The 72,089-nt window shown below is 46.6% G+C and overlaps 1 protein-coding gene and 1 pseudogene across 1 annotated transcript; both read right to left on the bottom strand.

The window, feature by feature from the left end:
* Positions 1 to 1,994: 1,994 nt before the first annotated feature.
* On the bottom strand, positions 1,995 to 18,833 carry LOC125554872 (annotated as a pseudogene).
* An 11,527-nt stretch (positions 18,834 to 30,360) lies between these two features.
* LOC125552770 lies at positions 30,361 to 32,864 on the bottom strand. Its single transcript, XM_048716434.1, has 2 exons — positions 31,586 to 32,864; positions 30,361 to 30,863 (listed from the first exon to the last, which is right to left on the bottom strand). The coding sequence occupies exons 1-2, from the start codon at positions 32,745 to 32,747 to the stop codon at positions 30,835 to 30,837; spliced, it is 1,191 nt and encodes a 396-aa protein (XP_048572391.1). The 5' UTR covers positions 32,748 to 32,864; the 3' UTR covers positions 30,361 to 30,834.
* Positions 32,865 to 72,089: the final 39,225 nt, after the last annotated feature.

Below are 72,089 nucleotides of genomic sequence, written 5' to 3' on the forward strand. Positions count from 1 at the left end.
GTCGCCTGGTCATATGTCCCTGCCGCCCCTCTCACCTGGGTCGGCTGGGCCTACCATCGCCTCGCCTGGGTCTTTGTTTGGGCCCCCGTCACCCGACCTACCGTCGTCATCTCCAGTATTGGCGCCGCCGGCTCCTGTTCCCGTTGCCCCGCAACGTCCTCATACTCGCAGCCGCAGCGGTATTGTTCAACCCAAGCAGCGTCATGATGGTACTGTCACATATTTGGCTGCCTGTCTTGCTCATTCTGTTGCAGATCCCAATGATGAACCACGCAACTATGAGGCCGCTATGAGTATTCCTCACTGGCGGGCTGCTATGGAGCAAGAGTACCATGCTCTTATGCATAATGAGACATGGACACTGGTTCCTCCTCCGCCTCGTGTCAACATCATTGATTCGAAGTGGGTTTTTAAAGTCAAGAGACATGCGGGCGGATCTATTGAGCGCTACAAGGCGCGTCTTGTGGCTAGATGGTTTAAACAGCATCAGGGTTTGGACTATGAGGATACATTCAGCCCAGTTGTTAAGCCTACTACTATTCGGCTTCTCCTGTCTCTTGCAGTATCTCGTGGTTGGTTTCTTCGACAGCTTGATGTTCAGAATGCTTTTCTCCATGGACTGCTTGAAGAGGAGGTTTACATGCGGCAGCCACCAGGGTTTGTTGATCACGCTCAGCCTCATCATCTCTGTCGTCTGACGAAGGCTCTATATGGACTGAAACAGGCGCCTTGTGCCTGGCATGCTCGCCTAGCTTCAACTCTTCGTACTCATGGCTTCGTTCCGTCGACAGCTGACAGCTCGTTGTTCTTGTTTCAGCGCCCTAGTGTGACTGTGTATTTGCTTGTGTACGTCGATGACATTATTCTGGTCAGCTCCTCTGCAACGGCTGTTGATGCTCTTGTGACTGCACTTGGCAGAGATTTTGCGGTAAAAGATTTGAGACAGCTACACTTCTTCCTGGGTATTGAAGTTGCACATCAGTCTCGTGGCAGCTTAGCTCTCACTCAGAAGAAGTACTCCCTTGACCTCTTGCGCCGTGCTGGTATGCTCAAGTGTAAGCCATCTCCCACGCCCATGTCCTCTACTGATAAGCTCTCGATTACTGTTGGTACTATTTTGTCTCCTATGGATGCTACGGAGTATCGGAGTATTGTTGGTGGCTTGCAGTATCTGACTATCACACGCCCTGATCTTTTCTTTGCGGTTAACAGGGTGTGTCAGTATCTTCATGCCCCTACTGATGTGCACTGGTCTGCTGTGAAGCGCATTCTTTGTTATGTGCGTCTCACTGTCTCCTATGGTCTTCATCCGCGACCTAGTTCCTCTGCTGTTCTATCTGCATTCTCAGATGCTGATTGGGCTGGGTGTCCGGAGGACAGGCGATCCACGAAGGGATATGCTGTATTTTTGGGTCCTAATTTGATCGCCTGGAGTGCACGCAAGCAAGCCACTGTTTCTCGCAGCAGCACGGAAGCCGAGTACAAAGCTGTTGCCAATGCGACTGTTGAGCTTATCTGGATTAAGTCTTTGCTTCGAGAGCTGGGAATCTCCCAGTCACATCCTCCGGTTCTTTGGTGTGACAACATCGGTGCTACATTCCTTTCGACAAACCCGATGTTCCATGCACGAACCAAACATATTGAGATTGACTATCATTTTGTGAGGGAACGTGTTGCACAGAAGCTACTACAAATCAAATTTATCTCCTTAAAGGATCAACTTGCAGACATCTTCACCAAGCCTCTACCTTCTCCCATGTTTGAGGTCTGTAGGCGCAATCTCAACCTTCTAGATTCATCAGGAGTGAGTTGAGATTGAGGAAGGGTGTTAGACTTTGTAACGTAGCCCAACTGTGTAATCTGTATATTGTGTAACCTTATAAATATATGTGATAGGCCATCCCTAGAGGGTTGAGACAGTTCCCACAAATCCTACGTTTAACACTTCTTGGGCAAAAGATGTAAACCAATCCAAATGTCCTGACGCCATTTGGTTATATCTTCGTTGCATCAACAACTGCACGTGAAGCTTTATCAGATGCCGGCAAAGGCCCCCATACTGCACAATAAGAGACAAGGCTTCATAAGATGACATGATGAGCAGAGAGGAGCACACTGCCGTCAAAATCATTTTATTTCTAGCTGCCCAAATCAACGAAGCAATAGCAGGAAACATCCATATCACAACACGGTTTAATCTGGACCTACAATGCTGGAAGTACGCAACAATGAAATCATCATTTTCTTCGGGCAGGCTCCCCGGCAAGTGCCTAGTGCATGCCTGGGACTAGGTTATCCTATCCAAAACAGCACAAGGATGTTTGGGTGCCAGAGACCTCTTGGCTCACAGCAAAGCTCTGATCACTTAACTGATCTGCAAACTACTCTTGCCAATCTTAGGACCTGATCAGCAAAGCTTTCACTAAGGCTTACCAACTAGTAAAGCCAATCAGCGCAACATATAAACATGAGTATTTGACAAAAAACTACCACATTAAGGGTTCCCGTCCCACGGAACTAACACATTTAAAAACGTGACTGATAACTACCAATTTTTTCTAATTTTGTGACAAAAAACTACCATTTTTGAAAAATGACCCATTTAGATGATTTAAACGTGATTATGACAAATGGGACCCACCCATCAGGGCTGACGTGGCGGCCCAGTCAACTCCGTTTGTTTTGACCATCAAGTTGACTGTTATGACAGGTGGGGTCCACATGTCATCATCAACCTTCCTCCTCCCGTGTCTCTCTCAGGCATTTCAACAAGCACCTTTTGTGCATCTAAGGGAAGGAGGCGACGGCAAGGGGAAGAGCGACCTCCAGCACGACGCTCACCACAACCAACTGCACGCCCGCCCCCTTCCAGCTCGAGGCTGTGGTCACAACCGCCACGCACGCGGGAGATGAGCGGCTGCACCGCCACCGCCGTTGCCGTCGCCGACGCGGCGATGACGACCAGGAAGACCAGGAGGAAGAGGAGTGTGGCGAGGAAGACGAACAGCACGACGCCCTGCACGAATGACTCCAGGCCGCCGGTGACAGAGTGACTCCGGCTGTACCTGTACCAGGAGGTGAGATAATACGCCGGGACGGCCGTGGACACGGGCTCCGCGGCGGCGACCAGCGCGGCGCCGGGGCATGCCGCGGACGAGCTCGCAGAGCGAGCGCGACCAGTCGCCGCGAAGCGTGGCGCAGGCGGCCTGCGTCACGAGCTTGCTGGCGAGTACGCTAGGTGGAGGACGAGTAGCACCGCTGGGTGCAGCCACGCCCGCGTACACCTCGACGACACTGCTCCAGAGCACCCGCAGCACCAAGTCGGCCGGCGAAGTGGAGCCTACGCTCGTGCTCAGCTCCATCGACGCGGGATGTGCCTGGCTTCCTCACCTCCTCCTCCAAATCGACACAGGAGCAACTGGATGAGCATGCTCGCGTCCGTCGTCGGGCCAAAGCTCACCTGCTCTCCTCCCATGCACATAAGATGTTTGTTGAAATGCCAGAGAGAGAGGAGGATGAAGAAGGTTGATGTGGGCCCCACTATCATAACGGTTAACCTGACGGTCAAAACAAACTTAGTTGACTTTGCCGCCACGTCAGCCTTGACGGGCGGGTCCCGCCTGTCATAAACATGTTCAAATCGTCTAAACGGGTCATTTTTCAAAAGTGGTAGTTTTTTGTCACAAAATTAGAAAATTTAGGTAGTTATCAGTTACTTTTTTGAATGTGGTAGTTCCGTGGGACGAGAACCCCTAATGTGGTAGTTTTTTGTCAAATACTCTATAAACATAGATCACCAACTATACATCCACCATGAAATTCTTTAGTCAGCTGCCTAATTAATATGCTCAACGCCAATTCCACACGACTATTGTATCTTTTTCTCTGGCTTCTGTCGACACAAAGACAACATGGCATGAAAAATCACGGGCTACTCATGGTTGCCTACAATCACAAAGAATGGGTTCCTACTTCCTACATCTCTACAAAAATCACCCAGAAACTGAAAAAAAAATGAGCAGACCCACATACAGATATCTAACAAGTTATGCAGAAAAATAGAAGAAAAGAACTGTACATACTCATTGACGTTTAAGAATCACATACCACACTAGGGCTAGGAACTCTCATACTTGAATTATTCAACAATCTAAGATACAAGGCCAGTGGCCCGGGCGAGCCACGCGAGGCTGGCGCTGCCGAGGCCTGCGCGCCGGGCGAAGCGGGCGCTGACGAGGCCACTGGTGCTGACGAGGCAAGCGAGCCAGGCGAGGCTGGCGCTGGCGAGCCTAGCGCCCGTGGGGCCAGAGTGGAGCTAGGCTGACCCGGCGCCCGCGAAGCAGGCGAGACAGTGACGGGTTGGCGGGTGCCGCCCGTCATGCATGGCACATGCACGTCCCGACCAGGGAGCTCATCGGTGACCTGTTCATCAAGTAGCTTGAGTCGGGCACCGCGTCCAATACCTGCAGCATGATTAGGGAGCAACGAAGGGGCATATGCAACATCCACAAATTGATCAGGCGTAGGTGTGGACACAGGCACCGGTGGTGTAGAAGTGGTAGGGTTAGTCAGAAGTGCACGAAAAGGGAAAACATTTTCATCAAATACTACGTCACGAGAGATGTAGATGCGGTTGGTAGGAACATGCAAGCACTTGTACCCTTTGTGAAGAGAACTATACCCGAGAAAAACACACTTTTTAGACCGAAACTCTAGCTTGCGTTTGTTGTAAGGACGCAAGTGAGGCCAACATGCACAACCGAACACTTTGAAAAAAGTGTAATCTGGAGTCTCATTAAGCAGAAGTTCAAGAGGGGTTTGCATTTTCAGAAGTCTCGAGAGAAGCCTGTTTATGAGAAAACAAGCTGTGGAGAAGGCATCACTCCAGAACCGAAACGGGACGGAGGCATGAGCGAGCAAGGTTAGACCAGTTTTAACAAGATGGCGATGCTTACGCTCGGCAGTACCATTCTGCTGATGTGTATGAGGACATGACACGTGGTGCGAAATCCCAAGTTTGTTAAAAAAACGAGTTGAGGTTGTGGTATTCACCCCCCAGTCGGATTGGACATGGATGATTTTCTGCTTAAGAAGACGCTCAACGTGTGCTTGAAACTGAATGAAGACATCGAACACATCAGACTTACGTTTAATAAGATATAACCAAGTAAAATGGCTGCAAGCATCAATAAAACTGACATAATAATTGTGACCACTAACGGATGTCTGGGCATGACCCCATACATCAGAGAAAACAAGCTCAAGAGGATGTTTCACAACACGACTAGACTCTGAAAAAGCAAGTTGATGACTCTTGCCCAGCTGACAGGCATCACAAATAGTTTCAGCGGTTTTATTGGACACAACTGGAAGATCATGACGATGCAAAACATGTCGAACTATGGGAGCCGCCGGGTGACCAAGGCGCGCATGCCAGTGTGTAGACGACACACGAACACCACTGAACACCTGAGGAGAGGACGGCATGGAAGGTGGACATGGCGCATCAAGTGCATACATGCCATGGCGAAGACGACCGCTAAGCAGAACGGCCCTCGTGTCCCGATCCTTGATAAAGAAACGAAAAGGGTGAAACTCAGTAAGGACATTATTATCACGAGTAAGTTGAGGAATAGACAATAGACTACGCGTAGCAGAAGGAACACGAAGGACATTAGAGAGATGTAATGTGCGAAAATTGTGTGCAAGGAGAGAGGCCTGACCAACATGGGAGATGCGCATACCTGCTCCACTGGCGGTGTGCACCTGATCATGACCACGATATGGCTCCTGAGTGGAGAGCTTACCCATCTCACCGGTGAGGTGGTTGGTAGCTCCAGTGTCCATGTACCATGTAGGATCAACGGAGTAAGACGGAGTACGGCCATGATCATGACTCGTCATGGCAGCGGCGGCTTGCTTGTCGTTCCCTTTGCCATTGTTGCCGAGGCCCAGAAAATCTTGTTTGTAGCGACGATGGCAGCGAGAGGCAATGTGGCGCTCAAGACCACACAACTGGCAGGCCTGTTGGGCACCACAAGAAGAACAACACGCCACCGGCCGGTTACCACCTATGATGGTTGGAGCACTGCCCCGCGAGGCCGGTTGTGAAGGCAGCGCCGATCTGCCTCCTGAAGATGATGACCGTTGGGGCTTGCCACGAGTTGCGGCATTGGCGGAGGCGAAACTGGGGGAGGCTCGGCGCGCCTTAATGCGCTGCTCACGGCCAAGCAGACGTGCATAGAGCTCACGAGGTGGAAGCGGGTCATCACGGCCTTGAACATTCTCGATGAGATTGTTATAATCATCATCAAGCCCATTAAGCACGAAGGTGTTGAACTCCTCATCCTGCAGCGACTGGCCAACTGAGGCCAACGTGTCGGCGAGACCCCGCATCTTGTTGAAGTAGTTGGTGATGCTGAGGTCACCAAGCTTCGTCTCACCCAGCTCGGTGCATATAGAGTGAGCACGCGCCTGAGACTGAGAGGCAAAACTGGTGTGAAGCGCCGCCCACGCCTCCCGGGACGTAGCGGCGAAGATGACCAGCGACGAGACGCTCGGGGTGAGCGAGGACTGAATGGCGGAGAGGATGGCCTGATCCTGAGCCACCCAGGTGTGGTACGCCGGGTGATGAGGGGGCGGACACGGGGTGGATCCGTCAACGTAGCCCTCCAGATAGCGACTCCGCAGAAGAGGGAGCACCTGGGCACGCCAGGACAGGTAGTTGTCCGGCGCGAGCTTCACCGGCAGCATATGCGAGAAGTAGAACGGCGCAGGCACCGTGGCCGAATCAACATGGGCATGCGGCGATGCATACAGGCCCATCGACGAGGCCGCCCCAGGATGCACGGGATACACCGGGTAGGGCGGGTAGGAGCCGGGGGACGCCGCCCTGGGAGCACCATAGTGTGTCGCGGGGGCGCCGTAGGGTGCCGCAGGGGCACCGTGGTAGGGTGCCGCGAGGGCACCGTGGTCGGCTGCGGCCGAAGCCGCGGGCGGCGATGCAGCCGCAGCTCCGTGCAGGTGCGGGGAAGACGCCAGGTAGGGTTGAGGCGGCGCGGGCGCCGAGTAGGGTTGCGGCGGCGGCACGCCGTAGTAGGAGTGAGGTGGCGGGGCGCCGTAGGGCTGCTGCAGGGGCGGCGCGCCATAGGGTTGGGGCAGCGCCGGCCAAGACGACGGCGGCGGCGGCCCACCATGGATCGCGGGAAGGCCGCCCGCAGGAGGAGCAACGCCAGAGGGAGCATCGATCGGGGTGGCGCCGCGGTCTCCCGATCCGATCGGGGAGCGAGGCGACGACGAGACACCATGGGCCATCGCGAGAGGCTGCGAGGCAAGAAACGGCGAGGCAATAGCGAGAGTCGGCACCGCGGCGGCGGCGGGAGGAACCAAAATCGGTGCGACGGCGGCGGTGACGGAGGCAGCGGAAGATATCGTAACCTAAACTGATACCATGTTAAACATATGATTTGGAAATTGCTCGACATCCCTAACCTCGGGTGTGGCTATCTCATTATATAGAGGTACCCAAAGGATACAATACAATGTTACAATACAGATATACAGAGGCTACGTATATACAGTCTAACACAACATGATTCGACCTGGAACTACTGCAATATTGAAGGTACACACTAATGAATTTATCTCATTAATTTGGGCAGGCTCGCTGGCAAGTGCCTAGTGCATACATGGGACTAGATTATCCTATCCAAAACACCCCAAGGAGGTTTGGGTTGGGTGCCTGAGATCTCTTGGCTCACGGCAAAGCTCTGATCACAGCAAACTGCCCTAGCCAATCTTTTCCTTTCTGAACCATGCAAGAGGACTGCATTTATTATATTAAGAGAAGGAGAGATACAACCAGGTTTGCATTCTGACTCAAAAATGACCAAAAGACTGAAAGAACAAGCAAGATGGCCCAGCAACCGACCTGATCATCTACGAAGGAAAGTGGTCAGAACTAGCTACCGCCACTGTCTAGCATCAGCCATGATCTGATCGAACAATTGCTGGACATGGGTAAAGTTTCTGTCAAAAACCCTGCTGTTTCTTTCTCTCCAAATGCTCCATATAATCAAAAAATGACCATAGACCTAAATCTCTTACTCCTCGTCACTTGAAGCATTGATTTCATCCCGGCAGAAAATAAGTCACACTGCGACTCACATTCATAGAACAACTAGTTATTAATTAAACTAAGTAGCTAACCAGTTGCGGCCACGGCTGGACTCCCGAGTGGGAGCGGCATGGAATGTGGGTCTCAATGGCCCAGAAACTAGCCTCGACAGCGTCGTCCCAGGCCGGCCATGCGTCACGGCATTGCGGGCTTCGCTGGCCCGGAAAAGGGGGGCCTCGGCGCACTCGTTCCAGGACGGCCATGCGTTGGTAGGGCGGGCGCGTGGTCCCAAATCCGCGGCTCCCTTTTCGTGTCCTACTTCCGACCCTCGTCCATGGCCACGTCGTACAAGTTCCAAAAGGGAGCCAGGGGATTCGGCTTCTTCCGCTTCTCCTCATCCCAAAACTGAAAGTTATTTATCCAAAACCATTATATTTGGGGCTAGAGTAACAACTTGGTACCACAAATGAGCCAGGGCACAAAGAACCACCGAATTTGCACCTACCGACTAACGCGAAGCACTGATTGTCTCATTTACTCATGAAAACAACGAAACCTACGGCGGGCCCACCGGTCGGGCTGACATGGCAAAGACCAAGCACAAAAAAAGCATTAAACAACTGAGGTGGCAAATGAGACGCGGACCCCGCATGTCAATGACTACATGATCATCTTCTTCCTATTTGTCTTTCTATGGGGCATTACATCGAGCACCGGCGATTCAGCGGCGAGCACCATGGTGGTGGGGGGACGGGCACCGTGAGTCCTCGAAGGCCGATGTTGCTCCTGTCGGTGTGGACACCCGAGCCATCTGCGCCCGTGCGAGCCGGGAGCTCCATGGCCATGGCAGACGAGCCCCTGCTCAAGCTAGCCCCGCACCACTCCCGCGAGATCCGGCAGCCACTCGTCCCACTCATGCCCGAGGCCCGAGGCCATGGCTAACCTTGGCCGCACGGACACACGCCTATAGTCGTACCCTCGCGTGGCCCTACCCGCGCACCTCGCCGCCGTTGAGCGCCACCTCTGGCGGCCACACCAGTCACTCCAGCGAGCTCCCTCCTACAGCTCGCCGATGTGGCACGGCACCGCCGCTCCCTCCCATGTCTGCATCTGGCCAATTGACTAGCGCCTCTCGACGGAGCGGCACGACACCGCATCTGCTAGAGCAGGGGAGGCAGTGGGACGAGCACAGTGAGAACGCTCGTGCTCCCTCCTACAGCTCGCCGATGAAGGACCTGTCGGACGACCATGAGGCCATGGGGCAAGGAGAGAGAGGATTTGGGGGAGAGAGAGAGGGGAGGAGGAGAGTGGAACAGATGAGAGGCCGGCAGGTGGGGCCTTTGGCCACCTCACCAAATTATCCATGAAGGCATGGCACATCAGCCCGGCCGGTGGACGCGACCTGTTGGTTTCGTTGTTTTCGTGAGTAAATGAGACAATCAGTGCTCCGCGTTAGTCATTAGGCGCAAATTTGGTGGTTCTTTATGCCCTGGCTCATATGTGGTACCAAGCTGTTACCCTAGCCCTAAGTGTGGTGGTTTTGGGTAAATAACTCCAAAATTGAAGATGAGGGGGAGCTCCTTCCGCTGCTCCATTGACGAGGAAGTGGTGGATTGCAGGCGGGCGAAAGGGAACTAGGGGGCACTGGAGAGTGGAAAGGATAAGCTAGAGAGGGGAGGGCGCTGGTCTTCTATAGACCGCCACGGGCACCATTAAGGGGGCAGATGGGGAGGTGGGTGGCCATCAAGGGACGCGCTTCCCGATGAGGAACACGTGGCCGTGCTGCTCACACACCTCCCGGACTCAGAAGCAAGCCAAGAGATGACGCCGCATGGCGACCATCCAACGGGCCGCCACAGGAATCCAAGAGAGCAGCTGCGCCATTAATATGACAGGTGGTCAGCGGCCGGTCCCTCCCTCGCCGTAGATTATCTGTGAGCGGTGGTGCATGTACTGGCCGTAGGGAGCTTCAAAACCTGGCCGGAGTGCAAGGAGGAGGAATATGAAACTCCTTCCCCCGCTGGTAGTTGGGTTTGGAGCGAGCTTCAAACAAGGCCACCATGGCATCCAAATATGGAGGCTGGGAGGCCATTTTATGGAGGGAGCTCCCAAAAATATGTCGATTGAGTTGTGGATGGCTACTCTGTTAGAGCTATTTTTTTGTGGTTTTGTGCTCCATATGGCAGTTATTATGCAGTTCGGTGGACATAATGACTGTGCTAGAGTTGCCCTTAGGACCTGACGAGCAAATCTTTGACTAAGGTTAACCGGCTTGTAAAGCCGAAACATCGCAACATATATACTAGTGCAGCCAACGAATCATAAATCACCAACTATACATTCACCGTGAAATTAACTTGTCAGTTGCTAGTTAATCTGCCAATTCCTCATAGCTACTGAATTTGTTCTCTGGCTTGTATCAACAGTTCAACACAAAGACAACATGAAATGAAAAATCACAAGCTACTGTTGCCTACAATCACCCAGGTCTGCAGCACGCCTCAACACCTGAATAGTATAACAGCACAAAGGATGGGTTCCTACATCTCTACAGATCACCCAAAAACCGGAAGAAAAAAACTCGAGCAGACCTACATACAGATATCCATCTAGTTATGCAGAAAACTTGAAAGAAAAGACTGTGCATAGGCATCAACATTTAGGAATCACATACAACATTGGGAGCTCTTAGACTTAAATTATTCAACAATCTAAGCTACAAGCAAAAACACTGTAATCTAAGTAAGTGGTGTGTTCAGTGTTTGCTAGTCTGTACCTCCAATGTAGAAGCTCATGTAGGGCATGGCCTTTTTGATGTGTCCCTCTACATTTACGTGGTTGCATCATCTTGAACTGAGCTCAATTGTGTACAACCCAGATTGTGTGCTCACGAAGATGACACCGACACCTTCGGCAAAACCTGTTAGATTGTATATCTATACGTGGACCCGTTGTACACATCTGTAATTGTATTGTACCTTTTGGTACTCCTATATAATGAGATAGCCACACCCCGTTTAGGGTGTCGAGCAGTTTCCCAAACTCTATGTGTTACATGGTATCAGTTTAGGGTTTCGATGTCTTCTGCTGCCCCTCACGCCGCCGCCGCCTCGGCCCCTGCCACCGCCGACTCCTCGGCCTCTGCCATCGCTGACGCCGCGTCGGCCCCAACGCTCGCTTCCTCGTCGCCTTTCATGGCCTCCCGCCCGCTGGCTACGCCCTGGCGGCAGCCGCCCGCAGCCTCCCCGATCGGGTCGAGCGGGACGGGCGACCTGCCCCCGCCGATCCCATCTGGCGGGTTCTCCTCAGCTGTTGCCGCTGGGCCGCCGGGGTTCCGCGGCCCTGCACCTCCGTATGGTGCCCCTACCTCACCACTCAGCGCCGCGCCTCCGTCGTCGCTGCTCTATGGAGCCCCTTGGTTCGGCGCCCCTGCCTCAACCCTCGGCGCCGCGCCTCCATCCTCGTCTGCCTGGCTGCTGCCCTATGGCGCCTCGCCGGCGTCTGGCTGCACTGGGGCGTCACATCCCCAGCCCTACGGTGTGCAGCCGCCTGTGCTGCTTCACAGGGCTGCGCCATCTGTGCCCCCCGGAGCTCCGGCTGGCTCGGGTGTTGGCTCCGCCCCTGTAGGCGCCTACTCCGCGTCTCCGTACGCTGGTGCGCAACTGGCGCTCACCCCCAACCCGGAGATGGACCCGATGATGGGCTGCTACGCGCCACCGGCACAGCCTCATGCGGATCACATGACCGCACCGACGCCGTTTTACTTCTCACACCTCCTTCCGGTGAAGCTCACGCCGGATAATTATTTGTCCTGGCGGGCTCAGGTGCTACCCCTCCTTCGCAGCCGCTACCTGGAGGGGTACGTCGACGGCTCCATCCCGTGCCCGCCACCGTATCATCCGGCGCACCATGTGTGGGTGGCTCAGGATCAGGCGATTCTCTCCGCTATCCAGTCATCGCTCACTCCGAGCGTGTCATCGCTGGTCATCTTCGCCGCGACATCCCGAGATGCTTGGTTGGCACTTCACAGCAGCTTCGCCTCATAGTCTACGGCGCGTGCTCATGCCATACGCACCGAGTTGGGGGAGACTAAACTTGATGGTCTCTCTATCACCGAGTACTTTAACAAGATGTCGGGTCTCGCGGACACATTGGCCTCAATTGGTCAGCCTCTTGGAGATGAGGAGTTTAGCACCCACGTGCTCAATGGTCTTGATGATGATTATGACAATCTCGTTGAGAATATTCATGATCGTGAGGCGCCACTTCCGCCACGAGAGCTATATGCACGTCTTCTTGGTCGTGAGCAGCGCATCAAAGCGCGTCGTGCCTCCCCGAGCTTCATCTCTGCCAACGCCGCGACCCGCGGTAAGCCGCAGAAGCCGTCACCATCGCCTGGCGGTAAACCGGCAGCCTCATCCTCGCATGCCCGCGCTGCCCCGCCCTCCATCACTGGCGGCACCCGTCCGGTGGCTTGCTGCCCCTGCTGTGGTGCTCAGCAGGCCTGCCAGCTGTGTGGCCTTGAGCGTCACATCGCCTCCCGGTGCCATCGACGCTACAAGCAAGATTTCCTCGGCCTGGGTAACAATGGCAAGGGGAATGAAAAACAGGCTGCCGCGGTGATGAGTCATGATCATGGGCGCACCCCGTCCTACTCCATCGATCCTACGTGGTATATGGACACGGGAACCACGAACCACCTCACCAACGAGATGGCCAAGCTTTCCACCAAGGAACCATATCGCGGTCATGATCAGGTGCACACAACCAATGGAGCAGGTATGCACATCTCCCATGTTGGTCAGGCCTCACTCCTCACACATAACTTTCGCAAACTGCATCTTTCTAATGTTCTTCGTGTTCCCACTGCTACACGTAGTTTGTTGTCTATTCCTCAACTTACTCGTGATAATAATGTCCTTGCTGAGTTTCACCCTTTTCCTTTCTTTATCAAGGATCAGGACACGAGGGCCGTTCTGCTTAGTGGTCGTCTTCGCCATGGCTTATATGCACTTGACGCGCCACCTACATCTCCTATGCACTCTTCTCCTCAGGCGTTCAACGGTGTTCGTGTGTCGTCTACACATTGGCATGCACGCCTGGGTCACCCTGCTGCTCCTATAGTTCGTCATGTGCTACATCGTCATGTTGTGTTGTCGTCATGTGCTACATCGTCATCGTCATCGTCATGTGCTACATCGTCATGTGCTCCTATAGTTCAGCAGGACAAGAGTCACCAACTTCCGTTTTCAGAGTCTAGTCGTGTTGTGAACCATCCTCTTGAGCTTGTGTTTTCTGATGTATGGGGTCATGCACAAACATCCGTTAGTGGCCGTAATTATTATGTCAGTTTCATTGATTCTTATAGCCGGTTTACTTGGCTTTATCTTATTAAGAGAAAATCTGATGTGTTCGATGTTTTCATTCAGTTTCAAGCACATGTTGAGCGTCTCCTTAAGCAAAAAATTATTCATGTCCAATCCGACTGGGGGTGAATATCACAACCTCAACACTTTTTTCAACAGGCTTGGGATCTCGCACCGTGTGTCTTGTCCTCATACACATCAGCAGAATGGCACCGCCAAACGTAAGCATCGTCATCTTGTAGAAACTGGTCTTACTTTGCTAGCTCATGCCTCCGTTCTGTTTCGGTTTTGGAGTGATGCCTTCTCCACCGCTTGTTTCTTGATAAACAGGCTACCCTCACGACTTCTGAATATGAAAACTCCTCTTGAACTCTTGCTCAACGAAATTCCAGATTACACTTTTCTCAAAGTGTTTGAGTGTGCATGTTGGCCCCATTTGTGTCCATACAACAAGCGTAAGTTAGAGTTTCGGTCTAAAAAGTGTGTGTTTCTTGGGTATAGTTCCCTTCACAAAGGATACAAATGCCTACACGTTCCCACCAATCGCGTCTACATTTCTCGTAACATCGTTTTGATGAGAATGTTTTCCCTTTTCATGCACTTCCGAATAACTCTGAAACTCCTATGCCACCTGTCCACTCTTCCGTACCTGTGCCTGATCAATTTGTGGATGTTGCAAATGCACCTGTGTTGCTTCCTAATCATGCTGCAGGTATTGGACGTGGTGCTCGTCTTGAGCTACTTGATGAACAGGTGCCAGATGATGATGATCCGAAGCGGGATGTGGATATGCATGTCCCATGCAGATCGGGTGCAGCCGCCCCGCGGGTGCCGCCCTCGCCCTCACCCGACCCGCGGGCGCCGCCCTCACCCGCCTCGCCAGAACCGCCCTCGCCCGCCTCGCGGGCATCGCTCGCGCCTGGCCTGGCTGGGTCGTCTGCAGCGACACCTGACCCAGTCCAACGCCGGATCTGGCTCGGCCGGCCACGCCTGGCCTGACACCGCTGCTCTCTCTAGAGCTAGGCGGCCCTGACGCTGGCTCAGGCGCTGGCTCGCCGGCTGAGGCCTCGCCTCTGCAGTCGCCTCTGCTGAGCCCGGCCACATCACCACAACCGGCTGCCACTGTTCTTCGTCCTCGCACGCGCAGCCAGACAGGGGTTTTTCAGCCTAAGAAACGCACTGACGGGACTGTTGCGTGGCTTGCCGCTTGCATGGCTCATATTGCTGCAGATCCCACTGCTGAGCCTCGCCATTTTCAAGCTGCACTGGGTATACCTCATTGGCGTGCTGTGATGGAACAGGAGTTTCAGGCTTTGCTTCAGAATGACACTTGTCATCTTGTTCCCCCGACATCTGGTGTTAATATCATTGATTCCAAGTGGGTTTTTAAAGTCAAGAGACATGCTGATGGTTCTATTGAGCGCCACAAAGCATGGCTTGTGGCTAAGGGTTTCAAACAGAGGTATGGTCTTGACTATGAAGACACATTCAGTCTAGTTATCAAGCCTACTACCATTCGTTTGCTGCTTTCTCTGGCTGTTACCCGTGGATGGTTTCTTCGTCAGCTTGATGTGCAGAATGCTTTTTTGCACGGTGTTCTGGAGGAAGAAGTTTATATGCGTCAGCCACCGGGGTTTGTGGATCCTGCACGTCCTCATCATCTTTGTCGTCTTGTTAAGGCGCTATATGGACTTAAACAGGCTCCCCGTGCGTGGCATGCACGTCTCGGCTCTGTTCTTCGGGCTCTTGGTTTTCTTCCCTCCACTGCTGACACGTCCTTGTTCCTTCTTCAGCGTCCTGAGGTTACGATGTATCTCCTGGTTTATGTTGATGATATCATCCTCATCAGTTCCACTGCTGCTGCTACGGATCGTCTTGTGGCTGCCTTGAGTGGGGATTTTTCTGTCAAGGACCTAGGTGCTCTGCATTTTTTCCTTGGTCTGGAGGTCTCACGATCTTCTGCTGGGTTGAATCTTACTCAGAAGTAGTATTCTCTGGATCTATTGCGTCGTGCTAGTATGCTGAAGTGTAAACATGCGATCACTCCGATGTCTGCTACTGATCGGTTGTCTGCCCTGGATGGAGATCTTCTTTCACCTGATGATGCTACTGAGTATCGTAGTCTTGTTGGTGGTCTGCAGTGTCTTATTATCACCAGGCCAGATGTCTCTTATGTAGTCAACCGTGTCTGTCAGTATCTTCATGCGCCCAGGACGTCTCATTGGTCAGTTGTGAAACGCATTCTGCGTTATGTCTGTTTCACTGCCTCTTATGGTTTACTTCTCCAGCCTGCACCATCTTATGAGATCTCAGCCTTCTCAGATGCAGATTGGGCCGGGTGTCCTGATGACAGGCGATCCACGGGGGGATATGCAGTGTTTCTTGGTCCTAATTTGATCGCCTGGAATGCTCGTAAGCAGGCTACGGTTTCTCGCAGCAGCACTGAAGCTGAGTACAAAGCAGTTGCTGATGCGACTGCTGAGATCATATGGGTTCAGTCCTTGTTGAGACAATTGAGAGTCCCTCCTGCTCATTCTTCGGTGCTTTGGTGTGACAACATTGGTGCTACCTATCTCTCATCTAATCCAGTGTTTCATGCTCGGACGAAACACATTGAGGTAGACTATCACTTTGTTCGAGAACGTGTTGCACAGAAGCTCCTCAGTATCAAGTTCATCTCATCAAAAGATCAACTTGCTGACATCTTCACGAAGCCTCTTCCACAACCACAGTTTGTAGGCTGTAGGCGCAATCTTAACTTACTTTGTACTTCGGGGCATAGTTAAGATTGAGGGAGGGTGTTAGATTGTATATCTATACGTGGACCCGTTGTACACATCTGTAATTGTATTGTACCCTTTGGTACTCCTATATAATGAGATAGCCACACCCTGTTTAGGGTGTCGAGCAGTTTCCCAAACTCTATGTGTTACAAAACCAACCGCTGACACGGTCCAATTGTCCAGGAGGATAGAACGAGGGAGCAATGGTTCAAGCTCGATGAACCTGCGCCGCGCCCATCTTGTAGCTCCGTTGGGACCGGCCTCCATTGACCATAGATAGAGTCTAGGCTTCATCACAGACGCAAACAGCAGCATGCCGTCCTCCACCCCCATGAGGTTGATGTAACGCTGGCTCTCGTCCTGGTCCTCATATGGCACACTGATCACTGATAGTTCTTGCTCACCAATGTCGTACTCCAAGACACAGGTACTCTCCACACAGGGGACATAGACCTTGTTTCCCACAACAGCACTGTGCGCCCTCTCATAGATTAAATCTGGTTCATGAAGATGAACAGAGATCACGTCGCTCCACTCACGAGTCTTTGAAGAGTAGACGGTAGCGAGGGCCGTTGACCCTTCTGCATCGTCGGAGCCCACCAAGGCGACGAGGAAAGGACCGCCTGACAGTCGAGGTGGTCACATTGGTCCTTGTCACAGAGCACTGCCGCATTACAACGTATGCCCTCGGACGCATCGTCGGGGCCGTCGTCCTCCCACCGCATGATGCCGTGGCACTTGGGGTCAATGTGAATCTCCCAGTCCTCGTGGGTGAGGAGGTCGGAGACAACGAAGTGTTCACCCATTTCAGGGGAGTAGAGGAGGACGAGGCCGTGCCGGGAGTCGAGGACTTGGTACTCCTCGAGGTCCTCGAACTCCGGCGGGCTGAAGGTCGTGGTGGAGACGAAGTGGGAGACCCAATAGGGTCGTTTGTACACAGGGCTTTCGTTGTGGAGGAAGCCCAGCATGGGCGGCGCCCCCCGGAACGCGCGGTAGTCGCGGGCGAAGGCGGCGTCGAAGAGGATGCGGAACCAGCTCCTGCAGACGGCGGCGGCGCGGACGAGGCTCCCGGGCTCGTCTGCCGGTAGGCGCATGAAGATCTCGCGCATGGCGTTGTCCACCGGCGACGGCGTCCGGTGGCGGCGGCGGCGCGGCGGAGGCAGGCTCGGCGCCATGAGGATTGGGGATTTTGTCGAGGGATTTGGGGGGGCGCATTCGGCAGTGGAACTCGATTGGGGCGCCGCCGCGTCTAGTCTTTTTGTTTTGTTTTTTGAGCTGCCGCGTCTAGGTCTTATTGAGAGAGAGTGAGAGAGGGAGTACGATGGGCTCGTGTGACCACGGGAATGGGATGACTCCTCTCGGTCCAATTCGCAAAGATGCAACCAGCCGAGGTCTTCTCAAGAAAAGAAAAGAAAATGCAATAGCCAAGGCAAAACTATAACAGATAATCCAGATACAGAATGACTAATTCTTCCTTATGTAATAAATGATGTAACTCTTTTGACTGTGAAATAAAACACCGATAGGCTTTCGCTTCAAAAAAATTCACATCTAGATGTTTTTTAGTGATCTCACATCTAAATGTCCAACTGTCCGATCTGTTTGCTTTGTTTTGATCGAGTGTTTGCCCGCATCACTATCGATCCTCGTATCCTCTTGTCGGGCCGGGAGGCCTAGAGTGGAGAGGAATTGTTTTTTTTTGTTGGGCCGGCGTCTCCTTTGTTTGATATGGGCTATATACGAAGTCTAGCCCAAGAGTACAAGAGTACATTAGATCGATACGTTAGCCACCACCCGAGTCGCCCCTCTCCTTTCGCCTGTTCCGCTCCCCCAGTTCTCCCGTTCCCTCCATTGTTCTTCCATTTTTCTGTTTGTTTTTGTTTCGAAATCTGAAGAAGAAGACGACCTGACCTGTCTGTGTGCTTTGGATATTTTTTTTATGGCTCTGTGTTCTTTTTTCTTTTCTTTTTCTATACTATAAATTTTATGTTAGTGTTTCGCCACTAGTTTTTCCACCATCGTTTCGCCACTAGTTTTTTGTAAGAGTTTCGCCACTATTTGTTTTGAAATCTGAAGAAGAAGACGACCTGACGTGTCTGTGTGCTTTGGAAATTTTTGTTATGTCACTGTGTTCTTTTATTCTTTTTTTCTACACTATAATTTTTTTTGTAAGTGTTCCGCCACTAGTTTTTCCACCATCATTTCGCTACTAGTTTTTTGTAAGAGTTTCGCCACTAATTTGTTTCGAAATCTAAAGAAGAAGACGACATGACTTGTCTGTGTGCTTTGGATATTTTTGTTATGTCACTGTGTTTTTTATTCTTTTTTTCTATATTATAATTTTTTTGTAAGTGTTTCGCCACTAGTTTTTCCATCATCATTTTGCCACTAGTTTTTTGCAGTTGGATATTTTGGTGCAACTATCTAGGTGTCAATTATCTACTCGCGACTATTTAGGTGTCAATTATCGAGGGTCCCTAATTGCATGCCGACAATCGACTCGCAGTTGATAACCAGTTGCAACCCACTCATCGACTCGTAGTTGATAACCAGTTGCAACCCGCTCATCGACTCGCAACTAAGGATGTGTGTGTGTGTGTGTGTGTTTGTGTTTGTGTTTGTAGAGGGTCACTAGTTGCATGTTGATAACCGACTCACAACTAGGGGGGGTGTCTTTTTGTCAAGGGTCCCCGGTTGCATGTCGACCATCAACTCGCAACTAGGAGGTGTGTGTTTGTTTGAGAACACCCAGTTGCAACTTGACCATCAACTCGCAACTAGGGGTGTGTGTGTGCGTCTTTTTGTGAAGGGGTCCCTAGTTGCAAGTTGACCATCAACTCGCAACTAGGGTGTATGTGTGTGTGTGTGTCTCTTTGTGTCAAGGGTCCACAATTGCATGTAAAGCATCGACTCGCAACTAGGGTGTGTGTGTTTTGTTGAGGACACCTAGTTGCAAGTTGCCCATCGACTCACAACTAGGGTGTGTGTGTGTGTGTTTATTCGTGGCCCCCAGTTGCATGTTGACCATCCACTCGCAACTAGGGGATGTGTGTGTGTGTGTGTGTGTTTTTATTCGTGGCCCACCATTGCAAGTTTACCATCAACTCGCAACTAGGGTGTGTGTGTGTGTGTCTATGTGTGTGTGTGTGTGTGTCAAGGATCCGCAACTGCATGTCGATAACCAACTCGCAAGGGGTGTGTGTGTCTTTTTGTCAAGGGTCCCCAGTTGCATGTCGACCATCAACTCGCAACTAGGATGTGTGTGTGTCTCTTTTTGTCAAGGGGTCCCCAATTTCATGTCAAGCATCAGCTCACAACTAGGGTGTGTGTGTTTTGTTGAGGGCAGCCAGTTGCAAGTCGCCCATCGACTCGCAACTAGGGGTGTGTGTGTGTGTTTATTCGTGGCCCCCAGTTGCAAGTTGACCATCCACTCGCAACTAGGGGATGTGTGTGTGTGTGTTTTTTTATTCGTGGCCCACAATTGCAAGTTTACCATCAACTCGCAACTAGGGTGTGTGTGTGTGTGTGTCTTTGTGTGTTTGTGTGTGTGTCTCAAGGATCCGCAACTGCATGTCGATAACCAACTCGCAACTAGGGGGGTGCGTGTGTGTGTGTTTTGTTGTGGCCCCCAGTTGCAACCCGCTCATCGACTCACAACTAAGGATGTGTGTGTGTGTGTGTTTGTAGAGGGTCACTAGTTGCATGTCAATAACCGACTCACAACTAGGGGTGTGTGTGTGTGTCTTTTTGTCAAGGGTCCCCGGTTGCATGTCGACCATCAACTCGCAACTAGGAGGTGTGTGTTTGTTTGAGAACACCCAGTTGCAAGTTGACCATCAACTCGCAACTAGGGGTGTGTGTGCGTCTTTTTGTCAAGGGGTCCCCAGTTGCAAGTTGACCATCAACTCGTAACTAGGGTGTGTGTGTGCCTCTTTTTTTCAAGGGGTCCCCAATTGCGTGTCAAGCATTGACTGGCAACTAGGGGGTGTGTATTTTGTTAAGGACACCCAGTTGCAAGTTGTCCATCGACTCGCAACTAGGGGTGTGTGTGTGCGTGTGTGTGTGTTTATTCGTGGACCCCAGTTGCAAGTTGACCATCCACTCGCAACTAGGGGATGTGTGTGTGTATGTGTGTTTATTCGTGGCCCACCATTGCAAGTTTACCATCAACTCGCAACTAGGGTGTGTGTGTGTGTCTCAAGGATCCGCAACTGCATGTCGATAACCAACTCGCAAGGGGTGTGTGTGTGTGTCTTTTTGTCAAGGGTCCCCAGATGCATGTCGACCATCAACTCGCAACTAGGATGTGTATGTGTCTCTTTTTGTCAAGGGGTCCCCAATTGCATGTCAAGCATCGGCTCGCAACTAGGGGGTGTGTCTTTTGTTAAGGGCACCCAGTTGCAAGTTTCCCATCGACTCACAACTAGGGGTGTGTGTGTGTGTTTATTCGTGGCCCCCAGTTGCAAGTTGACCATCCACTCGCAACTAGGGGATGTGTGTGTGTGTGTGTTTTTATTCATGGCCCACAAATGCAAGTTTACCATCAACTCGCAACTAGGGTGTGTGTGTGTGTGTCTATTTGTGTTTGCGTGTGTGTCTCAAGGATTCGCAACTGCATGTCGATAACCAACTCGCAACTAGGATGGTGTGTGTGTGTGTGTTTTGTTGTGGCCCCCAGTTGCAACCCGCTCATCGACTCGCAACTGAGGATGTGTGTGTGTGTGTTTGCAGAGGGTCACTAGTTGCATGTCAATAATTGACTCACAACTAGGGGGGTGTGTGTCCTTTTGTCAAGGGTCCCCAGTTGCATGTCGACCATCAACTCGCAACTAGAAGGTGTGTGTTTGTTTGAGAACCCCTAGTTGCAAGTTGACCATCAACTTACAACTAAAGGTGTGTGTGCGTGTCTTTTTGTCAAGGGGTCCCCAGTTGCAAGTTGACCATCAACTCGCAACTAGGGTGTGTGTGTGTGTCTCTTTTTGTCAAGGGGTCCCCAATTGCATGTCAAGCATCGACTCGCAACTAGGGTGTGTGTGTTTTGTTGAGGACACCCAGTTGCAAGTTGCCCCTCGACTCGCAACTAGGGGTGTGTGTGTGTGTGTTTATTCGTTGCCCCCCAGTTGCAAGTTGACCATCCACTCGCAACTATGGGATGTGTGTGTTTGTGTGTGTTTATTCGTGGCCCACCATTGCAAGTTTACCATCAACTCACAACTAGGGTGTGTGTGTGTGTGTGTCTATGTATGTGTGTGTGTCTCAAGGATCCGCAATGGCATGTCGATAACCAACTCGCAAGGGGTGTGTGTGTGTCTTTTTGTCAAGGGTCCCTACTTGCATGTCGACCATCAACTCGCAACTAGGATGTGTGTGTTTGTTGAGAGACCCCAGTTGCAAGTTGACCATCAACTCGCAACTAGGGGTGTGTGTGTGTCTTTTTGTCAAGGGGTCCCCAGTTGCAAGTTGACCATCAACTCGCAACTAGGGTGTGTGTGTGTGTGTGTCTTTTTGTCAAGGGGTCCCCAGTTGCATGTCAAGCATCGACTCGCAACTAGGGGGTGTGTGTTTTGTTGAGGACACCTAGTTGCAACTAGCCCATCGACTCGCAACTAGGGGTGTGTGTGTGTGTGTGTGTTTATTCGTAGCCCCCAGTTGCAAGTTGACCATCAACTCGCAACTAGGGGATGTGTGTGTGTGTGTGTTTATTCGTGGACCACAATTGCAAGTTTACCATCAACTCCCAACTAGGGTGTGTGTGTGTGTTAAGGGTCCGCAACTACATGTCGATAACCAAGTCGCAACTAGGGGGGTGTTTGTGTGTCTTTTTGTCAAGGGGTCCCCAGTTGCAAGTTGACCATCAACTCGCAACTAGTGTGTGTGTGTGTGTCTTTTTGTCACGTGGTCTCCAGTTGCATGTCAAGCATCGACTCACAACTAGGGGTGCGTGTGTTTGTTGAGGACCCCTAGTTGCAAGTTGACCATCTACTCACAAGTAGGGTGTGTTTGTGTGTGTGTACCTAGGGTCCCCAATTTGCATGTCGATAACCGACTTGCAACTAGGGGTGTGTGCGTGTGTGTGTCTTTTTGTCAAGGGCTCCCCAGTTGCATGTCAAGCATCGACTCGCAACTAGAGGGGTGTGTGTTTATTGAGGACCCCCAGTTGCATGTCAAGCATCGACTCGCAACTAGAGGGGTGTGTGTTTATTGAGGACCCCCAGTTACAAGTTGCTCATCGACTCGCAACTTAGGATGTGTGTGTGTGTAGAGGGTCACTAGTTGCATGTCGATAACCGACTCACAACTAGGAGTGTGTGTGTCTTTTTATCAAGGGTCCCCGATTGCATGTCGACCATCAACTCACAACTAGGAAGTGTGTGTTTGTTTGAGAACCCCCAGTTGCAAGTTGATCATCAACTCGCAACTAGAGGTGTATGTGTGTCTTTTTGTCAAGGGGTCAGTTACAAGTTGACCATCAACTCGCAACTAAGGTGTGTGTTTGTGTCTCTTTGTCAAGGGGTCCTCAATTGCATGTCAAGCATCGACTCACAACTAGGGGGTGTGTGTTTTGTTGAGGACACCCAGTTGCAAGTTGCCCATCGACTCGCAATTAGGGGTGTGCGTGTGTGTGTGTGTTTATTCGTGGCCCACAATTGCAAGTTTACCATCAACTCGCAACTAGGTGTGTGTGTGTGTCTTCTTGTCAAGGGTCCCCAGTTGCACGTCAACCATCAACTCACAACTAGGGGGTGTGCGTATGTGTTTTGTGTGCCCCCTGGTTGCATCTCAACCATCAACTCGCGACTAGGGTGTCTGTGTTTGTTGATGACCGCTAGTTGCAATTTGGCCATCGATTCGCAACTAGGGGAGGGTGTGTGTTTTACCGAGGGTCCCAAGATACAAGCCCACCATCGACTCGCAAATAGGGGGAGTGTATGTGTGTGTTTTTGTCGAGGGTCCCCTATTGCATGTCGATAACCGACTCACAACTAGAGTGTGCGTGTGTGTGTGTTTTTGTCGAGGGTCCCCAGTTGCATGTCGATGACCGACTCGCAATTAATGTGTGTCTGTGTATCTTTTTGTCATGGGTCCTCAGTTGCACGTCAACCATCGACTCGCGACTGGGGCGAATCGTACTTGTTTGTTGTTGCTCCAGTTGCAAGTCAACCATTTACTCGCAACTAGGGGACGTATGTTTGTAGCGGCCCTAGTTGCAAGTCAGCCATAGACTCACAATTGGGACGCGTTGTAATTTTTTTGTAGTTACCCTAGTTGTAAGTCAACCGCCGACTTGCAACTAGGGGCGTATGTTTGTAGGGCCCCGGTTGTACATTTTTTCAGACACATATTTTTTGTACATTTTTTCTAGTACGTGTTAAACATCTTTCAAGTACCACGACGAACATTTTTTTAAGTGCTATCAACATTTTTAAGTTGCACATACATTATTTTAATGCACAGTGAATGTTTTATATTTTTTGACGAAACTATATTTTTTTTGGAAAATATGCATTTATATTTTTCAGAAACTACAAACAAAAGTGTGAAAAACAATAACCGGACGATTCAACATGTACATAACCAAGCAGCACGTATTAACATTTTTTGTTGAGGGCACCCAGTTGCAAGTCGCCCATCGACTCGCAACTAGGGGTGTGTGTGTGTGTGTGTTTATTCGTGGCCCCCAGTTGCTAGTTGACCATCCACTCGCAACTAGGGGATGTGTGTGTGTGTGTGTGTGTGTTTATTCGTGGCCCATAATTGCAAGTTTACCATCAACTCGCAACTAGGGAGTGTGTGTGTGTGTGTCTTTGTGTGTTTGTCTCAAGGATCCGCAACTGCATGTCGATAACCAACTCGCAACTAGGGGGGTGCGTGTGTGTGTGTTTTTGTTGTGGCCCCCAGTTGCAACCCGCTCATCGACTCACAACTAAGGATGTGTGTGTGTGAGTGTGTGTGTGTGTAGAGGGTCACTAGTTGCATGTCAATAACCGACTCACAACTATGGGTGTGTGTGTGTGTGTCTTTTTGTCAAGGGTCCCCGGTTGCATGTCGACCATCAACTCGCAACTAGGAGGTGTGTGTTTGTTTGAGAACACCCAGTTGCAAGTTGACCATCAGCTCGCAACTAGGGGTGTGTGTGCGCGTCTTTCTGTCAAGGGGTCCCCAGTTGCAAGTTGACCATCAACTCGCAACTAGGGTGTGTGTGTGTGCCTCTTTTTGTCAAGGGGTCCCCAATAGCGTATCAAGCATCGACTGGCAACTAGGGTGTGTGTGTTTTGTTGAGGACACCCAGTTGCAAGTTGTCCATCAACTCGCAACTAGGGGTGTGTGTGTGTGCGTGTGTGTGTGTGTGTGTTTATTCGTGGCCCCAAGTTGTAAGTTGACCATCCACTCGCAACTAGGGGATGTGTGTGTGTATGTATTCATGGCCCACCATTGCAAGTTTACCATCAACTCGCAACTAGGGTGTGTGTGTGTGTCTCAAGGATCCGCAACTGCATGTCGATAACCAACTCGCAAGGGGTGTGTGTGTCATTTTGTCAAGGGTCCCCAGATGCATGTCGACCATCAACTCGCAACTAGGATGTGTGTGTGTCTCTTTTTGTCAAGGGGTCCCCAATTGCATGTCAAGCATCGGCCCGCAACTAGGGGGTGTGTCTTTTGTTGAGGGCACCCAGTTGCAAGTTTCTCATCGACTCGCAACTAGGTGTGTGTGTGTGTGTGTGTGTGTTTATTCGTGGCCCCCAGTTGCAAGTTGACCATCCACTCGCAACTAGGGGATGTGTGTTTGTGTGTGTGTGTGTGTTTATTCGTGGCCCACAATTGCAAGTTTACCATCAACTCACAACTAGGGTGTGTGTGTATGTGTCTATTTGTGTTTGTGTGTGCATCTCAAGGATCCGCAACTGCATGTCGATAACCAACTCGCAACTAGGGGGTGCGCGTGTGTGTTTTGTTGTGGACCCCAGTTGCAACCCGCTCATCGACTCGCAACTGAGGATGTGTGTGTGTGTGTGTGTTTGTAGAAGGTCACTAGTTGCATGTCAATAATCGACTCACAACTAGGGGTGTGTGTGTGTGTCCTTTTGTCAAGGGTCCCCGGTTGCATGTCGACCATCAACTCGCAACTAGAAGGTGTGTGTTTGTTTGAGAACCCCCAGTTGCAAGTTGACCATCAACTCACAACTAAAGGTGTGTGTGCATGTCTTTTTGTCAAGGGGTCCCCAGTTGCAAGTTGACCATCAACTCGCAACTAGGGTGTGTGTGTGTGTGTCTCTTTTTGTCAAGGGGTCCCCAATTGCATGTCAAGCATCGACTCGCAACTAGGGTGTGTTTTGTTGAAGACACCCAGTTGCAAGTTGCCCATCGACTCGCAACTAGGGGTGTGTGTGTGTGTGTTTATTCGTTGCCCCAGTTGCAAGTTGACCATCCACTCGCAACTAGGGGATGTGTGTGTTTGTGTGTGTTTATTCGTAGCCCACCATTGCAAGTTTACCATCAACTCGCAACTAGTGTGTGTGTGTGTGTGTCTATGTATGTGTGTGTGTCTCAAGGATCCGCAACGGCATGTCGATAACCAACTCGCAAGGGGTGTGTGTGTGTCTTTTTGTTAAGGGTCCCTAGTTGCATGTCGACCATCAACTCACAACTAGGATGTGTGTGTTTGTTGAGAGACCCCAGTTGCAAGTTGACCATCAACTCGCAACTAGGGGTGTGTGTGCGTGTCTTTTTGTCAAGGGGTCCCCAGTTGCAAGTTGACCTTCAACTCGTAACTAGGGTGTGTGTGTGTGTGTCTTTTTGTCAAGGGTTCCCCAGTTGCATGTCAAGCATCGACTCGCAACTAGGGGGTGTGTTTTGTTGAGGACACCTAGTTGCAACTTGCCCATCAACTCGCAACTAGGGGTGTGTGTGTATGTTTATTCGTGGCCCCCAGTTGCAAGTTGACCATCAACTCGCAACTAGGGGGGGTGTGTGTGTGTGTGTGTGTGTGTTTATTCGTGGCCCACAATTGCAAGTTTACCATCAACTTGCAACTAGGGTGTGTGTGTGTGTCAAGGGTCCGCAACTACATGTCGATAACCAACTCGCAACTAGGGGGTGTTTGTGTGTCTTTTTGTCAAAGGGTCCCCAGTTGCAAGTTGACCATCAACTCGCAACTAGGGTGTGTGTGTGTGTCTTTTTGTCACGGGGTCTCCAGTTGCATGCCAAGCATCGACTCACAACTAGGGGTGCGTGTGTTTGTTGAGGACCCCTAGTTGCAAGTTGACCATCGACTCGCAAGTAGGGTGTGTTTGTGTGTGTACCTAGGGTCCCCAATTTGCATGTCGATAACCGACTTGCAACTAGGGCTGTGTGCGTGTGTGTGTCTTTTTGTCAAGGGCTCCCCAGTTGCATGTCAAGCATCGACTCGCAACTAGAGGGGTGTGTGTTTATTGAGGACCCCCAGTTGCAAGTTGCTCATCGACTCGCAACTTAGGATGTGTGTGTGTGTGTAGAGGGTCACTAGTTGCATGTCGATAACCGACTCACAACTAGGGGTGTGTGTGTCTTTTTATCAAGGGTCCTCGGTTGCATGTCGACCATCAACTCACAACTAGGAAGTGTGTGTTTGTTTGGGAACCCTGAGTTGCAAGTTGACCATCAACTCACAACTAGAGATGTATGTGTGTCTTTTTGTCAAGGGGTCCCCAGTTGCAAGTTGACCATCAACTCGCAACTAAGGTGTGTGTGTGTGTCTCTTTATCATGGGGTCCTCAATTGCATGTCAAGCATCGACTCGCAACTAGGGGGTGTGTGTTTTGTTGAGGACACCCAGTTGCAAGTTGCCCATCGACTCGCAATTAGGGGTGTGCGTGTGTATGTGTTTTTATTCGTGGCCCACAATTGCAAGTTTACCATCAACTCGCAACTAGGTGTGTGTGTGTGTGTGTCTTCTTGTCAAGGGTCCCCAGTTGCACGTCAACCATCAACTCACAACTAGGGGTGTGCGTATGTGTTTTGTGTGGCCCCTGGTTGCATCTCAACCATCGACTCGCAACTAGGGTGTCTGTGTTTTTTGATGACCGCTAGTTGCAATTTGGCCATCGACTCGCAACTAGGGGAGGGTGTGTGTTTTATCGAGGGTCCCAAGATACAAGCCCCCCATCGACTCGCAACTAGGGGGAGTGTATGTGTGTGTTTTTGTCAAGGGTCCCCTGTTGCATGTCGATAACCGACTCACAACTAGAGTGTGCGTGTGTGTGCGTTTTTGTCGAGGGTCCCCAGTTGCATGTCGATGACCGACTCGCAACTAAGGTGTGTGTGTGTGTATTTTTTTGTCATGGGTCCTCAGTTGCACGTCAACCATCGACTTGCGACTGGGGCGAATCGTATTTCTTTGTTGTTACTCCAGTTGCAAGTCAACCATTTACTCGCAACTAGGGGGGCGTATGTTTGTAGCGGCCCTAGTTGCAAGTCAGCCATAGACTCACAATTGGGACGCGTTGTAATTTTTTTGTAGTTGCTCTAGTTGTAAGTCAACCGCCGACTTGCAACTAGGGGCGTATGTTTGTAGGGTTCCGGTTGTACATTTTTTTAGACACGTATTTTTTTGTACATTTTTTCTAGTACGTGTTAAACATCTTTCAAATACCACGACGAACATTTTTTTAAGTGCTATCATCATTTTCAAGTTGCACATACATTGTTTTAATGTGCGGTGAATGTTTTATATTTTTTAACGAAACTATATTTTTTTGAAAAATATGTCTATATTTTTCTGAAACTACAAACAAAAATATGAAAAACAATAACCGGACGATTCAACATGTACATAACCAAGTAGCACGTATTAACATTTTTTTTATCCGGAAATATTTTTTACCATACAGACACTTTATATTCTCTAACATGTGTAATTCACCCAAAAGAACAGAGAAAACTAAAAATTAAATGTAAAGGAATGGAAAGCTTGCTTCCATCGCTTTTTTTTACCAGATGCGTAACTAGCCCTTTCAGTTCTAGAAGAGGTAATACGTTACGTATTAGCTTCTTTTTTTCTGAGATAGAATAGTGCGTAGCTTAGCTGGCTGGGGTAAGAACGTGCACTGTATCGTGTTGCTGCGTAGCGGGCAACCTGTTTTTTTTTAAGCATCAGTACAGACACAAGCGCTCATATACACGCGCATACACTCACCTTTATGAACGCACACACGCACACCCTGCGCCTCGTCGTCGACGGGAACGTCTCCTCCCACTGAAAACGCATCGCCGGAAATCCTAAAATAAATCCAGGAATAATGCGAGCACCAGGGTCCTGGTGGGTTGGGGATACCACTGTCCACCTAACCAACTCAACCACAGGGTGATTCGCGGGCAACCTGTTCTTACAACTCGCTTCAAGCGACAAATATGTGCGCTAGTTTTGTTGTCCGGGCTGGGTCCCGTCGGGCTGGAGTGATTATCCGAAACAAATAAACAAACCCAAAGCAAACAAAAATAAACAAACTAATAAAATGGGCCACAAACAATGATGATGTCATAATTAGATGTGACATAGTTATGTCACATCTAGATGAGTCCTAGACACAGCCATCCAGATAATCCTAAAGAAACTACTGTAAAAAAAACTGAAATGAATTAGAAATGGTAAATCCTATCTAAGCGGAAAATGGTAAGAAAAACAAGGATTATCCATGGCCCTTAAGAAACTCTTGTTCCACTAGGGAAAAAAACTAAATTATTTCCTTCCCAAAATATAAGGCGTGATTGACTTTGGACGGTCTTTGATGCATGACTTTGACCACCAATATGTATATCAATGTACATAGATTGAACATATATAAATGGCATCATCGTATTTGTCTTGCAAAATGATTTTATTTCATATGTCTGTATACTAATTTTATAGACATACAATACGTGAAAATCATAGTCAAAGTTGTGCAATGAAGACCAGAAAAGTCAATCGACGCCTCATCTGTGTGGCTTTTTTTTGTTCCTCAAAAAAAATGTGTGTGATTTTTTTTCTTTTCCTTTTTCCAAAAAGAGGGAAACCCGACAAGTGTATGAATGTGACTACCAGAACAAAGTGAGGGTGGCTCATCACACTTACAGATAATTGTTACTTGATATTTATATTTCTCAGTTAACTCCTAGAAAGGTTATTTGTCAGCTTCTAGAGAAAATAGCGAAACCGACCCCAGATTTCATAACTTGATGAGTAATATTAGCTGCTTTTTGGGGTGCTCTCATAAAAGTCGAAATCCATCTAAATAGTGCAACAGCATGTGGCTGCCATCTCAGAAAATTTAATTCTAAATTCTATAAATACTCAAAAAAAAAAATAGGAAGACACATTTGGATATGGATGGTAGCTTGTCCATATTTTATTTTATAAAAGATGTCTCATTATTCACACAAACATTCAGAGTTTACAAGATTATGGATAGAACTATGGGTACAACGGCGATACACCGATTTAGCAGTGTTCACTCGATCTAGCCAACATATGAGCCACCTCATTAGCACTATGGCTTACATGAACAAAAGAAAGCAGAAGTACTAGCCAGCGATCTGATCTCGCAACAATTGAGCCTGTAGCAGACCTGCCTCTAACAGCAGCATTCAAACTTCGTGATCAGAGTAAGACAATAAGACTGGAAGGCCAAGGTTCCATATTCAGGACATGAATTTAATCTATTATCGGCATCAGATTTTGTCTTGCTTTGTTTTCAAGCTGTGTATTTAACTTATAGTACTACTTGACATGTTTTCTCTATATGTCATTTCGGTATTTGTCAGCTCTGCATTACAAATACAAAGAACACAAAGATGGAACTCCAAACCAGTAGCAAAACACATATTGTGCCTTGTGTACTCAAACACTCCGATTATTTGTCATGGTGCAAAAGAATATGGTTATAGGTTGAATACAAAGAATACCCCTTGACACGCTGCCGCACCCAGTCTATACTCCAACTCTAATGCCATGGCTGGCGATAAACATTGCCCTATTGTGCGACATCGAAATGTCATCGAAAGAGGTTGTGCAGTAGCTGCACCAATACTCAAGTTTAATGGCTAATTTTACAGAACAACTAGTCATTCTAGCATCTCGGTCTTGATACAATTTATTAAACCACCCCCGCAAACGACATGGGTTTATCTTCGAGCACTGCACAACACAGAAATATAGAATGCCCTTCCAGAGAGCGACTCAGCCCAGCTTATCACCACATAGATATCTTCGTCCTCTGAAAATTTAGGTACGTACATAAGTCTACACTCATAAGTTAACCGATCATGTTCTTCATGCACTAATACCGCTTCCTTACATTCATTTAGGTGAAGCATCCCTGCTGGGGCTACAGACACAACGTGACACACGCAGCTCGGACGAACAAACTCAAGTTTCGGCGCAGGCACACATAGGCCAAAAGTGCATCCATTGTAACCAAACTGTCCAACACAACCAGCAACAGAAGACACCGAAGTTCACTTCAAATTCTTCCCAGGCAGCAAAAGTAAACAGACTGATCATCTTGACGCCATTTGATTATATCGCTGCAGCGCCAACAACTGCGATAGAAGTTTAGTCAGAGGTCGGCAACCGCCCCCATTCTGCACCATAAGAAGACGAGGCTTAACAAGATGATCTTATGAGTAGAAGAGGAGCATACTTTGCCCCTCAAAACAATTTCAATTATAGCTGTCCAAATCAACCAAGCAATAACAGGAGGTATCCACATCACAACCATTCAATCTGGAACTACTGCAATACTGGAGACACGTAGCAACAGAACTTTCCCTTGGTAAGTGTTTGAGACTAGGTTATCCTACCCAAAAGACCACAAGGAGGTCTGGGTATCCGAGACCACAGCAAAGCACTGGTTACTTAACTACATTCTCTGTTCCTAAAATAAGACGTTAAACTGCCAAAACGTCTTATATTTAGGAACAGAGGGTGTACTTTACAGATTGCTATTGGCAATGCTAGGGCCTACTCAACAAGGCTCCAACTAGATTAACCTATCCATTAGGCCTAATTAGAGCAACATATCTACTAGAGCAGCTAGTGAAACATACAGGACCAACTATGCAATCAGCATGGAGCAGATATGTTGATCCGCACAAGGCTGATTCCACACAAGACACAACTACTGAGAAATGTGCATAAAAATGTCTATCTAGCTACTGGGAACCATACATACAAATGTCTATCTAGCTACGCAGAAAAGTGAAAAGAAAAACTCAACATACTCATCACAGTAGTCAATGGCGTGTTTCGTCTTCATGACTTCATGTGCATGTTTACAAAACAATACAAGGGTAGTTTGTTGTACCTCTAGTGTAGAAGCACATGTATGGCATGATTTTGCGGAGGCTTGGCTCTCTGTCCATGTTCTTGATTCGGCCCGAACTGAGCTCAACTGTGTACAACCCAGCCTTTGTACTCAGGAATATGACACCAACACCTTCTGCAAAACCAACCACCGACACGTCCAACAAGGCATAAGCAGAGAGCTTTGGTGCGAGCTCAATGCTCCTGCGTCGCGCCAAAGCCGTAGTTCTATCAGGACGGACACGGACCTCCATTAACCATATGTGGAGCCTAGGCTTCAGCACCGTCGCGAACACGAGCAGGCCGCCCTCCGCTCCCACCAGTCCAGCAAACGGCGCACGTATCACCGACAGTTTTTGCTCACCCATGTCATACTCCAAGACACTGTCGCTCTGCTCACAGGGGAAATACACCTTGTTTCCCACAACTGCATTGTGCCCGGTCATCTCGATGACATTCGGTTCCTTGACGGACATCATGCCGCTCCATTTACGAGTCGCCGATGAGTAGACGGAGGCAAATGTCATCTGCCGTCCCCTGACGGAGCCCACGAGGGCCACGAGGAAAGGCCCGCCGTGGCAGTAGAGGTGGTCGCAGCCGTCCTTGGCACAGAGCACCGCGGCGTTCCAGGTGACGTCCTCGTCCTCATCATCGTACTCGCCCCAATCCTCATCAAACCGGCCATTCCAGATGATGCGGCGGCAGGCGGGGTCGGCCTTGATCCTCCACCGGTCGTAGGTGACGAGGTCGCAGATGACGAAGTCCTCGCACCTCTTGGGGGTGTGGAAGAGGACAAGGCCGTGGCGGGAGTCGATGGCGGGCCAGTGGCGGCGCTCGTGGCACGCCGGCGGGCGGAAGGACGCGGTGGAGACGAAGTTGGAGACCAGGTACTCCTCGTGGCGCCTGCGCCACCCCCTGCCCCACGGCCTCTCGTGTCTCTTGTTGTGGAGGAAGCCTAGCATGGGCGGCGCCCTGTGGAAGGCACGGTAGCCGCGGGCGAAGGCGGCGTCGGAGAGGATGCGGTGCCAGGTCGGGCAGACGGCGGCGGCGCGGACGAGGCTCTTGGGGTCGTCCGGCGGGATGCGCAGGAAGATCTCGCTCATGGAGTCGTCGTCCAGCGCCGGCGGCGAGTGGCGGCCGCGCTGCGGCGCTGGGGGGCTCATTGTGAGCGGGGATTGGGCCGCCGTCGCGTCGCCGGATTGGGGTTTGGGTGGAGGATTTTGGGGGGAGTGGAGGTAGTGGAGTGGAGAAGCGCCGCCCAACGGCCGTGGTGTGGACTGTGGAGGGATTTCATTAAAAAAAAAAGATCACGGGGAGTGGAGGTAGGGATATTTCTTGGATCTTGGGTCTTGATGGGCTGGCGTGAGTTGTCATACACATGAGAAATGGGCTGGACCGCTAGGCTACTGCCTCTTGCTCTCGAAAAGAAGCAAATGCTGTTGTCTAAAAAAAAAGCAAATGTTTTATGTTTGTTACTTCTCAAAAAATGTTTTATGTTTCTTTTCTTCAGTGATAACTATGAGGCAACACAATATGACGGTTTAATAAACTATGAGAAACCCCACAAAGAAAATTAATTATGAAAAAAACTTGATTTTGCGGTATTATTATCACACATGACACATCGTTCATTGCCCTTGTTAATGGAGTGGAAATAGTACAAGATATATGCATCCTCGTAGTCGCAGACAGCTCGGAAAGCAAAACGTATTTCTTTCTGCCTCTTTTTCCTTATCTGATGATGGTGAACGTATGGCTTGCCAATGACAAGCGTATATGAAACCACGACAATGGCTGAATAAAAAGATCAGCATAGCTGAATAAAAAATGATTAGTCAAGGATTGTGACGCTCGATCATCGACGTAGGAGAGGGCACAAGGAAAATGACATCATGAAAAAATCAGAACAAAAACTAATGGCGAGACAATAACAGAGGTAGAAATTAAGTCACTTTGACACCTTGCAGGCAAGGCATTTTTTGAACGGACTGACTCCACCACCAATTTCAATCTAGGGGTTCACTCTCCAAAGATGCTAGAAAAATAAATTGATCATTTAAACATTTAATACCTACCAAACATGGGAGTCGTCTTTTGGACTTACAGAAATCTCAAAGTTTGATCAAAATGGTTCTTGTCCATTAATCACAAACACTAATTTATGTAGAAGGACATAAGTCATAGCCGTTGTGATGCACAACCCCTCTCCATTGCTTCTTCATCATATTGCCTCTAGTATTTAACCACCCTCAGAAGGCAAGCCACAAGAACACCCGATGCCGGTTGGGGATGATTTAACCGTCCTCAGAAAGCAAGTACCGAATCAATTAGAGCGAGTCAGCCTCCCCAGGATAGGAAGGTGACAAGGAGTACTCGGTGGCAAGCTAACCTAACAACCTCTTATCTACCTTGTGTATAATCGGCATCAGCAAACCATGAGAGATCTTCTGCGTGGAGAGGGGTAGGCCTAGGTATGTTGATGGGAAGTTAGAAATAGGACACTGCAGAAGGCCAGCCACCCTCTGGCTGGTGGTGTCATCCATGCAAATAGGTATGAATGTGCTTTTGCTAAAGTTGATATGTAGCCCAGTGTAATATGAGAAAGCGCAGAGAACCGTCTTAATAATCTGAGCCTGCTAAAAATCACCTTGGATTAGAAGTAGCACGTCATCAGCGTACTGCAGAACATGCAAAAAAACACATCTGCACTGAGTGGGTGATACGTCCATTTTGCATCATGCTTTTATATTGATATTTATTGCATTATGGGCTGTTACTACACATTATGTCACAATACTTCTGCCTTTTCTCTCTTATTTTACAAGGTTTACATGAAGAGGGAGAATGCCGGCAGCTGGAATTCTGGGCTGGAAAAGGAGCAAATATTAGAGACCTATTATGCACAACTCCAAAAGTCCTGAAACTTCATGGAGGCACGTTTTGGAATATATTAAAAATATTGGGCGAAGAAAGAACCAGAGGGGGCCACCCACCATCCACGAGGATGGGGGGCGTGCCCCCCTGCCTCGTGGGCCCCCTGGCAGGCATCCGGTGCCCATCTTCTGCTATATGAGGTCTTTCGTCCAAGAAAAAATCATAAGAAAGCTCACGGGACGAAACTCCGCCGCCACGAGGCGGAACTTGGCGGAACCAATTTAGGGCTCCGGCGGAGCTATTCTGCCGAGAAAACATCCCTCCGGGAGGGGGAAATCATCACCATCGTCATCATCATCGATCCTCACATCGGGAGGGGATCAACCTCCATCAACATCTTCACCAGGACCATCTCCTCTCAAACCCTAGTTCATCTCTTGTACCCAATATTTGTCCCAAAACCTCAGATTGGTACGTGTGGGTTGCTAGTAGTGTTGATTACTCCTTGTAGTTGATGCTAGTTGGTTTATTTGGTGGAAGATCATATGTTCAGACCCTTTATGCATATTAATACCCCTCTGATTATGAACATGAATATGATTTGTGAGTAGTTACGTTTGTTCCTGAGGACATGGGAGAAGTCTTGCTATAAGTAGTCATGTGAATTTGGTATTCGTTCGATATTTTGATGAGACGTATGTTGTCTCTCCTCTAGTGGTGGCATGTGAACATCGACTACATGACACTTCACCATTGTTTGGGCCTAGGGGAAGGCTGATACGTCTCCAACGTATCTATAATTTTTTATTGTTCCATGCTATATTATATCCTGTTTTGGACATTATTGGGATTTATTATACACTTCTATATTATTTTTGGGACTAACCTATTAACCGAAGGCCCAGCCCAGAATTGTTGTTTTTTGCCTATTTCAGAGTTTCGCAGAAAAAGAATATCAAACGGAGTCCAAACGGAATGAAACCTTCAGGAACATGATTTTCGGAACAAACATGATCCAGAGGACTTGGACCCTACATCAAGAAAGCAACCAGGAGGGCACGAGGTAGGGGGGCGCGCCTACCCCCCCAGGCACGCCCTCCACCCTCATGGGGCCCACGTTGCTCCACCGACATACTTCTTCCTCCTATATATACCTATGTACCCCCAAACTACCAGACACAGAGCCAAAACCCTAATTCCACCGCCGTAACTTCCTGTACCCGTGAGATCCCATCTTGGGGCCTTTTCCAGAGCTCCGCCGGAGGGGGCATCGATCACGGAGGGCTTCTACATCAACACCATAGCCTCTCCGATGAAGTGTGAGTAGTTTACTTCAGACCTTCGGGTCCATAGTTATTAACTAGATGGCTTCTTCTCTCTTTTTGGATCTCAATACAAAGTTCTCCCCTCTCTTGTGGAGATCTATTCGATGTAATCTTCTTTTGCGGTGTGTTTGTTGAGACCGATGAATTGTGGGTTTATGATCAAGTTTATCTATGAAGAATATTTGAATCTTCTCTGAATTATTTTATGTATGATTGGTTATATTTGCAAGTCTCTTCGAATTATCGGTTTGGTTTGGCCTACTAGATTGATCTTTCTTGCAATGGGAGAAGTGCTTAGCTTTGGTTCAATCTTGCGGTGTCCTTTGCCAATGGACAGTAGGGGCAGCAAGGCACGTATTGTACTGTTGCCATCAAGGATAACAAGATGGGGTTTATTTCAAATTGCATGAGTTTATCCCTCTACATCATGTCATCTTGCTTAAAGTGTTACTCTGTTCTTTTGAACTTAATACTCTAGATGCATGCTGGATAGCTGTCGATGTGTGGAGTAATAGTAATAGATGCAGGCAGGAGTCGGTCTACTTGTCTCGGACGTGATGCCTATATACATGATCATACCTAGATATTCTCATAACTATGCTCAATTCTGTCAATTGCTCAACAGTAATTTGTTTACCCACCGTAATATTTATGCTCTCGAGAGAAGCCACTAGTGAAACCTATGGCCCCCGGGTCTATTTTCCATCATATTAATCTTCCTCAACAAGCTATTTCCTTTTCCGTTTATTTTGCTTTCTTTACTTTGCATCTTTATCATAAAAATACCAAAAATATTATCTTATCATATCTATCAGATCTCACTTTCGTAAGTGACCGTGAAGGGATTGACAACCCCTTTATTGCGTTGGTTGCGAGGATTTTATTTGTTTGTGTAGGTGCGAGGGACTCGTGCGTGGCCTCCTACTGGATTGATACCTTGGTTCTCAAAAACTGAGGGAAATACTTACGCTACTTTGCTGCATCACCCTTTCCTCTTCAAGGGAAAACCAACGCAGTGCTCAAGAGGTAGCAAGAAGGATTTCTGGCGCCGTTGCCGGGGAGTCTACGCAAAAGTCAACATACCAAGTACCCATCACAAACCCTTATCTCCCGCATTACATTATTTGCCATTTGCCTCTCGTTTTCCTCTCCCCCACTTCACCCTTGCCGTTTTATTCGCCCTCTCTCTCTCTATCCTCCTCTCTTTCTCTATTTGCCTCTTTTTGCCCGTTCCTCGTTTTGCTTGTGTGTTGGATTGCTTGCTTGTCGTTATGGCTAGTCCCCTATCTTCCCCTTTGTCTCCCGAGTTTGAGGTTCTTCACTTCAAACAAAGACAAGGAGAAAACTTAAAAGATGCTTGGTTTAGAATGATGGGGTTTTATGATAATTGCACCCTAGAGGTGAATTTTAGAATTTTGCTTCGCAACTTTTATGTTGGATTAAATTTATCTCATAGACAACTCTTGGATTGCGTTGCCAAAGGCAATTTTATTGAAATTGATCCCAGTATTGCTCATGAAATTATAGAGGGTATAGTGGGAACACTACCCCAACAAAAGGGGCATCATCATACCCAAGAAGAAACGCAAATTTTGAAGAAAATTTGCGAAGTAACCAAGATTTACAAAAATCTCTTGAACCTCTTAAGAGTGTTAGCGGGAATCTCACCGCATGAATATGTTGATTACCCTTTGCAATAAGCGTTTGGATTCTTTAGATCTCAAAATTTCCGAATATGAGGGAAACGTAAGGAACCTCCCGGATTCGAGCATAACTTCCGCAAAAAAAATTAAAAACCCAAGATGATATACCTAGATCTATCCTTGCTTTTATGCCTAGCTAGGGGCGTTAAACGATAGCGCTTGTTGGGAGGCAACAACCAATTTTATTTTTATTCCTTGATTTTTGCTCCTGTTTAGTAATAAATAATTTATCTAGTCTCTGTTTTGGTTGTGTTTTTTGTGTTTAATTAGTGTTTGTGCCAAGTAGAACCGTTGGGAAGACTTGGGGAAAGTCTTTTAATCTTGCTGTAAAAAACAGAAACTTTAGCGCTCACGAGAATTGCTGCCATTTTTATTTGGAAAGTTCTATTTAGTTAATTATTTTTGAAGATGATTAATAGATAAATTCCTCACGTCCAGCAATTTATTTTAGAATTTTTGGGGTTCCATAACTTGCGTTAGCTACAGATTACTACAGACTGTTCTGTTTTTGACAGATTCTGTTTTTCGTGTGTTGTTTGCTTATTTTGATGAATCTATGGCTAGTAAAATAGTTTATAAACCATATAGAAGTTGTAATACAGTAGGATAACACCAATATAATAAAGAATGAGTTCATTGTTGGAGAACGTTGCAGAAAACAAAAATTTTCCTACGGTTTCACCAAGATCCATCTAGGAGTTCATCTAGCAACGAGTGATTAGATGCATCTAAGTACCTTGTAGATCGCGAGCGGAAGCGTTCAAAGAACGGGGATGATGTAGTCGAACATGACGTGATTCAAATCACCGATGATCTTAGCACCGAACGGACGATGCCTTCGCGTTCAACACACGTACGGAACGGATGACGTCTCCTCCTTTCTTGATCCAGCAAGGGGGAAGAGAGGTTGATGAAGATCTAGCAGCACGACGGCGTGGTGGTGGATGCAGGGCGTCACAGTAGCAGGGCTTCGCCTATACTACGAGAGAGAGACGTAACGGGGAGAGAGGAAGCACCAAAGGCTGAGGTATGAAGTCCTCCCTCTCCTCAACTATATATAGGAGGGCCAAGGGGGGGTGGTGCGCAGCCTAGGAGATCTGATCTCCTAGGTGCGGCGGCCAGGGGAGGGTTTCCCTCCCCCCCAAGGCACCTCGGGGTGCCTTCCACCACTTGGACTCCTCCTTGGTGGAAACCCTAGGCGCATGGGCCTAGTAGGGCTGGTGCCCTTGGCCCATACAGGCCAAGGCGCACCCCGTACAGCCCATGTGGCCCCCCGGGATAGGTGGCCCCACCGGTGGGCCCCCGGGACCCCTCCGGTGGTCCCGGTACAATACCGATAACCCCGAAACTTGTCCCGATGGCTGAAACAGCACTTCCTATATATAATTCTTTACCTCCGGACCATTCCGGAACTCCTCGTGACGTCCGGGATCTCATCCGGGACTCCGAACAACATTCGGGTTACTGCATATACATATCTTCACAACCCTAGCGTCACCGAACCTTAAGTGTGTAGACCCTACGGGTTCAGGAGACAAGCAGACATGACCGAGACGACTCTCCAGTCAATAACCAACAGCGGGATCTGGATACCCATGTTGGCTCCCACATGCTCCACGATGATCTCATCGGATGAACCACGATGTCGAGGATTAATCAACCCCGTATACAATTCCCTTTGTCAATCGGTATGTTACTTGCCCGAGACTCGATCGTCGGTATCCCAATACCTTGTTCAATCTCGTTACCGGCAAGTCACTTTACTCGTACCGTAATGCATGATCCCGTGATCAACCACTTGGTCACCTTGAGCTCATAATGATGATGCATTACCGAGTGGGCCCAGTGATACCTCTCCGTTATATGGAGTGACAAATCCCAGTCTCGATCCGTGTCAACCCAACAGACACTTTCGGAGATACCTGTAATGCACCTTTATAGTCACCCAGTTACGTTGTGACGTTTGATACACCCAAAGCACTCCTACGGTATCCGGGAGTTACACGATCTCATGGTCAAAGGAAAAGATACTTGACATTGGAAAAGCTCTAGCAAACGAACTACACGATCTTTGTGCTATGCTTAGGTTTGGGTCTTGTCCATCACATCATTCTCCTAATGATGTGATCCCGTTATCAATGACATCCAATGTCCATAGCCAGGAAATCATGACTATCTGTTGATCAACGAGCTAGTCAACTAGAGGCTTACCAGGGACATATTATGGTCTATGTATTCACACGTGTGTTACGATTTCCGGATAATACAGTTATAGCATGAATAAAGACAATTATCATGAACAAAGAAATATAATAATAATGCTTTTATTATTGCCTCTAGGGCATATTTCCAACATTCATTACAGTACCTTGAAGTGGTGTTTTGTTTTCTTTCGCTAACGGAGCTCACAAGATTTTCTACTTTAAGTTTTGTGTTGTGAAGTTTTCAAGTTTTGGGTAAAAGATTTGATGGATTATGGAACAAGGAGTGGCAAGATCCTAAGCTTAGGGATGCACATGGCACCCCAAGATAATATAAGGACACCTAAAAGCCCAAGCTTGGGGATGCCCCGGAAGGCATCCCCTCTTTCATCTACTTCCATCGGTAACTTTACTTGGAGCTATATTTTTATTTACCACATGATATGTGTTTTGCTTGGAGCATCTTGTATTATTTGAGTATTTATTTGTTAGTTTTCCACAATCATCCTTGATGTACACACCTTTTGAGAGAGACACACATGATTTGGAAATTGTTAGAATACTCTATGTGCTTCACTTATATCTTTTGAGTTATATAGTTTTTGCTCTAGTGCTTCACTTATATCTTTTAAGGCACGGTGGTGGATTTTTTTATAGAAACTATTGTTCTCTCATGCTTCACTTAGATTATTTTGAGAGTCCTACAAAACAGCGTGGTAATTTGCTTTAATTATGTTAGACATTCAAGATTTTTTTTTTCTTATGAGTGTGTTGAATACTATGAGAAGTTTGATACTTGATAATTGTTTTGAGATATGGAGATGGTGATATTAGAGTCGTGCTAGTTGAGTAGTTGTGAATTTGAGAAATGCTTGTGTTGAAGTTTATGATTCCCATAGCATGCACGTATGGTGAACCGTTATTTGAAGAAGTTGGAGCATGATTTATTTATTGATTGTCTTCCTTATGAGTGGCGGTCGGGGACGAGCGTTGGTCTTTTCCTACCAATCTATCCCCCTAGGAGCATGCGCGTAGTACTTTGCTTCGATAACTAATAGATTTTTGCAATAAGTATGTGAGTTCTTTATGACTAATGTTGAGTCCATGGATTATACGCACTCTCACCCTTCCACCATTGCTAGCCTCTCTAATACCGCGCACCTTTCGCCGGTATCATACACCCACCATATACCTTCCTCAAAACAGCCACCATACCTACCTATCATGTCATTTCCATAGCCATTCTGAGATATATTGCCATGCAACTTTCCACCGTTCTGTTTACCATGACACGCTCCATCATTGTCATATTGCTTTGCATGATCATGTAGTTGACATTTTAGTTGTGGCAAAGCCACCGTTCATAATTCTTCCGTACAAGTCACTCATGCATCATTGCTATCCCGGTATACCACCGGAGGCATTCATATAGAGTCATACTTTGTTCTAGTATCGAGTTGTAATCATTGAGTTGTAAATAAATAGAAGTGTGATGATCATCATTCATAGAGTATTGTCCCAAAAAGGCCAAATAAAAAAGGGAAGGCCCAAAATATATATATATATATATATATAAAGGGACAATACTACTATCCTTTTTCCACACTTGTGCTTCAAAGTAGCACCATGATCTTCATGATAGAGAGTCTCCTATGTTATCACTTTCATATACTAGTGGGAATTTTTCATTATAGAACTTGGCTTGTATATTCCAATAATGGGCTTCCTCAAAATGCCCTAGGTCTTCGTGAGCAAGCGAGTTGGATGCACACCCACTTAGTTCTTTTTGTTGAGCTGTCATATACTTATAGCTCTAGTGCATCCGTTGCATGGCAATCCCTACTCACTCACATTGATATCTATTAATGGGCATCTCCATAGCCCGTTGATACGCCTAGTTGATGTGAGACTATCTTCTCCCTTTTTGTCTTCTCCACAACCACCATTCTATTCCACATATAGTGCTATGTCCATGGCTCACGCTCATGTATTGCGTGAAGATTGAAAAAGTTTGAGAACACCAAAAGATGAAACAATTGCTTGGCTTGTCATCGGGGTTGTGCATGATTTAAATACTTTGTGTGGTGAAGATGGAGCATAGCCAGACTATATGATTTTGTAGGGATAACTTTCTTTGGCCATGTTATTTTGAAGAGACATAATTGCTTAGTTAGTATGCTTGAAGTATTATTATTTTTATATCAATATTGAACTTTTGTATTGAATCTTTCGGATCTGAATATTCATACCACAATTAAGAGAATTACATTGAAATTATGCCAAGTAGCATTCCACATCAAAAATTCTATTTTTATCATTTACCTACTCGAGGACGAGCAGGAATTAAGCTTGGGGATGCTTGATACGTCTCCAACGTATCTATAATTTTTATTGTTCCATGCTATATTATATCCTGTTTTGGACATTATTGGGCTTTATTATACACTTTTATATTATTTTTGGGACTAACCTATTAACCGAAGGCCCAGCCCAGAATTGCTGTTTTTCGCCTATTTCAGAGTTTCACAGAAAAATAATATCAAACGGAGTCCGAACGGAATGAAACCTTCGGGAACGTGATTTTTGGAACGAACATGATCCAGAGGACTTGGACCCCACGTTAAGAAAGCAACCAGGAGGGCACGAGGTAGGGGGCGCGCCTACCCCCCCAAGCGCGCCCTCCACCCTCATGGGGCCCACGTTGCTCCACCGACGTACTTCTTCCTCCTATATATACCTACGTACCCCCAAACTACCAGATACGGAGCCAAAACCCTAATTCCACCACCATAACTTTCTGTACCCGTGAGATCCCATCTTGGGGCCTTTTCCAGAGCTCCGCCGGAGGGGGCATCGATCACGGAGGGCTTCTACATAAACACCATAGCCTCTCCGATGAAGTGTGAGTAGTTTACTTCAGACCTTCGGGTCCATAGTTATTAACTAGATGGCTTCTTCTCTCTTTTTGGATCTCAATACAAGTTCTCCCCCTCTCTTGTGGAGATCTATTCGATGTAATCTTCTTTTGCGGTGTGTTTGTTGAGACCGATGAATTGTGGGTTTATGATCAAGTTTATCTATGAACAATATTTGAATCTTCTCTGAATTCTTTTATGTATGATTGGTTATATTTGCAAGTCTCTTCGAATTATCAGTTTGGTTTGGCCTACTAGATTGATCTTTCTTGCAATGGGAGAAGTGCTTAGCTTTGGTTCAATCTTGCGGTGTCCTTTCCAATGACAGTAGGGGCAGCAAGGCACGTATTGTACTGTTGCCATCAAGGATAACAAGATGGGGTTTATTTCAAATTGCATGAGTTTATCCCTCTACATCATGTCATCTTGCTTAAAGTGTTACTCTGTTCTTTTGAACTTAATACTCTAGATGCATGCTGGATAGCTGTCGATGTGTGGAGTAATAGTAATAGATGCAGGCAGGAGTCGGTCTACTTGTCTCGGACGTGATGCCTATATACATGATCATACCTAGATATTCTCATAATTGTTGAGGATCTGCTTTTTAAGCACATCACAAAGAGTCTGATGCCCTTTGAGGCTTTTGTACATGCCTGTCATGTACAATTCCTCCAGCCCTACATCGTCAGTGATACTAGCAATGTCCTCAGATGAGGAATTAGTGATAGCAGAGGCATGTGAAGAATTTGAAACATTAGCAGCATTTGAACATTCAGGTGAAGAATTAGCAGATTCACGTTTAATGCACTTCAAGCATGGAGGAACAAATTCTTCCTGAGAAGCGCTGATTTGTTGAGCGAGTAATGAATCACGCTCCTTCTGAAGATCTTCATAACTCACTCTTAGCTTCTCAAGGTCTTGCTTTCTTTGAAGAAATTCATAAGAAAGCTTCTCATGATCAGATAAGAGAGTGTTATGATGATCTTGAAGGGTGTCATACTTAGTATGAAGTCTCTGAAGACTTTCAGCCAAAGCTTTTGACTGATCCATTTCTTCACCCAACATATCATCACTCTTATTTAGCATGTATTGAACTTTTTCCAAAGCTCTTTGTTGTTTAGTGGCAAGGGAAGCAAGTTTGACATAGCTGGGTCCAAATTCATCACCAGATTCATCATCACTAGACTCGGATAGGTAGCATTCAGTTACCTTAGCATCTTTTGCCATAAGGCATGATGCAGAAGATGATGATTCTGGTTCGGATGTCATCACTTTGAGATATTCCTTGAAGTCCTCAAACCAAGGATCATGACAGGTTTGATGACCTTCATAGACCTCAGAGAGACGGTCCCAGATAAGTTTCGCATGATCGAGATGCATGATATTCCTAAACTGATTTTGAGATAGACAGGAGCAGATGACGTCCTTCACCGTGAGGTTGAGAAGAGTGTACTTGCGAATGTCATCTACTTTCGCCATCTTGCACAGATCGGTCAGACCAATCTCAGTGATGGTTCACAGCTCGTTGTTCATCGCCATGAGGCGCTTCTTCATCATGGCCTTCCACTTGGGATACTCGTGACCGTCAAAGATGGGGCATGTCACTTTCTTCATACCTGCGGTCGACATAACTAAAACTCCAGGCGGTTAAACCAAAATCACACAGAACAAGGGAGTACCTTGCTCTGATACCAATTGAAAGTGCGTTATATCGACTAGAGGGGGGTGAATAGGCGATTTTTATGAATTCTTCACTGAGGAATTTTGCCAATGAAGAAATTCCTTAGTGAAGAACTACTAGCAGCGGAATAGGTACTCAGAAGTAGACATAACAGGAGACACGCATAGTCATCATGATGAAATGAGGACACGCACAGAGTACTGAAAGCATAAACACAGGACAACACAAGATGAAGACAAACAGACTGAAGAAATTGAGCTGAGGAAATTGAGAAAGTCTTTAGTCAAAGTCTTCAAACACAGATATGAACAAGTGCACAACACAGTTATGAGCCTTAAAGAGCCAGCTTATTGAATAGAGCTGTCACTCCTTACCTTACCTAAGACCCCTTCAGGATATCTTTTGAAAACCTTTTCTCTGAAAAGAAAAGATGTTTGCGATCCCTTGCTCGCTCGAAAACGAATGAGTTGATGAAATAGAACCAGTTGGCTTGGTGAAGATAATGATTTGGCAGACCAGTTCCAACCGCTGTCTCAGTTGTACATCTGGTTGGAGCGGCTGAGTATTTAAACTCGAGGACACACAGTCCCGGACACCCAGTCCTGAACACGCAGCTCAGGACACCAAGTCCTCACCGTATTCTCCTTGAACTAAGGTCACATAGACCTCATCCAATCACTCGTGGTAAGTCTTCAGGTGACTTCCGAACCTTCACAAACTCGGCCACTTGGCGATCTACAATTCCTCTTGGATGCTCTAGACCATGATGCCTAACCGTCTGGAAGAAGCACAGTCTTCAAAGGTAACAAGCGTCGGATCCACGCAGGATCAATCTCTTCCGTGATGCTCAATAACTTTGGGTTTGTAGGTGTTTGTGTTTGGGTTTTTCCTCACTTGATGATTTTCGCTCAAAGTCCTCGGAGGATGGGATGCTCTCAAATGACAAGTGTCAGTTTCTCTCGGAGCAGCCAACCAGCTAGTGGTTGTAGGGGGCGGCTATTTATAGCCTAGGGAGCAGCCCAACATGATAAGACATAAATGCCCTTCAATGATATGACCATTAGGTGGGTAGATATTTTGGGACAGCTGTCGCATAGCACAGCAACGGTCGGAATTTTGAGTAGCAAAATCCTCAGGGCTATCATGTTCCTCACTGTGTAGGCAATCCGCACTGGTGAATTCCTAACTCCTCAGTCAGAACAAATTCCTCAGTGACCAGAAGAACTTTGTCTCTGTCACTGAAGAATATGACTGAACTGTATGAGATTTCCAATGGCTTCACTCGAAGGGATTGGTAGGTGTAGGATTTGAGTTGAGCATCATCACATGGAAAATTTTCCTTAGTATTTCCTCGACCCCCTTTAATAGTATGGTGTTTCCTATGACTCAAGAAAGAGAAAATGAAACTACGAAAACAAAAGTCTTCATGCTTCATGTTCCTCGAATGAATACCAAGTCTTCAAGTTCACACCAATTTCTTCACTTTCAAAGTCTTCAGAAAATCTTCAGAAATCCAAAGTCTTCAGTCAAAGAACTTCATTTTTAGGGGTTGACTTTCTCTGTAAATATCAAACTCCTCATAGACTTCTAGACCTGTGTACACTCACAAACGCATTAGTCCCTTAACCTATAAGTCTTCAATACACCAAAATCACTAAGGGGCACTAGATGCACTTACATAATCATTTTTTTCTTCAGAAAAACAGTGGACACGCTCTACCGTGCGGATCGTCCTCCAGCCATGCACTAAGTTACTCACTTTCGCTGACGTGTGGGACAGCCAGCACCTGGGTCCACCAGCCATGCACTAAATTACTCCGTAGTAGAGTGACGGTAGACTACCCCGATCGAACCGCCGCAGTAATGCCCACTGAGCCGTCAAATCACAAAACCCCCTCCTTTCCAGCAGTAAGTTGGACGGACGAAGCAACCATCATTTCACTCTTCTCTCTCAGCTTCCTCTCTTGAAGAAAACCCCCACTCGCTTCGCTTCTCCCTCATCTCGTTCCTCCTTTAACTCTTCTCTCTCAGCTTCCTCTCTTGGATGGACGCCGGAGCACCGGCCGACGTGATGTCTATGGCTTTGGCCAAAACCGTCGAGGCTCATGGTATGAAGAAGCGCAAGCACCCCGCCAAGACTACCGCAGACAAGCTCAAAGCCATCGCCCTTTCCAAGCCCCCCTCTCCGGGATCCCTCATTAAGCAAGTCCAGGTAATGTCTCTTGTTGACGACCTTTTTCTCGATCTTGATCGTGTTTTTTCATCTAACACGCAGTACTAGTACTGGTAGTACACCTTTTTGGGTGATCTTGCATGTGATTTTAGTGTGCCAAATGATGGTTCTAAATTCCTCTTTTGACCAAAACATGCGAGAGGCTGACACTGATTTCTTATAGATTACTTTCAACTACTCCCTCTGTCCCAAATTTCTTGTGTTAGATTTGTCTAGATACGGATGTATCTAATACTAAAATGTGACTTGATACATCCGTATCTAGACAAATCTAAGACAAGAATTTTGGGACGAAGGGAGTACTTTATGAACATCAATGCTACCTTTTAAGAGGGTATATTTGCCTCAGTAACTTGTGTTATGGATATTGCATGTAATCCCTCTGCTCTCATGCCTTTGAAGACATGTTCTAGTGTCTTTGTTCACTCATTTCTGTGCGTATATGTAGTCATATATGGAGTATAATATCGAAAATCATCTTATATTTCTGAATGGAGGTAGTAATAAAATATGGTTTCTGTTTGAATTAGAACCAGGTTTGTGGTGGAGATGAAGTTCTCAAAGTCATGCCATGTGAACTGGAAGACCTGATGATGAGTTCTACTATTGAACTATCCAGCTGTTGTATCCTTGTCGCCACGTGTCTTGAACTAGTGTTTTCCTGTAGCATTGTTGTCAGGCGTGTTCTCGAGGCTGTACTTGACCACAAAAATTTCCTGGTTGTGCCTTCGATTTACGAAGGGTGTGGTTCTTGTAAAGCTTCCCAACAAATCTGATGCGGCATGTCTTCATCATCATGTTTTTGAGTGGAAAGACCACTCTGTTAGCTTCTCCAAGGTTGACAAGATGGTGATGGTGCATGTAGACATCTCACACGAAGTCCATGGCCTAGTCAGTTATGCGGGGTTCATCCCGTAGGTCGGTGGCAAGAAATAGTCTGTAGAGTTTAGTTAGTGGAACTTTGCTTGTTTGTAGTAAGTACTATTGTTCAGTACCTGATTTGTGTTTGTGAACCCTGTATTGTTTATTAGTACTGCCGCTTTTGGTGTGTGGTCAATCCTGAGAATGGTCTATGTCAATGTATGTCCACTCAATTCAGTCTGTATATTTTGAAGTATCCAGATCATAATTTTTGTGAGGACGGTTTATCAATTATGGTTACACTCCAATATCTGTATGTATTGCAGGGTTTATCGCACCCACCAGGATTTCCAGTCCCATGGATGTTCGGTCCATACGATTTGTCACGACCTTTGGATTGTCCTGCTTGTGGGAGTAGGCGGGGCCCCTGCATGCCACGCGTAGTTGGACGATCAATCTTCTATTTAGTACTTCAACATAGTGATTTCCTGGTAAGGATTCACTCGTGTCACATCAAGTAAATCTTATTGATTTACTGTCTAAATCTTATTAATTTAATGTCTAAATCTTATTGATTTAATGTCATGTTTTCTTTCTTTTCCTGCAATTTTACGATGCAGGTTTTGCGATGTGACATTCATCACAGAATAAACTGTTTGGTTTGCTCTACGATGGCTATTTTTGCAGTTTTCACTTCTTATGTTGTGTTAGTAACGAAGGTACTGTCCATCACTTATATTACTGGAAAAAATTGGATCAGTCTGTTGTCTGAGTACAAGCTGAATCCCTGTGATGAACTGCAGTTTGGTTTAACAAAAACACCACAATTAGTCCTTCTCGCGTTTAAAAGAAATGAAGAAAAAAACTGGATCACGGTCATGGATCCTAGTCAAGTTAGAAAGCTGATCATAGCAGACCAGACACGATCGCCGCTGTCTCGCACAGATCGAGCACCGGCAGTTGCTCTAGCACTGACAGCGGCAGCAGCTTAGTCTGATCCAGCTGAGGATTGGGCACCGACCGCGTCAGCGGATCAGTCTGATCTACCGGAGGATCGGGCATCGACACCGGCACCTGCTCCGACACCGGCACCAGCTCTACAAGGAGCACCATCTCCGGCAGCAGCGGCGGCTTTGGCACCTGCACCAACACTTGCACTTGCATCTACTCCGGCCCGTGCAGTTGCACCGGCAACAGACTGGGCTGCAGTTCGCACTTCATATACCAAAGTCCTTACAAAAACCGACATGTCCACCTTCTTGGTAAGCATTGGCCGCCCAAGTGCTTCGTTCTTTTTTCTTTCCATGTTGTTTCACATGATTCACTGTGTTGATCTAACTGTTTGGGTATGTCTTCTTGTTTGCAAACAGAGAATTCTAGAGCAACGAGGGAGTCATTCAACAATCCGGGCGACCGCTGCCAAGTTTCTCTTACCATGCGCAGCCTTGGTGTGAATGAACCTGCTCAATATACCGTAAGTACAAAGGATGGTCGCATGATGATTGATGCTAAAGGATGGTCAATGTTCAAATCTAAATCATATCTCGCGGTAGGGGATGATGTCAAAATCGAACTTTCTCGGCAAGGAGAGCTGGTCCAAATCAACTTTGAAATTCTTCAGTAGGAGCACGCAACTGCCGAACTGATCTATCCTCAGAGAGATTTTGATGTAATAATCTGGCATGGTGAAACAAGTGTCATGTGTGTATAAGTAGTACGACAGTATTATTTATCACATGGTATATCATTGATAGAATTGCAACTCTGATTGCTCGTTAGGAACTGTCGTTCGATTTCATTCCAATAGCTGCCGTGCTTTATTCAATTTTGTGTATTCGCCTTGCGACAGCATCTAAAACCAGCGCCGTACCGATCGCTTGCAATATGAAAAGCGCTGAGGTAGAACACATGGGCCCCCAAACATGCAGGGTCGGCCTGCGGCCCAAAGTCTAGAATCGTGAGCCTATCTGAGTATTATATTCTCAGTTGAACCCCCATAAAAAAAGCTGAACCCCCATAATGCCCGTGCGTTGCAGAGGGAGTATATTTCTCGGCAAGGTGAGCCTATGATATAAAAGATTTGTATATTTATTTACAGAGGGAGTATCTCTCTGTCAAAAAATATATTTATGTGTAACTAGTTACTCCTATCTTTCTACTTCCTTTCGTTGATATGTGGGGCAACCGAAAACGGGGTCCACGTGCCATATGCACAAATTAGAGTCACAACTTCACGGTAGACACACCCCGGTCGTAGCGCCGCAGTAATGCCCAATGAGCCGTCAAATCACAACCCCCCCTTTCTAGCTTTAGCAGTAAGCTGGACGGATGAAGCAGCAATATTTCACTGGGCCTGAATCCCCTTCTCCCTCGTCTGCTTGTTCAGAGAAAACCCCCTCTCGGCGATTGCATAGGGTTTTCTCATGGAGAACCAAGTACGAATTCTTCATCCGTCCCCGATAAATCCAAGTCCCTTGGTTGCTGGTAATGCTAGGATGGCAGCTGCCACCATTGATGCATTTTTCTTCCTACTGAATCTAGTGTGTTTCATTTGCAGTGCCCAAAGTGCGAGTACCCTACAGGTTTCTGCGCCCTCGGCAAGATGCCACACTTGTTCCTTCTCATCCTAACACAGCATTTTGAAACGCGCACAATATGTTCCTGGAATCCTCTTTTATATCCGGGAGGATGGGTTTGTTTTTGAACATGTTGTGTTCTCATATTATTTTTCCTGCAGTGTATTATTTGCTCTGCCAGAACACATGTACTCAAGATGCTCGGCCTTGCCATAACTGAATACACTAGTTTAATGGTCACAGTGAAGACAAGCCATGCATATAAGTTCCGAGTTGGGTTCATGAACCAAGAAGATCGCTGCTTTTTTATGGTTGAACTTGGATAAACTTTCTCAAGTGTTACGAACTGAAAGTTGGCGCACGAATGTTGATGGAAATAGCAGAACCTGGTCTCATCTTCACTGCGATCTTCCACCCCGACGTCGTTCCAATTATTCATCCATGTTAGTTTTGTATCTGGTTCTTGCTTGTTGCCTCTATTACTTCTTAATCCACCTATTCTGTCTAACTAATCACAATTTAACTTTAGAAGTAGCAACGAATCTCTCACGAAGATGCTACTTCTAACTAATATTTTCTTATAATTGGTGGCACGTGTAGGTTTTTTCAGAGTTAAGCAGTCTGCTCGTCTGTTACTCTGTAATAACTCGGCTGTTACTAATGGCACTGAAGTTGACTGGATCAACATCCACAAGTTCCTACACTTTATTGATCGTCTTGAGGTCCTTGTGGGCCGTTTCAATGGTGGAAGGCCACGTGGGATATGTGTGCCACTGCTGCACTCGTTGAACAGGTCCAACTGTGTCGAGAAACTTATGGTACGAGCTGTTTTCTGTTATATATGTTGTTCATAAACTATTGCTTATACACAGTTTTACAACTGTTATCTTCTTGAAACAGGAACTGCCGAGTTCTATTGTTCCTATACAGATGCCTGACCATGGTCGGGTCAGACTTGCGCTTGGTCACAACATGATGTTTATGTCGACCTACTCAATTCCCCTTGGAGGTGAAAAGATACTTATTCATGGGTGGTCTCAAATAATGAAGGCCCGTCCATCTTGGATAATAGGACAGAAGATTATGTTCATGCTTTTCCATGGCTCTAAAGCGAATATCCTATTTATTGACCACGTTGCGAGATGAAGCCGCTTTCAAAAGGTTGTGGATGCGCGGGGTGGCGCCTGGGCCTTGTCCTGGGGCTTGGCGGCCTCACCCTTGGTTAACTGTAGGCAAAGTAGCACTGTTCGAGGCGTGCTTTGTACGGTTGAACCTATATAAGTACTCATACTGCTTTCAGCTTTGGTTGTTAAGTGCCCCTGATGGTTTCAGTTAAGGTTGTTAAGTACTCCTGCTGCTTTTACAGTCTGTCATGTTTCTTTAGTCCTGTCTTCCTCCAGCCGCCAAAACCAAACCAGCGCCGGCGGGGCCGCTTGCTTCCGCCTCCCACGGCTGGCTGCGCCTCAGCGCATGCATCGCCGCCCCACCGTCTCCTAAATCGTTAACGCCGACGTCCTCCGCGCGCTTTGGTGTGCTTGCCGCGGCGCCGCCCTCTCGCGTTGTCAACATGGTCAACAAACAACAGGAATCGGCAGAAGTACGTGGAGAGGATGACAGTAGGGGCCCACCACGTCAGCATATGGAAAAATAAAATGCTTCCTCCTAGTGTTTTCCTGACATCTGGGACCCACGACATTGTGAGCGTAAATAGTCAATAGACAAGAGAACATCACAAGATCGGCTGACACCTGGGACGTAGCTACCCGAGAAGTTTTTTTTGTTTGGTATTGTTGAGACGGAGCAGGGTTTGAAATGGGCTGTGGCCCGTCTAGCCCAGGCTTATATTTTATGTTCACCATGTGACCAGCCCAGCTATTTTTTCTTTGTGAAAATGAGCCCAATTTATTTTTTTCTGAAGAATACCCAATCCAGGCCTACTTATTTTTCTATGCCCTGATGGGCTGCAACTCTTTCAAGACGCCTGCAAATCTTGAAAGTAATATGAAATGGGTTGTAAATATAAAAACAAATGACAAATTGGCAATTACTTTATAATTTCTAAATTTTTCACATTTTCAGATTCCTATTTCACTAGGCATTAACCTAATTTAAATATATCTTCAAAGTACTTTAAATCTGGCTCGACATTTCGGTATTAAAAATAGTTTGGAACCCACAAAAATATGCAAAATTGGCCCTGGCCAACCAAAATACGACTGCAATAAATTGCATAAGAAGTTGTCGTGAGCTATATATAAATTATTAAAAAAAGAGGAAGTGGTCTGACTTGTGGGCCTGTTTAGTTGACGCGTATGCAATATTTTTTTAGTTATTATATACGTGAACAAACGATTCTAGCAGGCGTAACCGTTGGATGTCAATCCAATGGCCGTCGTGTTTCTTCAATCTCTGATCTTCTTGCTCCAGCCGCCAAAGCAGTGCCGGCGGGACCGCCTACTCCCGCCTCCCGTGGCCGGCTGTGCTGCCGCGCAGGCCTCAGCGCCCCCTACTACTCCCACCGCTGGCCAGGGCATCCCTCTACTCACCCAAACCCCCTGTTATTCTGTGGCGACGGCAACCTCACACCGCAGCCGAACCGGTGAACCCTCGTACTCCTCTCCGCGCGGGCTTCCACTGCCGCGTCTTCCCCGGCTCCGCGTCGTCCCCTTCGTAGGCCTCGCTGTCGTCCACCACCGTGGTGCTCTCGGCGCGGCGTGGTCAATGTGGTCAACGACCGACTTCCATCGAAAGAGTACTATACGTGGAGAGGCTGACAGCTTGGTCCACGACAGCCGCAAGGAAGTGCCTCCTTATTACGCGGAAAATAATTATTCCTCCACCTGACAGCAGGGACCCACCGGACGGGCCACCAGTATTTCGCAAAAAAAATGTTTCCCCCTGACTGCTGGGACCCACAGGACGGGCCACCGTATTTCACGAAAAAATGTTCCCCCCGCTGTCAGCTCGGACCCACCGGAAGTGCCTCCTTATTACGCACAAAAAATGAATACCCCCCTGCTAGCTGGGACCCACGTTGGTGGGAGGCTGACTTGTGGGCATACTAAGTTGACTGGGACGGAGGCCTTTGTCAACTTTAGTCAATATATGAAGGATTCTAGCTCCACTGACTGTACGATGTCCATCGAACGGCCGTAGTGCTTCTTCAACCTCTGGTCTTCTTGCTCCAGCCGCCCAAAGCAGCGCCGGTCGTGCCGCCTGCTCCTGCCGCCCGTGGCCGGCTGTGATGCCGCGGAGGCCTCACCGCCCCCTACTACTCCCACCGCTGGCCAGGCCATCCATCTACGCACCCACACCCCCTGTTATTCTGTGGCGACAGTAGCCTCACACCGCAGCCAAACGAGTGAACCCTCATACTCCTCTACGCGTGGGCATCCACTACCGCGTCTTCCCCGGCTCCGCGTCGTCCCCTTCCTAGGCCTCGCCATCGTCCACCGCCCTGGTGCTCTCGGCACGGCGTGGTCAACGTGGTCAAGGAATGGCTTCCATCGGACGTGGACTGTACATGGAGAGGCTGACAGCTGGGTCCACGACCGCAGCAAGGAAGTGCCTCCTTATTACGCGCAAAATAATTATTCCTCCACCTGACAGCGGGGACCCACCGGACGGGCCACCATATTTCGCGAAAAAACGTTTCCCCCTGACTACTGGGACCAACCAGCTACATCTTCGCACGCAAGGAAGTGCATCCAAAAAAAAAACGATTCGCCCCCCTGACTGCTGGGACCCACCAGCTACATCTTCGCACGCAAGGAAGTGCGTCCGGGCAAAAAAACAAAACGATTCCCCCCTGACTGCTGGGACCCAGCAGTTACACCTTCGCACGCAAGGAAGTGCGTCCGGGCAAAAAAAACAAAAACAAAATGATTCGCCCCCTGACTGCTGGGACCCACCAGCTACATCTTCGCAGGCAAGGAAGTGCCTGACAGTCGGGACCCACCTGGTCAAAGCATACGTAGCGTTGTCATTCTAGTCGCGAACGTGTATGTACATATATACTGGTCGATGTAGAGGCGCGCACGTGTCGTAGTATAGGCGCGTACGTGTCGTAGTAGAGGTGCGCACGTAGCATGTAAACGTACGTACAACGGCCAGGGTGCAAGAAAGAAAATACGGCCACGTACGTACATACGGGCAGGGTCTCGAACGCCTACTCGCGCATACGTACGGCCAGGGCTCGTGTACATGGCTAGGTCAGAACGGAGAAACAGCGTCGTCGTCGTGTTCATGGGGAGGCAACGGAATGTGTCATGTTCATGGGGAGGCAACGAAATGCGTCGTGTTCATGGGGAGGCAACGGAATGCGTCGTGTTCATCGGGAGGCGACGGAACGCGTGGGAGCCAACCGGCTGGGTCAGAACAGAATGCGTGGTCGTGTTCATTGGGATGGCTTGGAAGGAACAGGTGATGGAAACGAGGCCTGGCGTACCGCAAAACGGAGGAAACGGCCTTGTGTTCGACCGGCCACGTTCAAAACGGGATCCCGTTCATCGAGAGGGGTCTGGCGTACCGCAAAACGGAGGAAACGGACCTCCTACGGTCGAAACGGGGGTCCTGTTGATCGAGAGGGGTGTGGCGTACCGCAAAATGGAGGAAACGGACTTGTGTTGGAGCGCTACGGTCGAAACGGGGGTCCTGTTGATCGGGAGGGGTGTGGCGTACCGCAAAACGGGACTCCACGGGATATTGTTCATCTCCACCGTCGACCTCCTCCAGCCTCCACGGGCTACCATCGACCTCCTCCAGCCTCCACGGGCTCCTGTTCATCCAACCTCCACTGCGCGCTACTCCACCGACTACTGTTCAACCACCCCTCCACGGGCACCCCTCCACCGTCTACTGTTCATCCAGCCCTCCACACCATGGGGTCCTGTTCAACCACCCCTCCACGAGCACCCCTCCACCATCTACTGTTCATCCAGCCCTCCACCACACCACGGGGTCCTGTTCATGCAGAGGCAACGCCACCGCTCACTGTTCATCCAAACCCCCCTCCCCCGCAACGCTCGCTATTCATCCAATCGATCGGCTTCAGTTAGCACCAGTAGCGAAGAATCACTCGATCGGGTTCAGTTAACAGCCATCGATCGATCGCTCAGGTTCAGTAATGCGTAGCCTGCAGTGCAATCGCTCGGGTTCAGTTAGAGCCCAACGCCTCGCTCGGGTTCAGTTAGAGCCAACGCCTCGTGTTGGGGAACGTAGTAATTTCAAAAAAATTCCTACGCACACGCAAGATCATGGTGATGCATAGCAATGAGAGGGGAGAGTGTTGTCTATGTACCCTCGTAGACCGAAAGCGGAAGCGTTAGCACAACGCGGTTGATGTACTTGTACGTCTTCACGATCCGACCGATCAAGTACCGAACGCACGGCACCTCCGAGTTCACCACACGTTCAGCCCGATGACGTCCCTCGAACTCCGATCTAGCCGAGTGTTGAGGGAGAGTTTTGTCCTCACGACGGTGTGGTGAAGATGTTGATGTTCTACAATGTAGGGCTTCGCCTAAGCACTGCTATAGTTTTGTCGAGGTGGACTATGGTGGAGGGGGGCACCGCACATGGCTAAAAGATCAACTTGATCAATTGTTGTATCTATGGGGTGCCCCCCTCCTTCGTATATAAAGGGTGGGAGGAGGAGGGGGCCGGCCAAGAGGAGGAGGCGTGCCCAAGGGGGGGGGGGCAATCCTACTCCAAGTAGGTTTTGCCCCCCTTTCCTATTCCAACTAGGAGAAGGGGGAAGGAGGAGGTGGAGAGAAGGAAGGAGAAGGGGGTCCGCGCCCCTCCCCTTTCCCAATTCGGATTGGGGCAAGGGGGGCCGCGCGCCACCTCCTGCTGCCTCTCCTCTTCCACCACTTTGGGCCCATGAGGCCCAATAACCCCCGGGGGGGTTCCGGTAACCCCCCGGTACTTCGGTATATATCTGATAACCCCCGGAACCATTCCGGTGTCCAAATATAGTCGTCCAATATATCAATATTCATTTCTCGACCATTTCAAGACTCCTCGTCATGTCCGTGATCACATCCGGGACTCCGAACAACCTTCGGTACATCAAAACTCATAATATAACCGTCATCAAAACGTTAAGCATGTGGACCCTACGGGTTCGAGAACTATGTAGACATGACCGAGACACGTCTCCGGTTAATAACCAATAGCGGAACCTGGATGCTCATATTGGCTCCTACATATTCTACGAAGATCTTTATCGGTCAAACCGCATAACAACATACGTTGTTCCCTTTGTCATCGGTATATTACTTGCCCGAGATCCGATCGTCGGTATCTCAATACCTAGTTCAATCTCGTTACCGGAAAGTCTCTTTACTCGTTCCGCAATACATCATCCTGCAACTAACTCATTAGTTGCAATGCTTGCAAGGCTTAAGTGATGTGCATTACCGAGAGGGCCTAGAGATACCTCTCCGACAATCGGAGTGACAAATCCTAATCTCGAAATACGCCAACCCAACAAGTACCTTTGGAGACACCTATAGAGCACCTTTATAATCACCCATTTACGTTGTGACGTTTGGTAACACACAAAGTGTTCCTCCAGTAAACGGGAGTTGCATAATCTCATAGTCATAGGAACATGTATAAGTCATGAAGAAAGCAATAGCAACAAACTAAACGATCAAGTGCTAAGCTAACGGAATGGGTCAAGTCAATCACATCATTCTCCTAATGATGTGATCCCGTTAATCAAATGACAACCCATGTCAATGGTTAGGAAACTTAACCATCTTTGATCAACGAGCTAGTCAAGTAGAGGCATACTAGTGACACTCTGTTTGTCTATGTATTCACACATGTATTATGTTTCCGGTTAATACAATTCTAGTATGAATAATAAACATTTATCATGATATAAGGAAATAAATAATAACTTTATTATTGCCTCTAGGGCATATTTCCTTCAGTCTCCCACTTGCACTAGAGTCAATAATCTAGATTACACAATAATGATTCTAACACTCATGGAGCCTTGGTGCTGATCATGTTTTGCTTGTGGAAGAGGCTTAGTCAACGGGTCTGCAACATTCAGATTCGTATGTATCTTGCAAATTTCTGTGTCTCCCACCTGGACTAAATCCCAGATGGAATTGAAGCGTCTCTTGATGTGCTTGGTTCTCTTGTGAAATCTGGATTCCTTCGCCAAGGCAATTGCACCAGTATTGTCACAAAAGATTTTCATTGGACCCGATGCACTAGGTATGACACCTAGATCGGATATGAACTCCTTCATCCAGACTCCTTCATTTGCTGCTTCCGAAGCAGCTATGTACTCCGCTTCACACGTAGATCCCGCCACGACGCTTTGTTTAGAACTGCACCAACTGACAGCTCCACCGTTTAATATAAACACGTATCCGGTTTGCGATTTAGAATCGTCCGGATCAGTGTCAAAGCTTGCGTCAATGTAACCATTTATGTTGAGCTCTTTGTCACCTCCATAAACGAGAAACATATCCTTAGTCCTTTTCGGGTATTTCAGGATGTTCTTGACCGCTGTCCAGTGATCCACTCCTGCATTACTTTGGTACCTCCCTGCTAGACTTATAGCAAGGCAGACATCAGGTCTGGTACACAGCATTGCATACATGATAGAGCCTATGGCTGAAGCATAGGGAACATCTTTCATCTTCTCTCTATCTTCTGCAGTGGTCGGGCATTGAGTCTTACTCAACTTCACACCTTGTCACACAGGCAAGAACCCTTTCTTTGCTTGATCCATTTTGAACTTTTTCAAAACTTTGTCAAGGTATGTGCTTTGTGAAAGTCCAATTAGGCGTCTTGATCTATCTCTAGATCTTGATGCCCAATATGTAAGCAGCTTCACCGAGGTCTTTCATAGAAAAACTCTTATTCAAGTATCCCTTTATGCTATCCAGAAATTCTATATCATTTCCAATCAGCAATATGTCATCCACATATAATATCAGAAATGCTACAAAGCTCCCACTCACTTTCTTGTAAATAAAGGCTTCTCCAAAAGTCTGTATAAAACCAAATGCTTTGATCACACTATCAAAGCGTTTATTCCAACTCCGAGAGGCTTGCACCAATCCATAAATGGATCGCTGGAGCTTGCACACTTTGTTAGCTCCCTTTGGATCGACAAAACCTTCTGGTTGCATCATATACAACTCTTCTTCCAGAAATCCATTCAGGAATGCAGCTTTGACATCCATTTGCCAAATTTCATAATCATAAAATGCGGCAATTGCTAACATGATTCGAACAGACTTAAGCATCGCTACGGGTGAGAAGGTCTCATCGTAGTCAATTTCTTGAACTTGTCGAAAACCTTTTGCAACAAGTCGAGCTTTATAGACAGTAACATTACCGTCAGTTCAAATTACCTGGCTGAATAGTCAGGATATGGTGCAGATTGCACATCATGCTAGGAAGGATTTTAATAAGCCTTTCTTCTCAGAGGTGGTCTTCCTTACTTGGTGGAATATATGGAAAGTCAGGAATGACAAAGTCTTTAGGTATATCAGACCTACCTTCAAGCAGTGGAGGAATGGCTTTGTCCAAGACATCTCTCTCTTGGCCCACAGAATCAAGTCAAGACACAAAGAAGCTTTGATCAAATGGATTGATTTCCTGCCTCCTTGAGGGGTCCTGCATTTGTAATCTTTTTTCTTTGTTCTAGTTAGATATTTCTTTCTCTATTTAGACTAGCTTGTACAGGTTTTATTTTCTTTTCTTTGCTGCTCAGTTCCTTTTCTTGAGGAACTCTTTGATGTACTTTCTGATTTAAGTTTTTATAAAATGCTGTGGGGTGTAACCCCTGCAGTCTTCAAGGTCAAAAAAACATTACCATCAGCGTCAGTCTTCTTCTTGAAGAACCATTTATTCTCAATTGCTTGCCGATCAACGGGAAAGTCAACCAAAGTCCACACTTTGTTCTCATACATGGATCCCATCCCAGATTTCATGGCCTCAAGCCATTTTGCGGAATCTGGGCTCACCATCGCTTCTTCATAGTTTGTAGGTTCGTCATGGTCTAGTAACATAACTTCCAGAACATGATTACCGTACCACTCTGGTGCGGATCTTACTCTGGTTGACCTACGAGGTTCTGTAACAACTTGATCTAAAGTTTCATGATCATCATCATTAACTTCCTCACTAATTGGTGTAGGTGTCGTAAAAACCGTTTTCTATGATGAACTACTTTCCAATAAGGGAGCAGGTACAGTTACCTCATCAAGTTCTACTTTCCTCCCACTCACTTCTTTCGAGAGAAACTCCTTCTCTAGAAAAACTCCGAATTTAGCAACAAAAGTCTTGCCTTCGGATCTGTGATAGAAGGTGTACCCAACAGTCTCCTTGGGTATCCTATCAAGACACATTTCTCCGATTTGGGTTCGAGCTTATCAGGTTGAAGCTTTTTCACATAAGCATCGCAGCCCCAAACTTTCAGAAACGACAACTTTGGTTTCTTACCAAACCATAGTTCATAAGGCGTCGTCTCAACGGATTTCGATGGTGCCCTATTTAAGGTGAATGCGGTCGTCTCTAAAGCATAACCCCAAAACGATAGCGGTAAATCAGTAAGAGACATCATAGATCGCACCATATCTAGTAAAGTACGATTACGACGTTCGGACACACCATTACACTGTGGTGTTCCGGGTAGCGTGAGTTGCGAAACTATTCCGCATTGTTTCAAATGAAGACCAAACTCGTAACTCAAATATTCTCCTCCACGATCAGATCGTAGATACTTTATTGTTTCTTGTTACGATGATTTTCAACTTCACTCTGAAATTCTTTGAACTTTTCAAATGTTTCAGACTTATGTTTCATTAAGTAGATATACCCATATCTACTTAAATCATCTGTGAAGGTGAGAAAATAACGATATCCGCCACGAGCCTCAACATTCATTGGACCACATACATCTGTATGTATGATCTCCAACAAATCCGTTGCTCTCTCCATAGTTCCGAAGAACGGCGTTTTAGTCATCTTACCCATGAGGCACGGTTCGCAAGTACCAAGTGATTCATAATCAAGTGGTTCCAAAAGTCCATCAGTATGGAGTTTCTTCATGTGCTTTACTCCGATATGACCTAAATGGCAGTGCCACAAATAAGTTGCACTATCATTATCAACTCTGCATCTTTTGGCTTCAATATTATGAATATGTGTATCACCACTGTCAAGATTTAGTAAAAATAGACCACTCTTCAAGGGTGCATGACCATAAAAGATATTACTCATATAAATAGAACAACCATTATTCTCTGATTTAAATGAATAACCGTCTCGCATCAAACAAGATCCAGATATAATGTTCATGCTCAATGCTGGCACCAAATAACAATTATTTAGGTCTAATACTAATCCCGAAGGTAGATGTAGAGGTAGCGTCCCGATCGCGATCACATCGACTTTGGAACCATTTCCCACGCGCATTGTCACCTCGTCCTTAGCCAATCTTCGCTTAATCCGTAGCCCCTGTTTCGAGTTGCTAATGTTAGCAACAGAACCAGTATCAAATACCCAGGTGCTACTGCGAGCATTAGTAAGGTACACATCAATAACATGTATATCACATATACCTTTGTTCACTTTTCCATCCTTCTTATCCGCCAAATACTTGGGGCAGTTCCGCTTCCAGTGACCAGTCTGTTTGCAGTAGAAGCACTTAGTCTCAGGCTTAGGTCCAGACTTGGGTTTCTTCTCCTGAGCAGCAACTTGTTTGTTGTTCTTCTTGAAGTTCCCCTTCTTCTTCCCTTTGCCCTTTTTCTTGAAACTGGTGGTCTTATTGACCATCAACACTTGATGCTCCTTCTGGATTTCTACCTCCGCGGTCTTTAGCATCGCGAAGAGCTCGGGAATAGTCTTATTCATCCCTTGCATATTATAACTCATCACGAAGCTTTAGTAGCTTGGTGGCAGTGATTGAAGAACTCTGTCAATGACACTATCAACAGGAAGATTAACTCCCAGTTGAGTCAAGTGATTATGATACCCAGACATTTTGAGTATATGTTCACTGACAGAACTATTCTCCTCCATCTTGCAGCTATAGAACTTATTGGAGACTTCATATCTCTCAATCCGGGCATTTGCTTGAAATATCAACTTCAACTCCTGGAACATCTCATATGCTCCATGATGTTCAAAATATCGTTGAAGACCCGGTTCTAAGCCGTAAAGCATGGCACACTGAACTATCGAGTAGTCATCAGCTTTGCTCTGCCAGATGTTCATAACATCTGGTGTTGCTCCTGCAGCAGGCTTGGCACTTAGTGGTGCTTCCAGGACGTAATTCTTCTGTGCAGCAATGAGGATAATCCTCAAGTTACGGACCCAGTCCGTGTAATTGCTACCATCATCTTTCAACTTTGCTTTCTCAAGGAACGCATTAAAATTCAACAGAACAACAACATGGGCCATCTATCTACAATCAACATAGACAAGCAAGATACTATCAGGTACTAAGTTCATGATAAATTTAAGTTCAATTAATCATATTATTTAAGAACTCCCACTTAGATAGACATCCCTCTAGTCCTCTAAGTGATCACGTGATCCATATCAACTAAACCATGTCCGATCATCACGTGAGATGGAGTAGTATCAACGGTGAACATCACTATGTTGATCATATCTACTATATGATTCACGCTCCACCTTTCGGTCTCCGTGTTCCGAGGCCATATCTGTTATATGCTAGGCTCGTCAAGTTTAACTTGAGTATTCCACGTGTGCAACTGTTTTGCACCCGTTGTATTTGAACGTAGAGCCTATCATACCCGATCATCACGAGGTGTCTCAGCACGAAGAACTTTCGCAATGGTGCATACTCAGGGAGAACACTTATACTTTGATAATTTAGTGAGGGATCATCTTATAATGCTACCGTCGATCAAAGCAAGATAAGATGCATAAAATATAAACATCACATGCAATCAATATAAGTGATATGATATGGCCATCATCATCTTGTGCTTGTGATCTCCATCTCCAAAGCACCTTCATGATCACCATCGTCACCGGCGCGACACCTTGATCTCCATCGTAGCATCGTTGTCGTCTCGCCAATCTTATGCTTCCACGACTATCTCTACTGCTTAGTGATAAAGTAAAGCATTACAGGGCGATTGCATTGCATACAATAAAGCGACAACCATATGGCTCCTGCCAGTTGCCGATAACTCGGTTACAAAACATGATCATCTCATACAATAAAATTTAGCATCATGTCTTGACCAGATCACATCACAACATGACATGCAAAAACAAGTTAGACGTCCTCTACTTTGTTGTTGCAAATTTTACGTGGCTGCTACGGGCTTAGCAAGAACCGTTCTTACCTACGCATCAAAACCACAATGATAGTTTGTCAAGTTGGTGCTGTTTTAACCTTCGCAAGGACCGGGCGTAGCCACACTCGGTTCAAGTAAAGTTGGAGAAACTGACACCCGCCAGCCACCTGTGTGCAAAGCACGTCGGTAGAACCAGTCTCGCGTAAGCGTACGCGTAATGTCGGTCCGGGCCGCTTCATCCAACAATACCGCCGAACCAAAGTATGACATGCTGGTAAGCAGTATGACTTATATCGCCCACAACTCACTTGTGTTCTACTCGTGCATATGACATCTACGCATAAAACCAGGCTCTGATGCCACTGTTGGGGAACGTAGTAATTTCAAAAAAATTCCTACGCACATGCAAGATCATGGTGATGCATAGCAACGAGAGGGGAGAGTGTTGTCTACGTACCCTCGTAGACCGAAAGCGGAAGCGTTAGCACAACGCAGTTGATGTAGTCGTACGTCTTCACGATCCGACCGATCAAGTACCGAACGCACGGCACCTCCGAGTTCAGCACACGTTCAGCCCGTTGACGTCCCTCGAACTCTGATCCAGCCGAGTGTTGAGGGAGAGTTTTGTCAGCATGACGGCATGGTGATGATGTTGATGTTCTACCAACGCAGGGCTTCGCCTAAGCACTGCTATAGTATTGTCGAGGTGGAGTATGGTGGAGGGGGCACCGCACACGGCTAAAAGATCAACTTGATCAATTGTTGTGTCTATGGGGTGCCCCCCCCTCCGTATATAAAGGACGGAGGAGGAGGGGGCTGACCAAGAGGAGGAGGCGCGCCCAAGGGGGGGGCAATCCTACTCCAAGTAGGTTTTGCCCCCCTTTCCTATTCCAACTAGGATAAGGGGGAAGGAGGAGGTGGAGAGAAGGAAGGAGAAGGGGGGCCGCGCCCCCTCCCCTTTCCCAATTCGGATTGGGGCAAGGGGGGCCGCGCGCCACCTCCTGTTGCCTCTCCTCTTCCACCACTTTGGGCCCATGAGGCCCAATAACCCCCGGGGGGTTCCGGTAACCCCCCGGTACTCCGGTATTTATCCGATAACCCCCGGAACCATTCCGGTGTCCGAATATAGTCGTCCAATATATCAGTCTTCATGTATCGACCATTTCGAGACTCCTCGTCATGTCCGTGTTCACATCCCGGACTCCGAACAACCTTCGGTACATCAAAACTCATAAACTTATAATATAACCGTCATCGAAACGTTAAGCGTGCGGACCCTACGGGTTCGAGAACTATGTAGACATGACCGAGACACGTCTCCGATCAATAACCAATAGCGGAACCTGTATGCTCATATTGGCTCCTACATATTCTACGAAGATCTTTATCGGTCAAACCGCATAACAACATACGTTGTTCCCTTTGTCATTGGTATGTTACTTGCCCAAGATCCGATCGTCGGTATCTCAATACCTAGTTCAATCTCGTTACCGGCAAGTCTCTTTACTCGTTCCGCAATACATCATCCCGCAACTAACTCATTAGTTGCAATGCTTGCAAGGCTTAAGTGATATGCATTACCGAGAGGGCCCAGAGATACCTCTCCGACAATCGGAGTGACAAATCCTAATCTAGAAATACGCCAACCCAACAAGTACCTTTGGAGACACCTGTAGAGCACCTTTATAATCACCCAGTTATGTTGTGACATTTGGTAGCACACAAAGTGTTCCTCTGGTAAACGGGAGTTGCATAATCTCATAGTCATAGGAACATGTATAAGTCATGAAGAAAGCAATAGCAACAAACTAAACGATCAAGTGCTAAGATAACGGAATGGGTCAAGTCAATCACATCATTCTCTTAATGATGTGATCCTGTTAATCAAATGACAACCCATGTCAATGGTTAGGAAACTTAACCATCTTTGATCAACGAGCTAGTCAAGTAGAGGCATACTAGTGACACTCTGTTTGTCTATGTATTCACACATGTATTATGTTTCCGGTTAATACAATTCTAGCATGAATAATAAACATTTATCATGATGTAAGGAAATAAATAATAACTTTATTATTGCCTCTAGGGCATATTTCCTTCACCTCGCACACACACGGGTACGTGTACGAGAGAAACGCGCATCGCTCGGCCCCCGACCTCCCACCGTAACTGGGAACTCCCCAAAATTTTCCTCGCCCTCGCTTCTGCCATGGTTTTTTCCGTCATGGACGGCCCAAAGAATGTCATGCAGCTGCGTCTCCGGCCCGCCCAGGACGAAAAGCCCATTTTTTGTCATGATTTTTTGTCTATGTATGATTGGTTTTCTTTGCAAGTCTCTTCGAATTATCAGTTTGGTTTGGCCTACTAGATTGATCTTTCTTGTAATGGGAGAAGTGCTTAGCTTTGGGTTCAATCTTGCGGTGTCCTTTCCCAGTGACAGTAGGGGCAGCAAGGCATGTATTGTATTATTGCCATCGAGGATGACAAGATGGGGTTTATATCATATTGCATGAGTTTATCCCTCTACATCATGTCATCTTGCTTAAAGCGTTACCCTGTTCTTTTGAACTTAATACTCTAGATGCATGGTGGATAGCGTTCGACGTGTGGAGTAATAGTAGTAGATGCAGGCAGGAGTCGGTCTACTTGTCTCGGACGTGATGTCTATATACATGATCATACCTAGATATTCTCATAACTATGCTCAATTCTGTCAATTGCTCAACAGTAATTTGTTTACCCACCGTAATACTTATGCTCTCGAGAGAAGCCACTAGTGAAACCTATGGCCCCGGGTCTATTTTCCATTATATTAATCTTCCGTCAACAAGCTATTTCCTTTTCCATTTATTTTACTTTCTTTACTTTGCATCTTTATCATAAAAATACAAAAAATATTATCTTATCATATCTATCAGATCTCACTTTCGTAAGTGACCGTGAAGGGATTGACAACCCCTTTATTGCATTGGTTGCGAGGATTTTATTTGTTTGTGTAGGTGCGAGGGACTTGTGTGTGGCCTCCTACTGGATTGATACTCTGGTTCTCAAAAACTGAGGGAAATACTTACGCTGCTTTGCTGCATCACCCTTTCCTGTTCAAGGGAAAACCAACGCAGTGCTCAAGAGGTAGCAGTACACATATTTTAGTTGTTGTTGATTACATTACTAAGTGGGTAGAAGCTATTCCAACTAGTAGTGTTGATGATAACACCTCTATTAAGATGCTTAAAGAAGTTATTTTCCCGAGGTTTGGAGTCCCTAGATACTTAATGACTGATGGTGGTTCACATTTTATTCATGGTGCTTTTCGTAAATGCTTGCTAAGTATGATGTTAATCATAGAATTGCATCTCCATACCACCCACAGTCTAGTGGTCAAGTAGAATTGACTAATAAAGAGCTTAAATTAATTTTGCAAAAGACTGTTAATAGATCTGGAAAGAATTGGTCCAAGAAACTTGATGATGCATTATGGGCCTATAGAACTGCATATAAAAATCCTATGGGTATGTCTCCGTATAAAATGGTTTATGGAATAGCATGTCACTTACCTCTCGAACTAGAACATAAGGCATATTGGGCCATTAAAGAGGTCAACTATGATTTCCAACTTGCCGGTGAGAAGAGGCTTTTTGACATTAGCTCACTTGATGAATGGAGAACCCAGGCTTATGAAAATGCCAAACTTTTTAAGGAAAAAGTTAAAAGATGGCATGACAAAAGGATACAAAAGCATGAGTTTAATGTAGGTGATTATGTTTTGCTATACAACTCTCGTTTAAGATTTTTTGCAGGCAAACTCCTCTCTAAATGGGAAGGTCCTTAGATTATCGAGGAGGTCTATAATTCCGGTGCCATAAAAATCAACAACTTCGAAGGCACAAATCCGAGGGTAGTGAACGGTCAAAGAATCAAACATTATATCTCAGGTAATCCTATAAATGTTGAAACTAATGTTATTGAAACCGTAACCCCGGAGGAATACATAAAGGACACTTTACAGAACGTTTCAGACTCCGAAAAGGAATAGGTATGAGGTACGGTAAGTAAACCGACTCCAAAACAGTTATAATAGCAATTTTTCTCCGTTTCGGAATATTTAAGAAAATAGGAAAATAAGAAGTAGTTTGGGAAGGACATGAGGCATCCACGAGGGTGGAGGGCGTGCCCCCTGCCTCGTGGGCACCTCATGTGCCCTCCGGACTCTGATTTCTTGCACGATACTTCTTTCGGTCGGTAAAAATTCATTATAGAATCTCCCGAAGGTTTTGATCACCATACCACGCAAATATCTCATGTTTTTGTTTCGAGCTATTTTCTGCCAGGGTTGTCAAGGCCAGGCATCATGTCGTCCCCCTCCTCCAACAATGAGGGCAACGATGCTTGGCTAATGAAGATAGAGCTGAAGAGAGAAGAACCCGGGGAGATCAACAAGGATGATGGGATCAAGAAGGCCATGGGAGATCAAGTTCCGATAGTAGAAGACGAAGACATCCTTCAATCTCATCACAATCTCCTTACCCCAACGAAGATTGAAGCTTTCAAGATGATTGAGTTAGCTCGCATTCAAAACAAGTATCTCACACGTGAAATTTTTTGTTGAAGGAGCATATCATCGCACTCAAGGGCATTATCCGCAAATTGGAGGATCTCCTACGCTCGATGTGCGACTATCCATCATCACCATCATCTTCTTCACCAGGAAAGAAGAACCGAGTATCTGGTATGGGCACTTCCCTTGGCAGCTGCCAAGCTTGGGGGAGGTGCCCCGGCATCGTATCACCATCACACCTTTAGCTTTACCGTTTTTCTTAGTTCGATCCTTTTGGTAATATCTTGATCTAGTAGAATAAAGTTTTAGTATGATCTAGTTTTGAGTTTTGCTTTATGATCCTTCTATGTAATCGAGTCCATGAGTTATATATAATAAAGATTAGTGTTGAGTCAAGGGCTTTGCCATCTTGCTATGATCTTGAGGGAATAATAATAAAAGGGAAGAGAAAGAATAAAAAGAAATAAAGAGATCATATGGATCTTATGGAGAGTAATGACTTCACATATAAAGAGTATGATGAATAAAAGTTGTTGAGAGTTGACAAACATAGTTTTGGTCATCGTTGCAATTAATAGGAAGTAATAAAGAAAGAGAGGTTTTCACATATAAATATACTATCTTGGACATCTTTATGATTGTGAGCACTCATTAAAATATGACATGCTAAAGAGTTGACGTTGGACAAGGAAGACAACGTAATGGGTTATGTTTTCTTACATCTGAAATAAATTATATTGTCATGGATCATCCAAAATGTTGAGCTTGCCTTTCCCTCTCATGCTAGCCAAATTCTTTGCACCAAGTAGAGATACTACTTGTGCTTCCAAATATCCTTAAACCCAGTTTTGCCATGAGAGTCCACCATATCTACCTATGGATTGAGTAAGATCCATCAAGTAAGTTGTCATTGTTGCAAGCAATAAAAATTGCTCCCTAAATATGTATGATTTATTAGTGTGGAGAAAATAAGCTTTATATGATCTTGTGATGTGGAAGAAATAAAAGTGACATACTGCATAATAAAGGTCCATATCATAAGTGGCAATATAAAGTGACGTTATTTTGCATTAAGATTTCGTGCATCCAACCATAAAAGCACATGACAACCACTGCTTCCCTCTGCGAAAGGCCTATCTTTCATTCTTGTCTTATACTTCATACAAGAGTCATGGTGATCTTCACCTTTCCTTTTTACATTTTATCCTTTGGCAAGCACAATGTGTTGGAAAGATCCTGATATATATAGCTATTTGCATGTGAGTTTTCATGAACTATTATTGTTGACATTACCCTTGAGCTAAAAGGTTGGGAGTCAAAACTATAAGCCCCTATATTTCTCTGTGTCCGATTAAAACTTCATACCCATAAGTATTGCGTGAGTGTTAGCAATTGATACGTCCATTTTGCATCATGCTTTTATATCGATATTTATTGCACTATGGGCTGTTATTACACATTATGTCACAATACTTATGCCTATTCTCTCTTATTTTACAAGGTTTACATAAAGAGGCAGAATGCCGGCAGTTGGGATTCTAGGCTGGAAAAGGAGCAAATACTAGAGACCTATTCTGCACAGCTCCAAAAGTCCTGAAACTTCACAGAAGTTATTTCCAGAATATATAAAAAATACTGAGCGCAAGAAGTACCATAGGGGGGCCACTCACCAGCCACGAGGGTGGGGGTGCGCCCTACCCCAATGGGCGCACCCCCTATCTCGTGGCCCCCCTGGTGGCCCTCCGATGCCCATCTTCTGCTATATGGAGTCTTTCATTGAGAAAAAAAATCATAAGCAAGCTTTCAGGACAAGACTCCGCCACCACGAGGTGGAACCTTCGCGGAACCAATCTAGGGCTCTGGCGGAGCTGTTCTGTTGGGGAAACTTCCCTCCGGGAGGGGGAAATCATCACCATTGTCATACCAACGCTCCTCTCATCGGGAGGGGCCCAATCTCCATCAACAACTTCACCAGCACCATCTCCTCTCAAACCCTAGTTCATCTCTTGTATCCAATTCTTGTCTCTAAGTCTGGGATTGGTACCTGTAGGTTGCTAGTAGTGTTGATTACTCCTTGTAGTTGATGCTAGTTGGTTTACTTGGTGGAAGATCATATGTTCAGATCCTATATGCACATTAATACCCCTTTGATTATGAACATGAATATGCTTTGTGAGTAGTTACGTTTGTTCCTGAGGATATGGGAGAAGTCTTGCTATTAGTAGTCATGTGAATTTGGTATTCGTTTGATATTTTGATGAGATGTATGTTGTCTCTCCTCTAGTGGTGTTATGTGAACGTCGACTACATGACACTTCACCATTATTTGGGACTAGAGGAAGGCATTGGGAAGTAATAAGTAGATGATGGGTTGCTAGAGTGATAGAAGCTTAAACCCTAGTTTATGCGTTGCTTCGTAAGGGGCTGATTTGGATCCATATGTTTCATGATATGGTTAGGTTTACCTTAATACTTTTGTTGTAGGTGTGGATGCTTGCAATAGAGGTTAATCATAAGTGGGATGCTTGTCCAAGTAAGGACAGTACCCAAGCACTGGTCCACCCCCATGCCAAATTATCAAAGTATCGAACGCGAATCATATGAACGTGATGAAAACTAGCTTGACGATAATTCCCATGTGTCCTCGGGAGCGCTTTCTTCTATATAAGAGTTTGTCCAGGCTTGTCCTTTGCTACAAAAAGGATTGGGCCACCTTGATGCACTTTATTTACTTTTTTTACTTGTTGCTCGTTACAAATTATCTTATCACAAAACTATCTATTACCTATAATTTCAGTGCTTGCAGAGAATACCTTGCTGAAAACCGCTTATCATTTCCTTCTGCTCCTCGTTGGGTTTGACACTCTTACTTATCGAAAGGACTATGATAGATCCCCTATACTTGTGGGTCATCAAGACTCTTTTCTGGCGCCGTTGCCGGGGAGTGAAGCGCCTTTGGTAGGTGGAATTTGGTAAGGAAAAATTTATATAGTGTGCTGAAATTTACTGTCACTTGTTACTATGGAAAGTAATCCTCTGAGGGGCTTGTTCGCGGTATCTTCACCTCGACCAGTAGAGCAAATAGTTGCTCCTCAACCTACTCAAACTACTGAACCTACTGAAAATGAAAATGTCTAGTTTGACATTCCTTCGGGTATGATAGAAAAACTGCTTGCTAATCCTTTTGCAGGAGATGGAACATTACATCCTGATGAGCACCTAATATATGTGGATGAAGTTTGTGGATTATTTAAGCTTGTAGGTATGCCCGATCATGTTATCAACAAGAAGGTCTTCCCTTTATCTTTGGAGGGAGATGCATTAACATGGTATAGGCTATGTGATGATATGGGATCATGGAACTACGAACGATTGAAATTGGAATTTCATCAGAAGTTTTATCCTATGCATCTTGTTCATCGTGATCGTAATTATATGTATAATTTTTGGCCTCGCGAAGGAGAAAGCATCGCTCAAGCTTGGGGGAGGCTTAAATCAATGTTATATTCATGCCCAATCATGATCTCTCAAGAGAAATGATTATCCAGAATTTTTATGCTCGGCTTTCTGATAACAATCGCACCATGCTCGATACTTCTTGTGTTGGCTCTTTTATGATGAAGACTATTGTATTCAAATGGGATTTATTGGAAAGAATTAAACGCAACTCTGAAGATTGGGATCTTGACGAAGGCAAGGAGTCAGGTATGACACCTAAGTTTGATTGTGTTAAATCTTTTATGGATATCGATGTTTTCCGTAAATTTAGCACTAAATATAGACTTGACTCTGAGATAGTAGCTTCTTTCTGTGAATCTTTTGCTACTCATGTTGATCTCCCTAAGGAGAAGTGGTTTAAATATCATCCTTCCATAGAAGTAAATGTAGCTGCACCTATTAAAGTTGAAGAAAAGACTATCACTTATAATGATCCTATTGTTCTTACTGCTTATGTTGAGAAACCACCTTTTCCTGTTAGGATAAAAGATCATGCTAAAGCTTCAATTGTGGTTCATAAAAGCAATATTAGAACCTATACACCTCCTGAGCAAGTTAAAGTTGAACCTAATATTGCTATTGTTAAGGATCTCTTGGCTGATAATATTGATGGGCATGTTATTTATTTCTGTGATGAAACTGCTAGAATTGCTAAACCTTGTGCTAAAGATAAACATAGACCTGTGGTAGGCATGCCTGTTATTTCTGTTAAAATAGGAGATCATTGTTATCATGGCTTGTGTGATATGGGTGCTAGTGCTAGTGCAATACCTATTGACTTATACAAAGAAATTATGCATGATATTGCACCTGCTGAGTTAGAAGATATTGATGCCACAATTAAACTTGCCAATAGAGATACTATTTCACCAATTGGGATTGTTAGAGATGTTGAAGTCTTGTATGGGAAAACTAAATATCCTGCTGATTTTCTTATTCTTGGTTCCCCACAAGATAGCTTTTGTCCCATTATATTTGGTAGACCCTTCTTAAACACTGTTAATGCTAGGATAGACTGCAAAAAGGATGTTGTTACTATTGGTTTAGGTGATATGTCTCATGAGTTCAACTTTTCTAAATTTCATAGACAACACCGTGAAAAGGAATTTCCTAGTAAAGATGAAATTATTGGTCTTGCTTCTATTGTCGTACCTCCTAGTGATCCTTTAGAACAATATTTGCTAGACCATGAAAATGATATGTTTATGAATGAAAGAAGGGAAATAGATGAGGTGTTCTTTAAATAGGGACCTATTCTGAAACACAACTTGCCTGTTGAAATCTTAGGGGATCCTCCTCCACCCAAGGGTGATCCCGTGTTTGAGCTTAAACCATTACCTGATACTCTTAAATATGCTTATCTTGATGAAAATAAGATATATCATGTTATTATTAGTGCTAATCTTTCAGAGAAGGAGGAAGAAAAATTATTGAAAAATCTAAAGAAGCACCGTGCTGCTATTGGATATACTCTTGATGATCTTAATGGCATTAGTCCCACTCTATGTCAACACAAAATAAATTTGGAAAAAGATGCCAAACCAGTTATTGATCACCAACGACGACTGAATCCTAAGATGAAAGAAGTGGTAAGAAAAGAAATACTAAAGCTCCTTGAGACAGGTATAATTTATCCCGTTGCTGATAGTCAGTGGGTAAGTCCTGTCCATTGTGTTCCTAAGAAGGGAGGTATTACTGTCGTCCCTAATGATAAAGATGAATTGATTCCGCAAGGAATTATTACAGGTTATAGGATGGTAATTGATTTCCGC

Source organism: Triticum urartu, chromosome 4 (assembly GCF_003073215.2).
Source record: "Triticum urartu cultivar G1812 chromosome 4, Tu2.1, whole genome shotgun sequence".
Taxonomy (NCBI): Eukaryota; Viridiplantae; Streptophyta; class Magnoliopsida; order Poales; family Poaceae; genus Triticum; species Triticum urartu.

What these genes read in the sequence shown, in the direction of transcription:
- LOC125552770 (XM_048716434.1), bottom strand. Translation starts at nt 32,747, where the DNA reads ATGAGCCCCCCAGCGCCGCAGCGCGGCCGCCACTCGCCGCCGGCGCTG. An exon ending in CATGTGCTTCTACACTAGAG is followed by an intron (nt 30,864 to 31,585) that starts GTACAACAAACT and finishes CTTATGGTGCAG; the next exon opens with AATGGGGGCGGTTGCCGACC.